A 70,897-nucleotide genomic window follows, 5' to 3' on the forward strand; every position below is an offset into this window, starting at 1 on the left:
AACAGGTTCCGCAAATTTTTTCTGCCCTTTCGGATCCTGGGCATCACATGACGCGAGTTTGAGAAGCTTTGGATACTTTTCATTTTTTTGAAAAAATCCTGACCCACGGGTCACAGTTTTTGTCTTTTTTTTCTCTCCTGAGCTGCACTCAGGTTTCTGCAGCTTGTTCAGAATCTAGAGCAGGGAAACAGGTTCTGCAAAATTTTTCTGCCCTTTCGGATCTCAGGCATCATATGACGCGAGTTTGAGACGCTTTGGATACTTTTCATTTTTTTGAAAAAATCCTGACCCGCGGGTCAGAGTTTTTGCCTTCTTTTCCTCTCATGAGCTGCACTCAGGTTTCTGCAGCTTGTTCAGAATCTAGAGCAGGGAAACAGGTTCCCCAAACTTTTTCTGCCCTTTCGGATCCCTGGCATCACATGACGCGAGTTTGAGAAGCTTTGGATACTTTTCATTTTTTTGAAAAAATCCTGACCCGCGGGTCACACTTTTTGTCTTCTTTTTCTCTCCTGAGCTGCACTCAGGTTTCTGCAGCTTCTTCAGAATCTACAGCAGGGAAACAGGTTCCACAAACTTTTTCTGCCCTTTCGGATCTCGGGTATCATATGACGCGAGTTTGAGATGCTTTGGATACTTTTCATTTTTTTGAAAAAATCCTGACCCGCGGGTCAGAGTTTTTGCATTCTTTTTCTCTCCTGAGCTTTGGATACTTTTCATTTTTTTGAAAAAATCCTGACCCGCGGGTCACACTTTTTGTCTTCTTTTTCTCTCCTGAGCTGCACTCAGGTTTCTGCAGCTTCTTCAGGCAGATTTTGCCTTCTTTTTCTCTCCTGAGCTGCACTCAGGTTTCTGCAGCTTCTTCAGAATCTACAGCAGGGAAACAGCTTCTGCAAACTTTTTCTGCCCTTTCGGATCTCGGGTATCATATGACGCGAGTTTGAGATGCTTTGGATACTTTTCATTTTTTTGAAAAAATCCTGACCCGCGGGTCACAGTTTTTGCCTTCTTTTTCTCTCCTGAGCTGCACTCTGGTTTCTGCAGCTTGTTCAGAATCTAGAGCAGGGAAACAGGTTCCGCAAACTTTTTCTGCCCTTTCGGATCTCGGGCATCATATGACACGAGTTTGAGACGCTTTGGATACTTTTCATTTTTTGAAAAAATCCTGACCCGCGGGTCACAGTTTTTGCCTTCTTTTTCTCTCCTGAGCTGCACTCAGGTTTCTGCAGCTTGTTCAGAATCTAGAGCAGGGAAACAGGTTCCGCAAATTCTTTCTGCCCTTTCTGATCTCGGGCATCATATGACGCGAGTTTGAGATGCTTTGGATACTTTTCATTTTTTTGAAAAAATCCTGACCAGAGTTTTTCGGGTCAGAGTTTTTGCCTTCTTTTTCTCTCCTGAGCTGCACTCAGGTTTCTGCAGCTTGTTCAGAATCTAGAGCAGGGAAACAGGTTCCGCAAACTTTTTCTGCCCTTTTGGATCTCATGCATCATATGATGCGAGTTTGAGACGCTTTGGATACTTTTCATTTTTTTGAAAAAATCCTGACCCGTGGGTCACACTTTTTGCCTTCTGTTTCTCTCCTGAGCTGCACTCAGGTTACTGCAGCTTGTTCAGAATCTAGAGCAGGGAAACAGATTCCGTAAACTTTTTCTGCCCTTTCGGATGTCGGGCATCATATGACGCGAGTTTGAGACGCTTTGGATACTTTTTATTTTTTTGAAAAAATCCTGACCCTGCGGGTCAGAATTTTTGCCTTCTTTTTCTCTCTTAAGCTGCACTCAGATTTCTGCAGCTTGTTCAGAATCTAGAGCAGGGAAACAGGTTCCGCAAATTTTTTCTGCCCTTTCGGATCCTGGGCATCACATGACGCGAGTTTGAGAAGCTTTGGATACTTTTCATTTTTTTGAAAAAATCCTGACCCACGGGTCACAGTTTTTGTCTTTTTTTTCTCTCCTGAGCTGCACTCAGGTTTCTGCAGCTTGTTCAGAATCTAGAGCAGGGAAACAGGTTCTGCAAAATTTTTCTGCCCTTTCGGATCTCAGGCATCATATGACGCGAGTTTGAGACGCTTTGGATACTTTTCATTTTTTTGAAAAAATCCTGACCCGCGGGTCAGAGTTTTTGCCTTCTTTTCCTCTCATGAGCTGCACTCAGGTTTCTGCAGCTTGTTCAGAATCTAGAGCAGGGAAACAGGTTCTGTAAACTTTTTCTGCCCTTTCGGATCTCGGGCATCATCTGACGCGAGGTTGAGATGCTTTGGATACTTTTCATTTTTTTGAAAAAATCCTGACCCCGCGGGTCACAGTTTTTGCCTTCTTTTTCTCTCCTGAGCTGCACTCAGGTTTCTGCAGCTTGTTCAGAATCTAGAGCAGGGAAACAGGTTCCGCAAACTTTTTCTGCCCTTTCGGATCTCATGCATCATATGATGCGAGTTTGAGACGCTTTGGATACTTTTTATTTTTTTGAAAAAATCCTGACCCTGCGGGTCAGAATTTTTGCCTTCTTTTTCTCTCATAAGCTGCACTCAGGTTTCTGCAGCTTGTTCAGAATCTAGAGCAGGGAAACAGGTTCCCCAAACTTTTTCTGCCCTTTCGGATCCCTGGCATCACATGACGCGAGTTTGAGAAGCTTTGGATACTTTTCATTTTTTTGAAAAAATCCTGACCCGCTGGTCACACTTTTTGTCTTCTTTTTCTCTCCTGAGCTGCACTCAGGTTTCTGCAGCTTCTTCAGAATCTACAGCAGGGAAACAGGTTCCACAAACTTTTTCTGCCCTTTCGGATCTCGGGTATCATATGACGCGAGTTTGAGATGCTTTGGATACTTTTCATTTTTTTGAAAAAATCCTGACCCGCGGGTCAGAGTTTTTGCCTTCTTTTCCTCTCATGAGCTGCACTCAGGTTTCTGCAGCTTGTTCAGAATCTAGAGCAGGGAAACAGGTTCTGTAAACTTTTTCTGCCCTTTCGGATCTCGGGCATCATCTGACGCGAGGTTGAGATGCTTTGGATACTTTTCATTTTTTTGAAAAAATCCTGACCCCGCGGGTCACAGTTTTTGCCTTCTTTTTCTCTCCTGAGCTGCACTCAGGTTTCTGCAGCTTGTTCAGAATCTAGAGCAGGGAAACAGGTTCCGCAAACTTTTTCTGCCCTTTCGGATCTCATGCATCATATGATGCGAGTTTGAGACGCTTTGGATACTTTTTATTTTTTTGAAAAAATCCTGACCCTGCGGGTCAGAATTTTTGCCTTCTTTTTCTCTCATAAGCTGCACTCAGGTTTCTGCAGCTTGTTCAGAATCTAGAGCAGGGAAACAGGTTCCCCAAACTTTTTCTGCCCTTTCGGATCCCTGGCATCACATGACGCGAGTTTGAGAAGCTTTGGATACTTTTCATTTTTTTGAAAAAATCCTGACCCGCTGGTCACACTTTTTGTCTTCTTTTTCTCTCCTGAGCTGCACTCAGGTTTCTGCAGCTTCTTCAGAATCTACAGCAGGGAAACAGGTTCCACAAACTTTTTCTGCCCTTTCGGATCTCGGGTATCATATGACGCGAGTTTGAGATGCTTTGGATACTTTTCATTTTTTTGAAAAAATCCTGACCCGCGGGTCAGAGTTTTTACATTCTTTTTCTCTCCTGAGCTTTGGATACTTTTCATTTTTTTGAAAAAATCCTGACCCGCGGGTCACACTTTTTGTCTTCTTTTTCTCTCCTGAGCTGCACTCAGGTTTCTGCAGCTTCTTCAGGCAGATTTTGCCTTCTTTTTCTCTCCTGAGCTGCACTCAGGTTTCTGCAGCTTCTTCAGAATCTACAGCAGGGAAACAGGTTCCACAAACTTTTTCTGCCCTTTCGGATCTCGGGTATCATATGACGCGAGTTTGATATGCTTTGGATACTTTTCATTTTTTTGAAAAAATCCTGACCCGCGGGTCACAGTTTTTGCCTTCTTTTTCTCTCCTGAGCTGCACTCTGGTTTCTGCAGCTTGTTCAGAATCTAGAGCAGGGAAACAGGTTCCGCAAACTTTTTCTGCCCTTTCTGATCTCGGGCATCATATGACGCGAGTTTGAGACACTTTGGATACTTTTCATTTTTTTGAAAAAATCCTGACCCGCGGGTCACAGTTTTTGCCTTCTTTTTCTCTCCTGAGCTGCACTCAGGTTTCTGCAGCTTGTTCAGAATCTAGAGCAGGGAAACAGGTTCCGCAAACTTTTTCTGCCCTTTCGGATCTCATGCATCATATGATGCGAGTTTGAGACGCTTTGGATACTTTTCATTTTTTTCAAAAAATCCTGACCCGTGGGTCACACTTTTTGCCTTCTTTTTCTCTCCTGATCTGCACTCAGGTTTCTGCAGCTTGTTCAGAATCTAGAGCAGGGAAACAGGTTCCGTAAACTTTTTCTGCCCTTTCGGATCTCATGCATCATATGATGCGAGTTTGAGATGCTTTGGATACTTTTTATTTTTTTGAAAAAATCCTGACCCTGCGGGTCAGAATTTTTGCCTTCTTTTTCTCTCATAAGCTGCACTCAGGTTTCTGCAGCTTGTTCAGAATCTAGAGCAGGGAAACAGGTTCCCCAAACTTTTTCTGCCCTTTCGGATCCCTGGCATCACATGACGCGAGTTTGAGAAGCTTTGGATACTTTTCATTTTTTTGAAAAAATCCTGACCCGCGGGTCACACTTTTTGTCTTCTTTTTCTCTCCTGAGCTGCACTCAGGTTTCTGCAGCTTCTTCAGAATCTACAGCAGGGAAACAGGTTCCCCAAACTTTTTCTGCCCTTTCGGATCCCTGGCATCACATGACGCGAGTTTGAGAAGCTTTGGATACTTTTCATTTTTTTGAAAAAATCCTGACCAGAGTTTTTCGGGTCAGAGTTTTTGCCTTCTTTTTCTCTCCTGAGCTGCACTCAGGTTTCTGCAGCTTGTTCAGAATCTAGAGCAGGGAAACAGGTTCCGCAAACTTTTTCTGCCCTTTTGGATCTCATGCATCATATGATGCGAGTTTGAGACGCTTTGGATACTTTTCATTTTTTTCAAAAAATCCTGACCCGTGGGTCACACTTTTTGCCTTCTGTTTCTCTCCTGAGCTGCACTCAGGTTACTGCAGCTTGTTCAGAATCTAGAGCAGGGAAACAGATTCCGTAAACTTTTTCTGCCCTTTCGGATCTCGGGCATCATATGACGCGAGTTTGAGATGCTTTGGATACTTTTTATTTTTTTGAAAAAATCCTGACCCTGCGGGTCAGAATTTTTGCCTTCTTTTTCTCTCATAAGCTGCACTCAGGTTTCTGCAGCTTGTTCAGAATCTAGAGCAGGGAAACAGGTTCCCCAAACTTTTTCTGCCCTTTCGGATCCCTGGCATCACATGACGCGAGTTTGAGAAGCTTTGGATACTTTTCATTTTTTTGAAAAAATCCTGACCCGCGGGTCACACTTTTTGTCTTCTTTTTCTCTCCTGAGCTGCACTCAGGTTTCTGCAGCTTCTTCAGGCAGTTTTTGCCTTCTTTTTCTCTCCTGAGCTGCACTCAGTTTTCTGCAGCTTCTTCAGAATCTACAGCAGGGAAACAGGTTCCACAAACTTTTTCTGCCCTTTCGGATCTCGGGCATCATATGACGCGAGTTTGAGACGCTTTGGATACTTTTCATTTTTTTGAAAAAATCCTGACCCGCGGGTCAGAATTTTGCCTTCTTTTTCTCTCCTGAGCTGCACTCAGGTTTCTGCAGCTTGTTCAGAATCTAGAGCAGGGAAACAGGTTCCGTAAACTTTTTCTGCCCTTTCGGATGTCGGGCATCATATGACGCGAGTTTGAGACGCTTTGGATACTTTTTATTTTTTTGAAAAAATCCTGACCCTGCGGGTCAGAATTTTTGCCTTCTTTTTCTCTCTTAAGCTGCACTCAGATTTCTGCAGCTTGTTCAGAATCTAGAGCAGGGAAACAGGTTCCGCAAATTTTTTCTGCCCTTTCGGATCCTGGGCATCACATGACGCGAGTTTGAGAAGCTTTGGATACTTTTCATTTTTTTGAAAAAATCCTGACCCGCGGGTCACAGTTTTTGTCTTTTTTTTTTTCCTGAGCTGCACTCAGGTTTCTGCAGCTTGTTCAGAATCTAGAGCAGGGAAACAGGTTCTGCAAAATTTTTCTGCCCTTTCGGATCTCAGGCATCATATGACACGAGTTTGACACGCTTTGGATACTTTTCATTTTTTGAAAAAATCCTGACCCGCGGGTCACAGTTTTTGCCTTCTTTTTCTCTCCTGAGCTGCACTCAGGTTTCTGCAGCTTGTTCAGAATCTAGAGCAGGGAAACAGGTTCCGCAAATTCTTTCTGCCCTTTCTGATCTCGGGCATCATATGACGCGAGTTTGAGATGCTTTGGATACTTTTCATTTTTTTGAAAAAATCCTGACCAGAGTTTTTCGGGTCAGAGTTTTTGCCTTCTTTTTCTCTCCTGAGCTGCACTCAGGTTTCTGCAGCTTGTTCAGAATCTAGAGCAGGGAAACAGGTTCCGCAAACTTTTTCTGCCCTTTCGGATCTCATGCATCATATGATGCGAGTTTGAGACGCTTTGGATACTTTTCATTTTTTTCAAAAAATCCTGACCCGTGGGTCACACTTTTTGCCTTCTTTTTCTCTCCTGAGCTGCACTCAGGTTTCTGCAGCTTGTTCAGAATCTAGAGCAGGGAAACAGGTTCTGCAAAATTTTTCTGCCCTTTCGGATCTCAGGCATCATATGACGCGAGTTTGAGACGCTTTGGATACTTTTCATTTTTTTGAAAAAATCCTGACCCGCGGGTCAGAGTTTTTGCCTTCTTTTCCTCTCATGAGCTGCACTCAGGTTTCTGCAGCTTGTTCAGAATCTAGAGCAGGGAAACAGGTTCTGTAAACTTTTTCTGCCCTTTCGGATCTCGGGCATCATCTGACGCGAGGTTGAGATGCTTTGGATACTTTTCATTTTTTTGAAAAAATCCTGACCCCGCGGGTCACAGTTTTTGCCTTCTTTTTCTCTCCTGAGCTGCACTCAGGTTTCTGCAGCTTGTTCAGAATCTAGAGCAGGGAAACAGGTTCCGCAAACTTTTTCTGCCCTTTTGGATCTCATGCATCATATGATGCGAGTTTGAGACGCTTTGGATACTTTTTATTTTTTTGAAAAAATCCTGACCCTGCGGGTCAGAATTTTTGCCTTCTTTTTCTCTCATAAGCTGCACTCAGGTTTCTGCAGCTTGTTCAGAATCTAGAGCAGGGAAACAGGTTCCCCAAACTTTTTCTGCCCTTTCGGATCCCTGGCATCACATGACGCGAGTTTGAGAAGCTTTGGATACTTTTCATTTTTTTGAAAAAATCCTGACCCGCGGGTCACACTTTTTGTCTTCTTTTTCTCTCCTGAGCTGCACTCAGGTTTCTGCAGCTTCTTCAGAATCTACAGCAGGGAAACAGGTTCCACAAACTTTTTCTGCCCTTTCGGATCCCTGGCATCACATGACGCGAGTTTGAGAAGCTTTGGATACTTTTCATTTTTTTGAAAAAATCCTGACCAGAGTTTTTCGGGTCAGAGTTTTTGCCTTCTTTTTCTCTCCTGAGCTGCACTCAGGTTTCTGCAGCTTGTTCAGAATCTAGAGCAGGGAAACAGGTTCCGCAAACTTTTTCTGCCCTTTTGGATCTCATGCATCATATGATGCGAGTTTGAGACGCTTTGGATACTTTTCATTTTTTTCAAAAAATCCTGACCCGTGGGTCACACTTTTTGCCTTCTGTTTCTCTCCTGAGCTGCACTCAGGTTACTGCAGCTTGTTCAGAATCTAGAGCAGGGAAACAGATTCCGTAAACTTTTTCTGCCCTTTCGGATCTCGGGCATCATATGACGCGAGTTTGAGATGCTTTGGATACTTTTTATTTTTTTGAAAAAATCCTGACCCTGCGGGTCAGAATTTTTGCCTTCTTTTTCTCTCATAAGCTGCACTCAGGTTTCTGCAGCTTGTTCAGAATCTAGAGCAGGGAAACAGGTTCCCCAAACTTTTTCTGCCCTTTCGGATCCCTGGCATCACATGACGCGAGTTTGAGAAGCTTTGGATACTTTTCATTTTTTTGAAAAAATCCTGACCCGCGGGTCACACTTTTTGTCTTCTTTTTCTCTCCTGAGCTGCACTCAGGTTTCTGCAGCTTCTTCAGGCAGTTTTTGCCTTCTTTTTCTCTCCTGAGCTGCACTCAGTTTTCTGCAGCTTCTTCAGAATCTACAGCAGGGAAACAGGTTCCACAAACTTTTTCTGCCCTTTCGGATCTCGGGCATCATATGACGCGAGTTTGAGACGCTTTGGATACTTTTCATTTTTTTGAAAAAATCCTGACCCGCGGGTCAGAATTTTGCCTTCTTTTTCTCTCCTGAGCTGCACTCAGGTTTCTGCAGCTTGTTCAGAATCTAGAGCAGGGAAACAGGTTCCGTAAACTTTTTCTGCCCTTTCGGATGTCGGGCATCATATGACGCGAGTTTGAGACGCTTTGGATACTTTTTATTTTTTTGAAAAAATCCTGACCCTGCGGGTCAGAATTTTTGCCTTCTTTTTCTCTCTTAAGCTGCACTCAGATTTCTGCAGCTTGTTCAGAATCTAGAGCAGGGAAACAGGTTCCGCAAATTTTTTCTGCCCTTTCGGATCCTGGGCATCACATGACGCGAGTTTGAGAAGCTTTGGATACTTTTCATTTTTTTGAAAAAATCCTGACCCACGGGTCACAGTTTTTGTCTTTTTTTTCTCTCCTGAGCTGCACTCAGGTTTCTGCAGCTTGTTCAGAATCTAGAGCAGGGAAACAGGTTCTGCAAAATTTTTCTGCCCTTTCGGATCTCAGGCATCATATGACGCGAGTTTGAGACGCTTTGGATACTTTTCATTTTTTTGAAAAAATCCTGACCCGCGGGTCAGAGTTTTTGCCTTCTTTTCCTCTCATGAGCTGCACTCAGGTTTCTGCAGCTTGTTCAGAATCTAGAGCAGGGAAACAGGTTCCCCAAACTTTTTCTGCCCTTTCGGATCCCTGGCATCACATGACGCGAGTTTGAGAAGCTTTGGATACTTTTCATTTTTTTGAAAAAATCCTGACCCGCGGGTCACACTTTTTGTCTTCTTTTTCTCTCCTGAGCTGCACTCAGGTTTCTGCAGCTTCTTCAGAATCTACAGCAGGGAAACAGGTTCCACAAACTTTTTCTGCCCTTTCGGATCTCGGGTATCATATGACGCGAGTTTGAGATGCTTTGGATACTTTTCATTTTTTTGAAAAAATCCTGACCCGCGGGTCAGAGTTTTTGCATTCTTTTTCTCTCCTGAGCTTTGGATACTTTTCATTTTTTTGAAAAAATCCTGACCCGCGGGTCACACTTTTTGTCTTCTTTTTCTCTCCTGAGCTGCACTCAGGTTTCTGCAGCTTCTTCAGGCAGATTTTGCCTTCTTTTTCTCTCCTGAGCTGCACTCAGGTTTCTGCAGCTTCTTCAGAATCTACAGCAGGGAAACAGCTTCTGCAAACTTTTTCTGCCCTTTCGGATCTCGGGTATCATATGACGCGAGTTTGAGATGCTTTGGATACTTTTCATTTTTTTGAAAAAATCCTGACCCGCGGGTCACAGTTTTTGCCTTCTTTTTCTCTCCTGAGCTGCACTCTGGTTTCTGCAGCTTGTTCAGAATCTAGAGCAGGGAAACAGGTTCCGCAAACTTTTTCTGCCCTTTCGGATCTCGGGCATCATATGACGCGAGTTTGAGACACTTTGGATACTTTTCATTTTTTTGAAAAAATCCTGACCCGCGGGTCACAGTTTTTGCCTTCTTTTTCTCTCCTGAGCTGCACTCAGGTTTCTGCAGCTTGTTCAGAATCTAGAGCAGGGAAACAGGTTCCGCAAACTTTTTCTGCCCTTTCGGATCTCATGCATCATATGATGCGAGTTTGAGACGCTTTGGATACTTTTCATTTTTTTCAAAAAATCCTGACCCGTGGGTCACACTTTTTGCCTTCTTTTTCTCTCCTGATCTGCACTCAGGTTTCTGCAGCTTGTTCAGAATCTAGAGCAGGGAAACAGGTTCCGTAAACTTTTTCTGCCCTTTCGGATCTCATGCATCATATGATGCGAGTTTGAGATGCTTTGGATACTTTTTATTTTTTTGAAAAAATCCTGACCCTGCGGGTCAGAATTTTTGCCTTCTTTTTCTCTCATAAGCTGCACTCAGGTTTCTGCAGCTTGTTCAGAATCTAGAGCAGGGAAACAGGTTCCCCAAACTTTTTCTGCCCTTTCGGATCCCTGGCATCACATGACGCGAGTTTGACAAGCTTTGGATACTTTTCATTTTTTTGAAAAAATCCTGACCCGCGGGTCACACTTTTTGTCTTCTTTTTCTCTCCTGAGCTGCACTCAGGTTTCTGCAGCTTCTTCAGAATCTACAGCAGGGAAACAGGTTCCCCAAACTTTTTCTGCCCTTTCGGATCCCTGGCATCACATGACGCGAGTTTGAGAAGCTTTGGATACTTTTCATTTTTTTGAAAAAATCCTGACCAGAGTTTTTCGGGTCAGAGTTTTTGCCTTCTTTTTCTCTCCTGAGCTGCACTCAGGTTTCTGCAGCTTGTTCAGAATCTAGAGCAGGGAAACAGGTTCCGCAAACTTTTTCTGCCCTTTTGGATCTCATGCATCATATGATGCGAGTTTGAGACGCTTTGGATACTTTTCATTTTTTTCAAAAAATCCTGACCCGTGGGTCACACTTTTTGCCTTCTGTTTCTCTCCTGAGCTGCACTCAGGTTACTGCAGCTTGTTCAGAATCTAGAGCAGGGAAACAGATTCCGTAAACTTTTTCTGCCCTTTCGGATCTCGGGCATCATATGACGCGAGTTTGAGATGCTTTGGATACTTTTTATTTTTTTGAAAAAATCCTGACCCTGCGGGTCAGAATTTTTGCCTTCTTTTTCTCTCATAAGCTGCACTCAGGTTTCTGCAGCTTGTTCAGAATCTAGAGCAGGGAAACAGGTTCCCCAAACTTTTTCTGCCCTTTCGGATCCTGGGCATCACATGACGCGAGTTTGAGAAGCTTTGGATACTTTTCATTTTTTTGAAAAAATCCTGACCCGCGGGTCACAGTTTTTGTCTTTTTTTTTTTCCTGAGCTGCACTCAGGTTTCTGCAGCTTGTTCAGAATCTAGAGCAGGGAAACAGGTTCTGCAAAATTTTTCTGCCCTTTCGGATCTCAGGCATCATATGACACGAGTTTGACACGCTTTGGATACTTTTCATTTTTTGAAAAAATCCTGACCCGCGCGTCACAGTTTTTGCCTTCTTTTTCTCTCCTGAGCTGCACTCAGGTTTCTGCAGCTTGTTCAGAATCTAGAGCAGGGAAACAGGTTCCGCAAATTCTTTCTGCCCTTTCTGATCTCGGGCATCATATGACGCGAGTTTGAGATGCTTTGGATACTTTTCATTTTTTTGAAAAAATCCTGACCAGAGTTTTTCGGGTCAGAGTTTTTGCCTTCTTTTTCTCTCCTGAGCTGCACTCAGGTTTCTGCAGCTTGTTCAGAATCTAGAGCAGGGAAACAGGTTCCGCAAACTTTTTCTGCCCTTTCGGATCTCATGCATCATATGATGCGAGTTTGAGACGCTTTGGATACTTTTCATTTTTTTCAAAAAATCCTGACCCGTGGGTCACACTTTTTGCCTTCTTTTTCTCTCCTGAGCTGCACTCAGGTTTCTGCAGCTTGTTCAGAATCTAGAGCAGGGAAACAGGTTCCGTAAACTTTTTCTGCCCTTTCGGATCTCGGGCATCATATGACGCGAGTTTGAGACGCTTTGGATACTTTTTATTTTTTTGAAAAAATCCTGACCCTGCGGGTCAGAATTTTTGCCTTCTTTTTCTCTCATAAGCTGCACACAGGTTTCTGCAGCTTGTTCAGAATCTAGAGCAGGGAAACAGGTTCCCCAAACTTTTTCTGCCCTTTCGGATCCCTGGCATCACATGACGTGAGTTTGAGAAGCCTTGGATACTCTTCATTTTTTTGAAAAAATCCTGACCCGCGGGTCACACTTTTTGTCTTCTTTTTCTCTCCTGAGCTGCACTCAGGTTTCTGCAGCTTGTTCAGAATCTAGAGCAGGGAAACAGGTTCCGCAAACTTTTTCTGCCCTTTCGGATCTCGGGCACCATATGACGGCAGTTTCAGATGCTTTGGATACCTTTCATTTTTTTGAAAAAATCCTGACCCACGGGTCAGTTTTTGTCTTTTTCTCTCCGCAGCTTCACTCAGGTTTCTGCAGCTTGTTCAGAATCTAGAGCAGGGAAACAGGTTCCGTAAACTTTTTCTGCCCTTTCAGATCTCGGGCATCATATGACGCGAGGTTGAGATGCTTTGGATACTTTTCATTTTTTTGAAAAAATCCTGACCCGCGGGTCACAGTTTTTGTGTTCTTTATCTCTCCTGAGCTGCACTCAGGTTTCTGCAGCTTGTTCAGAATCTAGAGCAGGGAAACAGGTTCCGTAAACTTTTTCTGCCCTTTCGGATCTCGGGCATCATATGACGCGAGTTTGAGACGCTTTGGATACTTTTCATTTTTTTGAAAAAATCCTGACCCTGCGGGTCAGAATTTTTGCCTTCTTTTTCTCTCCTAAGCTGCACTCAGGTTTCTGCAGCTTGTTCAGAATCTAGAGCACGGAAACAGGTTCCGTAAACTTTTTCTGCCGTTTTGGATCTCGGGCATCATATGACGCGAGGTTGAGATGCTTTGGATACTTTTCATTTTTTTGAAAAAATCCTGACCCGCGGGTCACAGTTTTTGTGTTCTTTATCTCTCCTGAGCTGCACTCAGGTTTCTGCAGCTTGTTCAGAATCTAGAGCAGGGAAACAGGTTCCGTAAACTTTTTCTGCCCTTTCGGATCTCGGGCATCATATGACGCGAGTTTGAGACGCTTTGGATACTTTTCATTTTTTTGAAAAAATCCTGACCCTGCGGGTCAGAATTTTTGCCTTCTTTTTCTCTCCTAAGCTGCACTCAGGTTTCTGCAGCTTCTTCAGGCAGTTTTTGCCTTCTTTTTCTCTCCTGAGCTGCACTCAGGTTTCTGCAGCTTGTTCAGAATCTAGAGCAGGGAAACAGGTTCCACAAACTTTTTCTGCCCTTTCGGATCTCGGGTATCATATGACGCGAGTTTGAGATGCTTTGGATACTTTTCATTTTTTTGAAAAAATCCTGACCCGCGGGTCAGAGTTTTTGCCTTCTTTTTCTCTCCTGAGCTGCACTCAGTTTTCTGCAGCTTGTTCAGAATCTAGAGCAGGGAAACAGGTTCTGGAAACTTTTTCTGCCCTTTCGGATCTCGGGCATCATATGACGCAAGTTTGAGACGCTTTGGATACTTTTCATTTTTTTGAAAAAATCCTGACCCGCGGGTCACAGTTTTTGTCTTTTTTTTTTCCTGAGCTGCACTCAGGTTTCTGCAGCTTGTTCAGAATCTAGAGCAGGGAAACAGGTTCTGCAAAATTTTTCTGCCCTTTCGGATCTCAGGCATCATATGACACGAGTTTGACACGCTTTGGATACTTTTCATTTTTTGAAAAAATCCTGACCCGCGGGTCACAGTTTTTGCCTTCTTTTTCTCTCCTGAGCTGCACTCAGGTTTCTGCAGCTTGTTCAGAATCTAGAGCAGGGAAACAGGTTCTGGAAACTTTTTCTGCCCTTTCGGATCTCGGGCATCATATGACGCAAGTTTGAGACGCTTTGGATACTTTTCATTTTTTTGAAAAAATCCTGACCCGCGGGTCACAGTTTTTGTCTTTTTTTTTTCCTGAGCTGCACTCAGGTTTCTGCAGCTTGTTCAGAATCTAGAGCAGGGAAACAGGTTCTGCAAAATTTTTCTGCCCTTTCTTATCTCAGGCATCATATGACACGAGTTTGACACGCTTTGGATACTTTTCATTTTTTGAAAAAATCCTGACCCGCGGGTCACAGTTTTTGCCTTCTTTTTCTCTCCTGAGCTGCACTCAGGTTTCTGCAGCTTGTTCAGAATCTAGAGCAGGGAAACAGGTTCCGCAAATTCTTTCTGCCCTTTCTGATCTCGGGCATCATATGACGCGAGTTTGAGATGCTTTGGATACTTTTCATTTTTTTGAAAAAATCCTGACCAGAGTTTTTCGGGTCAGAGTTTTTGCATTCTTTTTCTCTCCTGAGCTGCACTCAGGTTTCTGCAGCTTGTTCAGAATCTAGAGCAGGGAAACAGGTTCTGGAAACTTTTTCTGCCCTTTCGGATCTCGGGCATCATATGACGCGAGTTTGAGACGCTTTGGATACTTTTCATTTTTTTGAAAAAATCCTGACCCGCGGGTCACACTTTTTGTCTTCTTTTTCTCTCCTGAGCTGCACTCAGGTTTCTGCAGCTTGTTCAGAATCTAGAGCAGGGAAACAGGTTCCGCAAACTTTTTCTGCCCTTTCGGATCTCGGGCACCATATGACGGCAGTTTCAGATGCTTTGGATACTTTTCATTTTTTTGAAAAAATCCTGACCCACGGGTCACTTTTTGTCTTTTTCTCTCCGCAGCTTCACTCAGGTTTCTGCAGCTTGTTCAGAATCTAGAGCAGGGAAACAGGTTCCGTAAACTTTTTCTGCCCTTTCAGATCTCGGGCATCATATGACGCGAGTTTGAGACGCTTTGGATACTTTTCATTTTTTTGAAAAAAACCTGACCCGCGGGTCAGAATTTTTGCCTTCTTTTTCTCTCCTGAGCTGCACTCAGGTTTCTGCAGCTTGTTCAGAATCTAGATCACGGAAACAGGTTCCGTAAACTTTTTCTGCCGTTTTGGATCTCGGGCATCATATGACGCGAGGTTGAGATGCTTTGGATACTTTTCATTTTTTTGAAAAAATCCTGACCCGCGGGTCACAGTTTTTGTGTTCTTTATCTCTCCTGAGCTGCACTCAGGTTTCTGCAGCTTGTTCAGAATCTAGAGCAGGGAAACAGGTTCCGTAAACTTTTTCTGCCCTTTCGGATCTCGGGCATCATATGACGCGAGTTTGAGACGCTTTGGATACTTTTCATTTTTTTGAAAAAATCCTGACCCGCGGGTCAGAATTTTGCCTTCTTTTTCTCTCCTGAGCTGCACTCAGGTTTCTGCAGCTTGTTCAGAATCTAGAGCAGGGAAACAGGTTCCGTAAACTTTTTCTGCCCTTTCGGATCTCGGGCATCATATGACGCGAGTTTGAGACGCTTTGGATACTTTTTATTTTTTTGAAAAAATCCTGACCCTGCGGGTCAGAATTTTTGCCTTCTTTTTCTCTCCTAAGCTGCACTCAGGTTTCTGCAGCTTGTTCAGAATCTAGAGCAGGGAAACAGGTTCCGCAAATTTTTTCTGCCCTTTCGGATCCCGGGCATCACATGACGCGAGTTTGAGAAGCTTTGGATACTTTTTATTTTTTTGAAAAAATCCTGACCCGCGGGTCACACTTTTTGTCTTCTTTTTCTCTCCTGAGCTGCACTCAGGTTTCTGCAGCTTCTTCAGGCAGTTTTTGCCTTCTTTTTCTCTCCTGAGCTGCACTCAGGTTTCTGCAGCTTGTTCAGAATCTAGAGCAGGGAAACAGGTTCCACAAACTTTTTCTGCCCTTTCAGATCTCGGGTATCATATGACGCGAGTTTGAGATGCTTTGGATACTTTTCATTTTTTTGAAAAAATCCTGACCCGCGGGTCAGAGTTTTTGCCTTCTTTTTCTCTCCTGAGCTGCACTCAGGTTTCTGCAGCTTGTTCAGAATCTAGAGCAGGGAAACAGGTTCTGGAAACTTTTTCTGCCCTTTCGGATCTCGGGCATCATATGACGCGAGTTTGAGACGCTTTGGATACTTTTCATTTTTTTGAAAAAATCCTGACCCGCGGGTCACACTTTTTGTGTTCTTTATCTCTCCTGAGCTGCACTCAGGTTTCTGCAGCTTGTTCAGAATCTAGAGCAGGGAAACAGGTTCCGTAAACTTTTTCTGCCCTTTCGGATCTCGGGCATCATATGACGCGAGTTTGAGACGCTTTGGATACTTTTCATTTTTTTGAAAAAATCCTGACCCGCGGGTCAGAATTTTGCCTTCTTTTTCTCTCCTGAGCGGCACTCAGGTTTCTGCAGCTTGTTCAGAATCTAGAGCAGGGAAACAGGTTCCGTAAACTTTTTCTGCCCTTTCGGATCTCGGGCATCATATGACGCGAGTTTGAGACGCTTTGGATACTTTTCATTTTTTTGAAAAAATCCTGACCCGCGGGTCAGAATTTTGCCTTCTTTTTCTCTCCTGAGCGGCACTCAGGTTTCTGCAGCTTGTTCAGAATCTAGAGCAGGGAAACAGGTTCCGCAAACTTTTTCTGCCCTTTCGGATCTCGGGCACCATATGACGGCAGTTTCAGATGCTTTGGATACTTTTCATTTTTTTGAAAAAATCCTGACCCACGGGTCAGTTTTTGTCTTTTTCTCTCCGCAGCTTCACTCAGGTTTCTGCAGCTTGTTCAGAATCTAGAGCAGGGAAACAGGTTCCGTAAACTTTTTCTGCCCTTTCACATCTCGGGCATCATATGACGCGAGTTTGAGACGCTTTGGATACTTTTCATTTTTTTGAAAAAAACCTGACCCGCGGGTCAGAATTTTTGCCTTCTTTTTCTCTCCTGAGCTGCACTCAGGTTTCTGCAGCTTGTTCAGAATCTAGAGCACGGAAACAGGTTCCGTAAACTTTTTCTGCCGTTTTGGATCTCGGGCATCATATGACGCGAGGTTGAGATGCTTTGGATACTTTTCATTTTTTTGAAAAAATCCTGACCCGCGGGTCACAGTTTTTGTGTTCTTTATCTCTCCTGAGCTGCACTCAGGTTTCTGCAGCTTGTTCAGAATCTAGAGCAGGGAAACAGGTTCCGTAAACTTTTTCTGCCCTTTCGGATCTCGGGCATCATATGACGCGAGTTTGAGACGCTTTGGATACTTTTCATTTTTTTGAAAAAATCCTGACCCGCGGGTCAGAATTTTGCCTTCTTTTTCTCTCCTGAGCTGCACTCAGGTTTCTGCAGCTTGTTCAGAATCTAGAGCAGGGAAACAGGTTCCGTAAACTTTTTCTGCCCTTTCGGATCTCGGGCATCATATGACGCGAGTTTGAGACGCTTTGGATACTTTTTATTTTTTTGAAAAAATCCTGACCCTGCGGGTCAGAATTTTTGCCTTCTTTTTCTCTCCTAAGCTGCACTCAGGTTTCTGCAGCTTGTTCAGAATCTAGAGCAGGGAAACAGGTTCCGCAAATTTTTTCTGCCCTTTCGGATCCCGGGCATCACATGACGCGAGTTTGAGAAGCTTTGGATACTTTTTATTTTTTTGAAAAAATCCTGACCCGCGGGTCACACTTTTTGTCTTCTTTTTCTCTCCTGAGCTGCACTCAGGTTTCTGCAGCTTCTTCAGGCAGTTTTTGCCTTCTTTTTCTCTCCTGAGCTGCACTCAGGTTTCTGCAGCTTGTTCAGAATCTAGAGCAGGGAAACAGGTTCTGGAAACTTTTTCTGCCCTTTCGGATCTCGGGCATCATATGACGCGAGTTTGAGACGCTTTGGATACTTTTCATTTTTTTGAAAAAATCCTGACCCGCGGGTCACAGTTTTTGTCTGTTTTTTCTCTCCTGAGCTGCACTCAGGTTTCTGCAGCTTGTTCAGAATCTAGAGCAGGGAAACAGGTTCTGCAAAATTTTTCTGCCCTTTCGGATCTCAGGCATCATATGACACGAGTTTGACACGCTTTGGATACTTTTCATTTTTTGAAAAAATCCTAACCCGCGGGTCACAGTTTTTGCCTTCTTTTTCTCTCCTGAGCTGCACTCAGGTTTCTGCAGCTTGTTCAGAATCTAGAGCAGGGAAACAGGTTCCGCAAATTCTTTCTGCCCTTTCTGATCTCGGGCATCATATGACGCGAGTTTGAGATGCTTTGGATACTTTTCATTTTTTTGAAAAAATCCTGACCAGAGTTTTTCGGGTCAGAGTTTTTGCATTCTTTTTCTCTCCTGAGCTGCACTCAGGTTTCTGCAGCTTGTTCAGAATCTAGAGCAGGGAAACAGGTTCCGCAAACTTTTTCTGCCCTTTCTGATCTCGGGCATCATATGACGCGAGTTTGAGACACTTTGGATACTTTTCATTTTTTTGAAAAAATCCTGACCCGCGGGTCACAGTTTTTGCCTTCTTTTTCTCTCCTGAGCTGCACTCAGGTTTCTGCAGCTTGTTCAGAATCTAGGGCAGGGAAACAGGTTCCGCAAACTTTTTCTGCCCTTTCGGATCTCATGCATCATATGATGCGAGTTTGAGACGCTTTGGATACTTTTCATTTTTTTCAAAAAATCCTGACCCGTGGGTCACACTTTTTGCCTTCTTTTTCTCTCCTGAGCTGCACTCAGGTTTCTGCAGCTTGTTCAGAATCTAGAGCAGGGAAACAGGTTCCGTAAACTTTTTCTGCCCTTTCGGATCTCGGGCATCATATGACGCGAGTTTGAGACGCTTTGGATACTTTTTATTTTTTTGAAAAAATCCTGACCCTGCGGGTCAGAATTTTTGCCTTCTTTTTCTCTCATAAGCTGCACTCAGGTTTCTGCAGCTTGTTCAGAATCTAGAGCAGGGAAACAGGTTCCCCAAACTTTTTCTGCCCTTTCGGATCCCTGGCATCACATGACGCGAGTTTGAGAAGCTTTGGATACTTTTCATTTTTTTGAAAAAATCCTGACCCGCGGGTCACACTTTTTGTCTTCTTTTTCTCTCCTGAGCTGCACTCAGGTTTCTGCAGCTTCTTCAGGCAGTTTTTGCCTTCTTTTTCTCTCCTGAGCTGCACTCAGGTTTCTGCAGCTTCTTCAGAATCTACAGCAGGGAAACAGGTTCCACAAACTTTTTCTGCCCTTTCGGATCTCAGGTATCATATGACGCGAGTTTGAGATGCTTTGGATACTTTTCATTTTTTTGAAAAAATCCTGACCCGCGGGTCAGAGTTTTTGCCTTCTTTTTCTCTCCTGAGCTGCACTCTGGTTTCTGCAGCTTGTTCAGAATCTAGAGCAGGGAAACAGGTTCCGTAAACTTTTTCTGCCCTTTCAGATCTCGGGCATCATATGACGCGAGTTTGAGACGCTTTGGATACTTTTCATTTTTTTGAAAAAAACCTGACCAGCGGGTCAGAATTTTTGCCTTCTTTTTCTCTCCTGAGCTGCACTCAGGTTTCTGCAGCTTGTTCAGAATCTAGAGCACGGAAACAGGTTCCGTAAACTTTTTCTGCCGTTTTGCATCTCGGGCATCATATGACGCGAGGTTGAGATGCTTTGGATACTTTTCATTTTTTTGAAAAAATCTTGACCCGCGAGTCACAGTTTTTGTGTTCTTTATCTCTCCTGAGCCGCACTCAGGTTTCTGCAGCTTGTTCAGAATCTAGAGCAGGGAAACAGGTTCCGTAAACTTTTTCTGCCCTTTCGGATCTCATGCATCATATGATGCGAGTTTGAGACGCTTTGGATACTTTTTATTTTTTTGAAAAAATCCTGACCCTGCGGGTCAGAATTTTTGCCTTCTTTTTCTCTCATAAGCTGCACTCAGGTTTCTGCAGCTTGTTCAGAATCTAGAGCAGGGAAACAGGTTCCCCAAACTTTTTCTGCCCTTTCGGATCTCGGGCATCATATGACGCGAGTTTGAGACGCTTTGGATACTTTTCATTTTTTTGAAAAAATCCTGACCCGCGGGTCAGAATTTTGCCTTCTTTTTCTCTCCTGAGCTGCACTCAGGTTTCTGCAGCTTGTTCAGAATCTAGAGCAGGGAAACAGGTTCCGTAAACTTTTTCTGCCCTTTCGGATCTCGGGCATCATATGACGCGAGTTTGAGACGCTTTGGATACTTTTTATTTTTTTGAAAAAATCCTGACCCTCCGGGTCAGAATTTTTGCCTTCTTTTTCTCTCCTAAGCTGCACTCAGGTTTCTGCAGCTTCTTCAGGCAGTTTTTGCCTTCTTTTTCTCTCCTGAGCTGCACTCAGTTTTCTGCAGCTTGTTCAGAATCTAGAGCAGGGAAACAGGTTCTGGAAACTTTTTCTGCCCTTTCGGATCTCGGGCATCATATGACGCGAGTTTGAGACGCTTTGGATACTTTTCATTTTTTTGAAAAAATCCTGACCCGCGGGTCACAGTTTTTGTCTTTTTTTTCTCTCCTGAGCTGCACTCAGGTTTCTGCAGCTTGTTCAGAATCTAGAGCAGGGAAACAGGTTCTGCAAAATTTTTCTGCCCTTTCGGATCTCAGGAATCATATGACACGAGTTTGACACGCTTTGGATACTTTTCATTTTTTGAAAAAATCCTGACCCGCGGGTCACAGTTTTTGCATTCTTTTTCTCTCCTGAGCTTTGGATACTTTTCATTTTTTTGAAAAAATCGTGACCCGCGGGTCACACTTTTTGTCTCCTTTTTCTCTCCTGAGCTGCACTCAGGTTTCTGCAGCTTGTTCAGAATCTAGAGCAGAGAAACAGGTTCTGCAAACATTTTCTGCCCTTTCGGATCTCGGGCATCATATGACGCGAGTTTGAGATGCTTTGGATACTTTTCATTTTTTTGAAAAAATCCTGACCCCGGGGGTCACAGTTTTTGCCTTCTTTTTCTCTCCTGAGCTGCACTCAGGTTTCTGCAGCTTGTTCAGAATCTATAGGAGGGAAACAGGTTCCGCAAACTTTTTCTGCCCTTTTGGATCTTGGGCATCATATGACGCGAGTTTGAGACGCTTTGGATACTTTTTATTTTTTTGAAAAAATCCTGACCCACGGGTCACACTTTTTGTCTTCTTTTGCTCTCCTGAGCTGCACTCAGGTTTCTGCAGCTTCTTCAGGCAGTTTTTGCCTTCTTTTTCTCTCCTGAGCTGCACTCAGGTTTCTGCAGCTTCTTCAGAATCTACAGCAGGGAAACAGGTTCCACAAACTTTTTCTGCCCTTTCGGATCTCGGGTATCATATGACGCGAGTTTGAGATGCTTTGGATACTTTTCATTTTTTTGAAAAAATCCTGACCCGCGGGTCAGAGTTTTTGCCTTCTTTTTCTCTCCTGAGCTGCACTCTGGTTTCTGCAGCTTGTTCAGAATCTAGAGCAGGGAAACAGGTTCCGCAAACTTTTTCTGCCCTTTCGGATCTCATGCATCATATGATGCGAGTTTGAGACGCTTTGGATACTTTTTATTTTTTTGAAAAAATCCTGACCCTGCGGGTCAGAATTTTTGCCTTCTTTTTCTCTCATAAGCTGCACTCAGGTTTCTGCAGCTTGTTCAGAATCTAGAGCAGGGAAACAGGTTCCCCAAACTTTTTCTGCCCTTTCGGATCCCTGGCATCACATGACGCGAGTTTGAGAAGCTTTGGATACTTTTCATTTTTTTGAAAAAATCCTGACCCGCGGGTCAGAGTTTTTGCATTCTTTTTCTCTCCTGAGCTTTGGATACTTTTCATTTTTTTGAAAAAATCCTGACCCGCGGGTCACACTTTTTGTCTTCTTTTTCTCTCCTGAGCTGCACTCAGGTTTCTGCAGCTTCTTCAGGCAGTTTTTGCCTTCTTTTTCTCTCCTGAGCTGCACTCAGGTTTCTGCAGCTTCTTCAGAATCTACAGCAGGGAAACAGCTTCTGCAAACTTTTTCTGCCCTTTCAGATCTCGGGTATCATATGACGCGAGTTTGAGATGCTTTGGATACTTTTCATTTTTTTGAAAAAATCCTGACCCGCGGGTCAGAGTTTTTGCCTTCTTTTTCTCTCCTGAGCTGCACTCAGGTTTCTGCAGCTTGTTCAGAATCTAGAGCAGGGAAACAGGTTCCGTAAACTTTTTCTGCCCTTTCGGATCTCGGGCATCATATGACGCGAGTTTGAGACGCTTTGGATACTTTTTATTTTTTTGAAAAAATCCTGACCCTGCGGGTCAGAATTTTTGCCTTCTTTTTCTCTCCTAAGCTGCACTCAGGTTTCTGCAGCTTGTTCAGAATCTAGAGCAGGGAAACAGGTTCCGCAAATTTTTTCTGCCCTTTCGGATCCCGGGCATCACATGACGCGAGTTTGAGAAGCTTTGGATACTTTTTATTTTTTTGAAAAAATCCTGACCCGCGGGTCACACTTTTTGTCTTCTTTTTCTCTCCTGAGCTGCACTCAGGTTTCTGCAGCTTGTTCAGAATCTAGAGCAGGGAAACAGGTTCCGTAAACTTTTTCTGCCGTTTTGGATCTCGGGCATCATATGACGCGAGGTTGAGATGCTTTGGATACTTTTCATTTTTTTGAAAAAATCCTGACCCGCGGGTCACAGTTTTTGTGTTCTTTATCTCTCCTGAGCTGCACTCAGGTTTCTGCAGCTTGTTCAGAATCTAGAGCAGGGAAACAGGTTCCGTAAACTTTTTCTGCCCTTTCGGATCTCGGGCATCATATGACGCGAGATTGAGACGCTTTGGATACTTTTCATTTTTTTGAAAAAATCCTGACCCGCGGGTCAGAATTTTGCCTTCTTTTTCTCTCCTGAGCGGCACTCAGGTTTCTGCAGCTTGTTCAGAATCTAGAGCAGGGAAACAGGTTCCGTAAACTTTTTCTGCCCTTTCGGATCTCGGGCATCATATGACGCGAGTTTGAGACGCTTTGGATACTTTTTATTTTTTTGAAAAAATCCTGACCCTGCGGGTCAGAATTTTTGCCTTCTTTTTCTCTCCTAAGCTGCACTCAGGTTTCTGCAGCTTCTTCAGGCAGTTTTTGCCTTCTTTTTCTCTCCTGAGCTGCACTCAGGTTTCTGCAGCTTGTTCAGAATCTAGAGCAGGGAAACAGGTTCTGGAAACTTTTTCTGCCCTTTCGGATCTCGGGCATCATATGACGCGAGTTTGAGACGCTTTGGATACTTTTCATTTTTTTGAAAAAATCCTGACCCGCGGGTCACACTTTTTGTCTTCTTTTTCTCTCCTGAGCTGCACTCAGGTTTCTGCAGCTTGTTCAGAATCTAGAGCAGGGAAACAGGTTCCGCAAACTTTTTCTGCCCTTTCGGATCTCGGGCACCATATGACGGCAGTTTCAGATGCTTTGGATACTTTTCATTTTTTGAAAAAATCCTGACCCACGGGTCAGTTTTTGTCTTTTTCTCTCCGCAGCTTCACTCAGGTTTCTGCAGCTTGTTCAGAATCTAGAGCAGGGAAACAGGTTCCGTAAACTTTTTCTGCCCTTTCACATCTCGGGCATCATATGACGCGAGTTTGAGACGCTTTGGATACTTTTCATTTTTTTGAAAAAATCCTGACCAGAGTTTTTCGGGTCAGAGTTTTTGCATTCTTTTTCTCTCCTGAGCTGCACTCAGGTTTCTGCAGCTTGTTCAGAATCTAGAGCAGGGAAACAGGTTCCGCAAACTTTTTCTGCCCTTTCTGATCTCGGGCATCATATGACGCGAGTTTGAGACACTTTGGATACTTTTCATTTTTTTGAAAAAATCCTGACCCGCGGGTCACAGTTTTTGCCTTCTTTTTCTCTCCTGAGCTGCACTCAGGTTTCTGCAGCTTGTTCAGAATCTAGGGCAGGGAAACAGGTTCCGCAAACTTTTTCTGCCCTTTCGGATCTCATGCATCATATGATGCGAGTTTGAGACGCTTTGGATACTTTTCATTTTTTTCAAAAAATCCTGACCCGTGGGTCACACTTTTTGCCTTCTTTTTCTCTCCTGAGCTGCACTCAGGTTTCTGCAGCTTGTTCAGAATCTAGAGCAGGGAAACAGGTTCCGTAAACTTTTTCTGCCCTTTCGGATCTCGGGCATCATATGACGCGAGTTTGAGACGCTTTGGATACTTTTTATTTTTTTGAAAAAATCCTGACCCTGCGGGTCAGAATTTTTGCCTTCTTTTTCTCTCATAAGCTGCACTCAGGTTTCTGCAGCTTGTTCAGAATCTAGAGCAGGGAAACAGGTTCCCCAAACTTTTTCTGCCCTTTCGGATCCCTGGCATCACATGACGCGAGTTTGAGAAGCTTTGGATACTTTTCATTTTTTTGAAAAAATCCTGACCCGCGGGTCACACTTTTTGTCTTCTTTTTCTCTCCTGAGCTGCACTCAGGTTTCTGCAGCTTCTTCAGGCAGTTTTTGCCTTCTTTTTCTCTCCTGAGCTGCACTCAGGTTTCTGCAGCTTCTTCAGAATCTACAGCAGGGAAATAGGTTCCACAAACTTTTTCTGCCCTTTCGGATCTCAGGTATCATATGACGCGAGTTTGAGATGCTTTGGATACTTTTCATTTTTTTGAAAAAATCCTGACCCGCGGGTCAGAGTTTTTGCCTTCTTTTTCTCTCCTGAGCTGCACTCTGGTTTCTGCAGCTTGTTCAGAATCTAGAGCAGGGAAACAGGTTCCGTAAACTTTTTCTGCCCTTTCAGATCTCGGGCATCATATGACGCGAGTTTGAGACGCTTTGGATACTTTTCATTTTTTTGAAAAAAACCTGACCCGCGGGTCAGAATTTTTGCCTTCTTTTTCTCTCCTGAGCTGCACTCAGGTTTCTGCAGCTTGTTCAGAATCTAGAGCACGGAAACAGGTTCCGTAAACTTTTTCTGCCGTTTTGCATCTCGGGCATCATATGACGCGAGGTTGAGATGCTTTGGATACTTTTCATTTTTTTGAAAAAATCTTGACCCGCGGGTCACAGTTTTTGTGTTCTTTATCTCTCCTGAGCCGCACTCAGGTTTCTGCAGCTTGTTCAGAATCTAGAGCAGGGAAACAGGTTCCGTAAACTTTTTCTGCCCTTTCGGATCTCATGCATCATATGATGCGAGTTTGAGACGCTTTGGATACTTTTTATTTTTTTGAAAAAATCCTGACCCTGCGGGTCAGAATTTTTGCCTTCTTTTTCTCTCATAAGCTGCACTCAGGTTTCTGCAGCTTGTTCAGAATCTAGAGCAGGGAAACAGGTTCCCCAAACTTTTTCTGCCCTTTCGGATCTCGGGCATCATATGACGCGAGTTTGAGACGCTTTGGATACTTTTCATTTTTTTGAAAAAATCCTGACCCGCGGGTCAGAATTTTGCCTTCTTTTTCTCTCCTGAGCTGCACTCAGGTTTCTGCAGCTTGTTCAGAATCTAGAGCAGGGAAACAGGTTCCGTAAACTTTTTCTGCCCTTTCGGATCTCGGGCATCATATGACGCGAGTTTGAGACGCTTTGGATACTTTTTATTTTTTTGAAAAAATCCTGACCCTCCGGGTCAGAATTTTTGCCTTCTTTTTCTCTCCTAAGCTGCACTCAGGTTTCTGCAGCTTCTTCAGGCAGTTTTTGCCTTCTTTTTCTCTCCTGAGCTGCACTCAGTTTTCTGCAGCTTGTTCAGAATCTAGAGCAGGGAAACAGGTTCTGGAAACTTTTTCTGCCCTTTCGGATCTCGGGCATCATATGACGCGAGTTTGAGACGCTTTGGATACTTTTCATTTTTTTGAAAAAATCCTGACCCGCGGGTCACAGTTTTTGTCTTTTTTTTCTCTCCTGAGCTGCACTCAGGTTTCTGCAGCTTGTTCAGAATCTAGAGCAGGGAAACAGGTTCTGCAAAATTTTTCTGCCCTTTCGGATCTCAGGAATCATATGACACGAGTTTGACACGCTTTGGATACTTTTCATTTTTTGAAAAAATCCTGACCCGCGGGTCACAGTTTTTGCATTCTTTTTCTCTCCTGAGCTTTGGATACTTTTCATTTTTTTGAAAAAATCCTGACCCGCGGGTCACACTTTTTGTCTCCTTTTTCTCTCCTGAGCTGCACTCAGGTTTCTGCAGCTTGTTCAGAATCTAGAGCAGAGAAACAGGTTCTGCAAACATTTTCTGCCCTTTCGGATCTCGGGCATCATATGACGCGAGTTTGAGATGCTTTGGATACTTTTCATTTTTTTGAAAAAATCCTGACCCCGGGGGTCACAGTTTTTGCCTTCTTTTTCTCTCCTGAGCTGCACTCAGGTTTCTGCAGCTTGTTCAGAATCTATAGGAGGGAAACAGGTTCCGCAAACTTTTTCTGCCCTTTTGGATCTTGGGCATCATATGACGCGAGTTTGAGACGCTTTGGATACTTTTTATTTTTTTGAAAAAATCCTGACCCACGGGTCACACTTTTTGTCTTCTTTTGCTCTCCTGAGCTGCACTCAGGTTTCTGCAGCTTCTTCAGGCAGTTTTTGCCTTCTTTTTCTCTCCTGAGCTGCACTCAGGTTTCTGCAGCTTCTTCAGAATCTACAGCAGGGAAACAGGTTCCACAAACTTTTTCTGCCCTTTCGGATCTCGGGTATCATATGACGCGAGTTTGAGATGCTTTGGATACTTTTCATTTTTTTGAAAAAATCCTGACCCGCGGGTCAGAGTTTTTGCCTTCTTTTTCTCTCCTGAGCTGCACTCTGGTTTCTGCAGCTTGTTCAGAATCTAGAGCAGGGAAACAGGTTCCGCAAACTTTTTCTGCCCTTTCGGATCTCATGCATCATATGATGCGAGTTTGAGACGCTTTGGATACTTTTCATTTTTTTGAAAAAATCCTGACCCGCGGGTCACACTTTTTGTCTTCTTTTTCTCTCCTGAGCTGCACTCAGGTTTCTGCAGCTTCTTCAGAATCTACAGCAGGGAAACAGGTTCCACAAACTTTTTCTGCCCTTTCGGATCTCGGGTATCATATGACGCGAGGTTGAGATGCTTTGGATACTTTTCATTTTTTTGAAAAAATCCTGACCCGCGGGTCAGAGTTTTTGCATTCTTTTTCTCTCCTGAGCTTTGGATACTTTTCATTTTTTTGAAAAAATCCTGACCCGCGGGTCACACTTTTTGTCTTCTTTTTCTCTCCTGAGCTGCACTCAGGTTTCTGCAGCTTCTTCAGGCAGTTTTTGCCTTCTTTTTCTCTCCTGAGCTGCACTCAGGTTTCTGCAGCTTCTTCAGAATCTACAGCAGGGAAACAGCTTCTGCAAACTTTTTCTGCCCTTTCGGATCTCGGGTATCATATGACGCGAGTTTGAGATGCTTTGGATACTTTTCATTTTTTTGAAAAAATCCTGACCTGCGGGTCAGAGTTTTTGCCTTCTTTTTCTCTCCTGAGCTGCACTCTGGTTTCTGCAGCTTGTTCAGAATCTAGAGCAGGGAAACAGGTTCCGCAAACTTTTTCTGCCCTTTCTGATCTCGGGCATCATATGACGCGAGTTTGAGACGCTTTGGATACTTTTCATTTTTTTCAAAAAATCCTGACCCGTGGGTCACACTTTTTGCCTTCTTTTTCTCTCCTGATCTGCACTCAGGTTTCTGCAGCTTGTTCAGAATCTAGAGCAGGGAAACAGGTTCCGTAAACTTTTTCTGCCCTTTCGGATCTCATGCATCATATGATGCGAGTTTGAGACGCTTTGGATACTTTTTATTTTTTTGAAAAAATCCTGACCCTGCGGGTCAGAATTTTTGCCTTCTTTTTCTCTCATAAGCTGCACTCAGGTTTCTGCAGCTTGTTCAGAATCTAGAGCAGGGAAACAGGTTCCCCAAACTTTTTCTGCCCTTTCGGATCCCTGGCATCACATGACGCGAGTTTGAGAAGCTTTGGATACTTTTCATTTTTTTGAAAAAATCCTGACCCGCGGGTCACACTTTTTGTCTTCTTTTTCTCTCCTGAGCTGCACTCAGGTTTCTGCAGCTTGTTCAGAATCTACAGCAGGGAAACAGGTTCCACAAACTTTTTCTGCCCTTTCGGATCTCGGGTATCATATGACGCGAGGTTGAGATGCTTTGGATACTTTTCATTTTTTTGAAAAAATCCTGACCCGCGGGTCAGAGTTTTTGCCTTCTTTTTCTCTCCTGAGCTGCACTCTGGTTTCTGCAGCTTGTTCAGAATCTAGAGCAGGGAAACAGGTTCTGGAAACTTTTTCTGCCCTTTCGGATCTCAGGCATCATATGACGCGAGTTTGAGACGCTTTGGATACTTTTCATTTTTTTGAAAAAATCCTGACCCACGGGTCACAGTTTTTGTCTTTTTTTTCTCTCCTGAGCTGCACTCAGGTTTCTGCAGCTTGTTCAGAATCTAGAGCAGGGAAACAGGTTCTGCAAAATTTTTCTGCCCTTTCGGATCTCAGGCATCATATGACGCGAGTTTGAGACGCTTTGGATACTTTTCATTTTTTTGAAAAAATCCTGACCCGCGGGTCAGAGTTTTTGCCTTCTTTTCCTCTCATGAGCTGCACTCAGGTTTCTGCAGCTTGTTCAGAATCTAGAGCAGGGAAACAGGTTCTGTAAACTTTTTCTGCCCTTTCGGATCTCGGGCATCATCTGACGCGAGGTTGAGATGCTTTGGATACTTTTCATTTTTTTGAAAAAATCCTGACCCCGCGGGTCACAGTTTTTGCCTTCTTTTCCTCTCATGAGCTGCACTCAGGTTTCTGCAGCTTGTTCAGAATCTAGAGCAGGGAAACAGGTTCCGCAAACTTTTTCTGCCCATTCGGATCTCGGGCACCATATGACGGCAGTTTCAGATGCTTTGGATACTTTTCATTTTTTTGAAAAAATCCTGACCCACGGGTCACAGTTTTTGTCTTTTTCTCTCCTCAGCTGCACTCAGGTTTCTGCAGCTTGTTCAGAATCTAGAGCAGGGAAACAGGTTCTGTAAACTTTTTCTGCCCTTTCACATCTCGGGCATCATATGACACTAGTTTGAGACGCTTTGGATACTTTTCATTTTTTTGAAAAAAACCTGACCCACGGGTCAGAATTTTTGCCTTCTTTTTCTCTCCTGAGCTGCACTCAGGTTTCTGCAGCTTGTTCAGAATCTAGACCAGGGAAAAAGGTTCCGTAAACCTTTTCTGCCCTTTCGGATCTCGGGCATCACATGACGCGAGTTTGAGACGCTTTGGATACTTTTCATTTTTTTGAAAAAATCCTGACCCGCGGGTCACACTTTTTGTCTTCTTTTTCTCTCCTGAGCTGCACTCAGGTTTCTGCAGCTTGTTCAGAATCTAGAGCAGGGAAACAGGTCCCGTAAACTTTTTCTGCCCTTTCGGATCTCGGGCATCATATGACGCGAGTTTGAGATGCTTTGGATACTTTTCATTTTTTTGAAAAAATCCTGACCCACAGGTCACAGTTTTTGTCTTTTTTTTCTCTCCTGAGCTGCACTCAGATTTCTGCAGCTTGTTCAGAATCTAGAGCAGAGAAACAGGTTCTGCAAAATTTTTCTCCCCTTTCGGATCTCAGGCATCATATGACGGCAGTTTCAGATGCTTTGTATACTTTTCATTTTTTTGAAAAAATCCTGACCCGCGGGTCAGAGTTTTTGCCTTCTTTTTCTCTCCTGAGCTGCACTCAGGTTTCTGCAGCTTGTTCAGAATCTAGAGCAGGGAAACAGGTTCCGCAAACTTTTTCTGCCCTTTCTGATCTCGGGCATCATATGACGCGAGTTTGAGACACTTTGGATACTTTTCATTTTTTTGAAAAAATCCTGACCCGCGGGTCAGAGTTTTTGCCTTCTTTTTCTCTCCTGAGCTGCACTCAGGTTTCTGCAGCTTGTTCAGAATCTAGAGCAGGGAAACAGGTTCCGTAAACTTTTTCTGCCCTTTCGGATCTCGGGCATCACATGACGCGAGTTTGAGACGCTTTGGATACTTTTCATTTTTTTGAAAAAATCCTGACCCTGCGGGTCAGAATTTTTGCCTTCTTTTTCTCTCATAAGCTGCACTCAGGTTTCTGCAGCTTGTTCAGAATCTAGAGCAGGGAAACAGGTTCCCCAAACTTTTTCTGCCCTTTCGGATCCCTGGCATCACATGACGCGAGTTTGAGAAGCTTTGGATACTTTTCATTTTTTTGAAAAAATCCTGACCCGCGGGTCACACTTTTTGTCTTCTTTTTCTCTCCTGAGCTGCACTCAGGTTTCTGCAGCTTCTTCAGAATCTACAGCAGGGAAACAGGTTCCACAAACTTTTTCTGCCCTTTCGGATCTCGTGTATCATATGACGCGAGGTTGAGATGCTTTGGATACTTTTCATTTTTTTGAAAAAATCCTGACCCGCAGGTCAGAGTTTTTGCCTTCTTTTTCTCTCCTGAGCTGCACTCTGGTTTCTGCAGCTTGTTCAGAATCTAGAGCAGGGAAACAGGTTCTGGAAACTTTTTCTGCCCTTTCGGATCTCAGGCATCATATGACGCGAGTTTGAGACGCTTTGGATACTTTTCATTTTTTTGAAAAAATCCTGACCCGCGGGTCACAGTTTTTGTCTTTTTTTTTTCTCCTGAGCTGCACTCAGGTTTCTGCAGCTTGTTCAGAATCTAGAGCAGGGAAACAGGTTCTGCAAAATTTTTCTGCCCTTTCGGATCTCAGGCATCATATGATGCGAGTTTGAGACGTTTGGATACTTTTCATTTTTTTGAAAAAATCCTGACCCGCGGGTCAGAGTTTTTGCCTTCTTTTCCTCTCATGAGCTGCACTCAGGTTTCTGCAGCTTGTTCAGAATCTAGAGCAGGGAAACAGGTTCCACAAACTTTTTCTGCCCATTCGGATCTCGGGCACCATATGACGGCAGTTTCAGATGCTTTGGATACTTTTCATTTTTTTGAAAAAATCCTGACCCACGGGTCACAGTTTTTGTCTTTTTCTCTCCTCAGCTGCACTCAGGTTTCTGCAGCTTGTTCAGAATCTAGAGCAGGGAAACAGGTTCTGTAAACTTTTTCTGCCCTTTCACATCTCGGGCATCATATGACACGAGTTTGAGACGCTTTGGATACTTTTCATTTTTTTGAAAAAAACCTGACCCACGGGTCAGAATTTTTGCCTTCTTTTTCTCTCCTGAGCTGCACTCAGGTTTCTGCAGCTTGTTCAGAATCTAGACCAGGGAAAAAGGTTCCGTAAACTTTTTCTGCCCTTTCGGATCTCGGGCATCACATGACGCGAGTTTGAGACGCTTTGGATACTTTTCATTTTTTTGAAAAAATCCTGACCCGCGGGTCACACTTTTTGTCTTCTTTTTCTCTCCTGAGCTGCACTCAGGTTTCTGCAGCTTGTTCAGAATCTAGAGCAGGGAAACAGGTCCCGTAAACTTTTTCTGCCCTTTCGGATCTCGGGCATCATATGACGCGAGTTTGAGATGCTTTGGATACTTTTCATTTTTTTGAAAAAATCCTGACCCACAGGTCACAGTTTTTGTCTTTTTTTTCTCTCCTGAGCTGCACTCAGATTTCTGCAGCTTGTTCAGAATCTAGAGCAGAGAAACAGGTTCTGCAAAATTTTTCTCCCCTTTCGGATCTCAGGCATCATATGACGGCAGTTTCAGATGCTTTGGATACTTTTCATTTTTTTGAAAAAATCCTGACCCGCGGGTCAGAGTTTTTGCCTTCTTTTTCTCTCCTGAGCTGCACTCAGGTTTCTGCAGCTTGTTCAGAATCTAGAGCAGGGAAACAGGTTCCGCAAACTTTTTCTGCCCTTTCTGATCTCGGGCATCATATGACGCGAGTTTGAGACACTTTGGATACTTCTCATTTTTTTGAAAAAATCCTGACCCGCGGGTCACAGTTTTTGCCTTCTTTTTCTCTCCTGAGCTGCACTCAGGTTTCTGCAGCTTGTTCAGAATCTAGGGCAGGGAAACAGGTTCCGCAAACTTTTTCTGCCCTTTCGGATCTCATGCATCATATGATGCGAGTTTGAGACGCTTTGGATACTTTTCATTTTTTTCAAAAAATCCTGACCCGTGGGTCACACTTTTTGCCTTCTTTTTCTCTCCTGAGCTGCACTCAGGTTTCTGCAGCTTGTTCAGAATATAGAGCAGGGAAACAGGTTCCGTAAACTTTTTCTGCCCTTTCGGATCTCGGGCATCATATGACGCGAGTTTGAGACGCTTTGGATACTTTTTATTTTTTTGAAAAAATCCTGACCCTGCGGGTCAGAATTTTTGCCTTCTTTTTCTCTCATAAGCTGCACTCAGGTTTCTGCAGCTTGTTCAGAATCTAGAGCAGGGAAACAGGTTCCCCAAACTTTTTCTGCCCTTTCGGATCCCTGGCATCACATGACGCGAGTTTGAGAAGCTTTGGATACTTTTCATTTTTTTGAAAAAATCCTGACCCGCGGGTCACACTTTTTGTCTTCTTTTTCTCTCCTGAGCTGCACTCAGGTTTCTGCAGCTTCTTCAGGCAGTTTTTGCCTTCTTTTTCTCTCCTGAGCTGCACTCAGGTTTCTGCAGCTTCTTCAGAATCTACAGCAGGGAAACAGGTTCCACAAACTTTTTCTGCCCTTTCGGATCTCGGGTATCATATGACGCGAGTTTGAGATGCTTTGGATACTTTTCATTTTTTTGAAAAAATCCTGACCCGCGGGTCAGAGTTTTTGCCTTCTTTTTCTCTCCTGAGCTGCACTCTGGTTTCTGCAGCTTGTTCAGAATCTAGAGCAGGGAAACAGGTTCTGTAAACTTTTTCTGCCCTTTCAGATCTCGGGCATCATATGACGCGAGTTTGAGACGCTTTGGATACTTTTCATTTTTTTGAAAAAAACCTGACCCGCGGGTCAGAATTTTTGCCTTCTTTTTCTCTCCTGAGCTGCACTCAGGTTTCTGCAGCTTGTTCAGAATCTAGAGCACGGAAACAGGTTCCGTAAACTTTTTCTGCCGTTTTGCATCTCGGGCATCATATGACGCGAGGTTGAGATGCTTTGGATACTTTTCATTTTTTTGAAAAAATCTTGACCGGCGGGTCACAGTTTTTGTGTTCTTTATCTCTCCTGAGCTGCACTCAGGTTTCTGCAGCTTGTTCAGAATCTAGAGCAGGGAAACAGGTTCCGTAAACTTTTTCTGCCCTTTCGGATCTCGGGCATCATATGACGCGAGTTTGAGACGCTTTGGATACTTTTCATTTTTTTGAAAAAATCCTGACCCGCGGGTCAGAATTTTGCCTTCTTTTTCTCTCCTGAGCTGCACTCAGGTTTCTGCAGCTTGTTCAGAATCTAGAGCAGGGAAACAGGTTCCGTAAACTTTTTCTGCCCTTTCGGATCTCGGGCATCATATGACGCGAGTTTGAGACGCTTTGGATACTTTTTATTTTTTTGAAAAAATCCTGACCCTGCGGGTCAGAATTTTTGCCTTCTTTTTCTCTCCTAAGCTGCACTCAGGTTTCTGCAGCTTGTTCAGAATCTAGAGCAGGGAAACAGGTTCCGCAAATTTTTTCTGCCCTTTCGGATCCCGGGCATCACATGACGCGAGTTTGAGAAGCTTTGGATACTTTTCATTTTTTTGAAAAAATCCTGACCCGCGGGTCACACTTTTTGTCTTCTTTTTCTCTCCTGAGCTGCACTCAGGTTTCTGCAGCTTCTTCAGGCAGTTTTTGCCTTCTCTTTCTCTCCTGAGCTGCACTCAGGTTTCTGCAGCTTGTTCAGAATCTAGAGCAGGGAAACAGGTCCCGTAAACTTTTTCTGCCCTTTCGGATCTCGGGTATCATATGACGCGAGTTTGAGATGCTTTGGATACTTTTCATTTTTTTGAAAAAATCCTGACCCGCGGGTCAGAGTTTTTGCCTTCTTTTTCTCTCCTGAGCTGCACTCTGGTTTCTGCAGCTTGTTCAGAATCTAGAGCAGGGAAACAGGTTCTGTAAACTTTTTCTGCCCTTTCAGATCTCGGGCATCATATGACGCGAGTTTGAGACGCTTTGGATACTTTTCATTTTTTTGAAAAAAACCTGACCCGCGGGTCAGAATTTTTGCCTTCTTTTTCTCTCCTGAGCTGCACTCAGGTTTCTGCAGCTTGTTCAGAATCTAGAGCTCGGAAACAGGTTCCGTAAACTTTTTCTGCCGTTTTGCATCTCGGGCATCATATGACGCGAGGTTGAGATGCTTTGGATACTTTTCATTTTTTTGAAAAAATCTTGACCGGCGGGTCACAGTTTTTGTGTTCTTTATCTCTCCTGAGCTGCACTCAGGTTTCTGCAGCTTGTTCAGAATCTAGAGCAGGGAAACAGGTTCCGTAAACTTTTTCTGCCCTTTCGGATCTCGGGCATCATATGACGCGAGTTTGAGACGCTTTGGATACTTTTCATTTTTTTGAAAAAATCCTGACCCGCGGGTCAGAATTTTGCCTTCTTTTTCTCTCCTGAGCTGCACTCAGGTTTCTGCAGCTTGTTCAGAATCTAGAGCAGGGAAACAGGTTCCGTAAACTTTTTCTGCCCTTTCGGATCCTGGGCATCACATGACGCGAGTTTGAGAAGCTTTGGATACTTTTCATTTTTTTGAAAAAATCCTGACCCGCGGGTCACACTTTTTGTCTTCTTTTTCTCTCCTGAGCTGCACTCAGGTTTCTGCAGCTTCTTCAGGCAGTTTTTGCCTTCTTTTTCTCTCCTGAGCTGCACTCAGGTTTCTGCAGCTTGTTCAGAATCTAGAGCAGGGAAACAGGTTCCGTAAACTTTTTCTGCCCTTTCGGATCTCGGGCATCATATGACGCGAGTTTGAGACGCTTTGGATACTTTTCATTTTTTTGAAAAAATCCTGACCCGCGGGTCAGAATTTTGCCTTCTTTTTCTCTCCTGAGCTGCACTCAGGTTTCTGCAGCTTGTTCAGAATCTAGAGCAGGGAAACAGGTTCCGTAAACTTTTTCTGCCCTTTCGGATCTCGGGCATCATATGACGCGAGTTTGAGACGCTTTGGATACTTTTTATTTTTTTGAAAAAATCCTGACCCTGCCGGTCAGAATTTTTGCCTTCTTTTTCTCTCCTAAGCTGCACTCAAGTTTCTGCAGCTTGTTCAGAATCTAGAGCAGTGAAACAGGTTCCGCAAATTTTTTCTGCCCTTTCGGATCCCGGGCATCACATGACGCGAGTTTGAGAAGCTTTGGATACTTTTCATTTTTTTGAAAAAATCCTGACCCGCGGGTCACACTTTTTGTCTTCTTTTTCTCTCCTGAGCTGCACTCAGGTTTCTGCAGCTTGTTCAGAATCTAGAGCACGGAAACAGGTTCCGTAAACTTTTTCTGCCGTTTTGCATCTCGGGCATCATATGACGCGAGGTTGAGATGCTTTGGATACTTTTCATTTTTTTGAAAAAATCTTGACCCGCGGGTCACAGTTTTTGTGTTCTTTATCTCTCCTGAGCCGCACTCAGGTTTCTGCAGCTTGTTCAGAATCTAGAGCAGGGAAACAGGTTCCGTAAACTTTTTCTGCCCTTTCGGATCTCGGGCATCATATGACGCGAGTTTGAGACGCTTTGGATACTTTTCATTTTTTTGAAAAAATCCTGACCCGCGGGTCAGAATTTTGCCTTCTTTTTCTCTCCTGAGCTGCACTCAGGTTTCTGCAGCTTGTTCAGAATCTAGAGCAGGGAAACAGGTTCCGTAAGCTTTTTCTGCCCTTTCGGATCTCGGGCATCATATGACGCGAGTTTGAGACGCTTTGGATACTTTTTATTTTTTTGAAAAAATCCTGACCCTGCGGGTCAGAATTTTTGCCTTCTTTTTCTCTCCTAAGCTGCACTCAGGTTTCTGCAGCTTGTTCAGAATCTAGAGCAGGGAAACAGGTTCCGCAAATTTTTTCTGCCCTTTCGGATCCCGGGCATCACATGACGCGAGTTTGAGAAGCTTTGGATACTTTTCATTTTTTTGAAAAAATCCTGACCCGCGGGTCACACTTTTTGTCTTCTTTTTCTCTCCTGAGCTGCACTCAGGTTTCTGCAGCTTCTTCAGGCAGTTTTTGCCTTCTTTTTCTCTCCTGAGCTGCACTCATGTTTCTGCAGCTTGTTCAGAATCTAGAGCAGGGAAACAGGTTCCACAAACTTTTTCTGCCCTTTCGGATCTCGGGTATCATATGACGCGAGTTTGAGATGCTTTGGATACTTTTCATTTTTTTGAAAAAATCCTGACCCGCGGGTCACAGTTTTTGTCTTTTTTTTCTCTCCTGAGCTGCACTCAGGTTTCTGCAGCTTGTTCAGAATCTAGAGCAGGGAAACAGGTTCTGCAAAATTTTTCTGCCCTTTCGGATCTCAGGCATCATATGACACGAGTTTGACACGCTTTGGATACTTTTCATTTTTTGAAAAAATCCTGACCCGCGGGTCACAGTTTTTGCCTTCTTTTTCTCTCCTGAGCTGCACTCAGGTTTCTGCAGCTTGTTCAGAATCTAGAGCAGGGAAACAGGTTCCGCAAATTCTTTCTGCCCTTTCTGATCTCGGGCATCATATAACGCGAGTTTGAGATGCTTTGGATACTTTTCATTTTTTTTTTTTTTACAATAATTTTTATTCAGATTTTCATAAAACATACAAGACAAAACCATAAAACATTCAAAGACAAAAAACAAAATCAAAAATAGTTAAACAAAAAAAAATAAAAAATAAAATATTGACTTCCCATTTGTCACAGATCAAATCAGTTATAAGTCTACAATGAATAACAGTCCTGTCTCTTAAATCATATTATAAAATCACTTTCCTCCAGTAGTTATCTTACTTAATCATCAAATCTCGTAAACATTACTTTATTCTTTCCACAAAAAGTCAAAGAGAGGTTTCAATTCTTTAAGAAATATATCTATCAATTTTTCTCCAGATAAGCATATCGATTAATCCATCTCATTAATAATTATAATAATCTTATTGTCATAACCATAGTCAAAATAAACATTTCGATTAATCCATCTCATCAGAATCTGTTAGGTTCAATAATTTCAGTAGCCATTATTCTATTATCCCTATTAGTTCCATCTTCCATCTTCCATCTTCAATAGTCTTGTTAAGTCCAGTAATTTCAGTGTCCAATCTTCCATTATCAGTATTCCGTAATAATCTTGCTGTCATAGCCATAGTCATATAGTAAGAGTCTAATGGGAATTTCCTCTATCCCAAATATTTTCTTGCCATCCATTCTGAATAGGTTGCTGAAATACTGCTGTAAAATCATATCTCTGTTCTTTTTTACAAAATGTACTGGCTCATCTCTTGAAAGTTTTTCCATTGTCACATGGCTGCAGTTAATTCCATAGGTTATCTCTATATTAGGCTCCATCACATCATTCCAGTCCAGAAGATTATCCATGCCATTGATGACTTTATCTCTAATATCTTCATTAATTTCTTCAGAGATAACATTGAATTCCAAACAGTAGATTTTATTTCTAAAATCCATAAACTCCAGATCTTTTTCCTGTTCCACGTTTGTTCCAGTCTCCAGGGTCTCCTCTCTCACAGGGACCCCTATTTCTTTAAACTCCTGCATCATTTTGCTCAATTCAATTTTCAGCTCCTTACAACCCTGTCTCAGGGTTCGTTTCGTTATCTCAATCTCATCCATTATTTTCTGAAACCTACTTACTTCCAGATTCTCAGCCACTTTCTTGATTGCCATTTTAAAAGAAAAATATAAGAGAACCACTTCTTATTTCAGCAACAATTGGGTTAATACTCCAAACTTGGTGACATCACAGTATAAACAGAGCAGCCAGCCTTATCTCTCTATGCTTAAGAAAACAAATGTAGTTCCCAGGATCGAAACAATTAATGGCGTCGTCAGGAAACAGATTCGTCAAAATAAAATAAACCAAAAAGAGAGTAGTCTCAGACAATATAATATTCTTCAGGATAAAAATCAAGAATAGAAATCCCTCTTCTGTGTATATCTTTAGAATGCAAATCCAGGACAGCTTTTTGCAACAAAAACAGAGATAAGCTGTTAATTAGTGAATAGCAGAGAAGAGTTATAGCTCACCGAGAAGATGTCCAAAGCCGATCAATCTGGCAAATCTCCTTTTACTGCAACAATTTAAGTCAAGTAAAAAAAAATATAGAAAGAAGGGTGCTTGCCTGTTAGTCCGTACACTCTTTGAAGAAAAGATGAACGTGTCGCTTTATCAGATAGAGCTTGTTGAAAATCCGTCCCTCTTTGTCGGTTGGACCTCGTCTCATAAATTAATGAAATCTAGTCCTCACAACAAAAATAGGCTTTGAGGTTACTCTCTTCGTTTCTCCCTGCCCGGGAGAAGTTTCATCAGTCAAAAAAAAAATGTTTTGACTGATTTATATCTGAATAAGCTTCTTTTGCGGCGGGAGCCCGTCCCAAAAGCAGGCACAGGCTAAGTCACCATTCCCGGAAGTCCGATACTTTTCATTTTTTTTGAAAAAATCCTGACCAGAGTTTTTCGGGTCAGAGTTTTTGCATTCTTTTTCTCTCCTGAGCTTTGGATACTTTTCATTTTTTTGAAAAAATCCTGACCCGCGGGTCACACTTTTTGTCTCCTTTTTCTCTCCTGAGCTGCACTCAGGTTTCTGCAGCTTGTTCAGAATCTAGAGCAGAGAAACAGGTTCTGCAAACATTTTCTGCCCTTTCGGATCTCGGGCATCATATGACGCGAGTTTGAGATGCTTTGGATACTTTTCATTTTTTTGAAAAAATCCTGACCCCGGGGGTCACAGTTTTTGCCTTCTTTTTCTCTCCTGAGCTGCACTCAGGTTTCTGCAGCTTGTTCAGAATCTATAGGAGGGAAACAGGTTCCGCAAACTTTTTCTGCCCTTTTGGATCTTGGGCATCATATGACGCGAGTTTGAGACGCTTTGGATACTTTTTATTTTTTTGAAAAAATCCTGACCCACGGGTCACACTTTTTGTCTTCTTTTTCTCTCCTGAGCTGCACTCAGGTTTCTGCAGCTTCTTCAGGCAGTTTTTGCCTTCTTTTTCTCTCCTGAGCTGCACTCAGGTTTCTGCAGCTTCTTCAGAATCTACAGCAGGGAAACAGGTTCCACAAACTTTTTCTGCCCTTTCGGATCTCGGGTATCATATGACGCGAGTTTGAGATGCTTTGGATACTTTTCATTTTTTTGAAAAAATCCTGACCCGCGGGTCAGAGTTTTTGCCTTCTTTTTCTCTCCTGAGCCGCACTCTGGTTTCTGCAGCTTGTTCAGAATCTAGAGCAGGGAAACAGGTTCCGCAAACTTTTTCTGCCCTTTCTGATCTCGGGCATCATATGACGCGAGTTTGAGACACTTTGGATACTTTTCATTTTTTTGAAAAAATCCTGACCCGCGGGTCACAGTTTTTGCCTTCTTTTTCTCTCCTGAGCTGCACTCAGGTTTCTGCAGCTTGTTCAGAATCTAGAGCAGGGAAACAGGTTCCGCAAACTTTTTCTGCCCTTTCGGATCTCATGCATCATATGATGCGAGTTTGAGACGCTTTGGATACTTTTCATTTTTTTCAAAAAATCCTGACCCGTGGGTCACACTTTTTGCCTTCTTTTTCTCTCCTGATCTGCACTCAGGTTTCTGCAGCTTGTTCAGAATCTAGAGCAGGGAAACAGGTTCCGTAAACTTTTTCTGCCCTTTCGGATCTCATGCATCATATGATGCGAGTTTGAGACGCTTTGGATACTTTTTATTTTTTTGAAAAAATCCTGACCCTGCGGGTCAGAATTTTTGCCTTCTTTTTCTCTCATAAGCTGCACTCAGGTTTCTGCAGCTTGTTCAGAATCTAGAGCAGGGAAACAGGTTCCCCAAACTTTTTCTGCCCTTTCGGATCCCTGGCATCACATGACGCGAGTTTGAGAAGCTTTGGATACTTTTCATTTTTTTGAAAAAATCCTGACCCGCGGGTCACACTTTTTGTCTTCTTTTTCTCTCCTGAGCTGCACTCAGGTTTCTGCAGCTTCTTCAGAATCTACAGCAGGGAAACAGGTTCCACAAACTTTTTCTGCCCTTTCGGATCTCGGGTATCATATGACGCGAGTTTGAGATGCTTTGGATACTTTTCATTTTTTTGAAAAAATACTGACCCGCGGATCAGAGTTTTTGCATTCTTTTTCTCTCCTGACTTTGGATACTTTTCATTTTTTTGAAAAAATCCTGACCCGCGGGTCACACTTTTTGTCTTCTTTTTCTCTCCTGAGCTGCACTCAGGTTTCTGCAGCTTCTTCAGGCAGTTTTTGCCTTCTTTTTCTCTCCTGAGCTGCACTCAGGTTTCTGCAGCTTCTTCAGAATCTACAGCAGGGAAACAGCTTCTGCAAACTTTTTCTGCCCTTTCGGATCTCGGGCATCATATGACGCGAGTTTGAGACACTTTGGATACTTTTCATTTTTTTGAAAAAATCCTGACCCGTGGGTCACACTTTTTGCCTTCTTTTTCTCTCCTGATCTGCACTCAGGTTTCTGCAGCTTGTTCAGAATCTAGAGCAGGGAAACAGGTTCCGTAAACTTTTTCTGCCCTTTCGGATCTCATGCATCATATGATGCGAGTTTGAGACGCTTTGGATACTTTTTATTTTTTTGAAAAAATCCTGACCCTGCGGGTCAGAATTTTTGCCTTCTTTTTCTCTCATAAGCTGCACTCAGGTTTCTGCAGCTTGTTCAGAATCTAGAGCAGGGAAACAGGTTCCCCAAACTTTTTCTGCCCTTTCGGATCCCTGGCATCACATGACGCGAGTTTGAGAAGCTTTGGATACTTTTCATTTTTTTGAAAAAATCCTGACCCGCGGGTCACACTTTTTGTCTTCTTTTTCTCTCCTGAGCTGCACTCAGGTTTCTGCAGCTTCTTCAGAATCTACAGCAGGGAAACAGGTTCCACAAACTTTTTCTGCCCTTTCGGATCTCGGGTATCATATGACGCGAGGTTGAGATGCTTTGGATACTTTTCATTTTTTTGAAAAAATCCTGACCCGCGGGTCAGAGTTTTTGCCTTCTTTTTCTCTCCTGAGCTGCACTCTGGTTTCTGCAGCTTGTTCAGAATCTAGAGCAGGGAAACAGGTTCTGGAAACTTTTTCTGCCCTTTCGGATCTCAGGCATCATATGACGCGAGTTTGAGACGCTTTGGATACTTTTCATTTTTTTGAAAAAATCCTGACCCACGGGTCACAGTTTTTGTCTTTTTTTTCTCTCCTGAGCTGCACTCAGGTTTCTGCAGCTTGTTCAGAATCTAGAGCAGGGAAACAGGTTCTGCAAAATTTTTCTGCCCTTTCGGATCTCAGGCATCATATGACGCGAGTTTGAGACGCTTTGGATACTTTTCATTTTTTTGAAAAAATCCTGACCCGCGGGTCAGAGTTTTTGCCTTCTTTTCCTCTCATGAGCTGCACTCAGGTTTCTGCAGCTTGTTCAGAATCTAGAGCAGGGAAACAGGTTCCGCAAACTTTTTCTGCCCATTCGGATCTCGGGCACCATATGACGGCAGTTTCAGATGCTTTGGATACTTTTCATTTTTTTGAAAAAAACCTGACCCACGGGTCAGAATTTTTGCCTTCTTTTTCTCTCCTGAGCTGCACTCAGGTTTCTGCAGCTTGTTCAGAATCTAGAGCAAGGAAACAGGTTCTGCAAACTTTTTCTGCCCTTTCGGATCTCGGGCATCATCTGACGCGAGTTTGAGAAGCTTTGGATACTTTTCATTTTTTTGAAAAAATCCTGACCCGCGGGTCACACTTTTTGCCTTCTTTTTCTCTCCTGAGCTGCACTCAGGTTTCTGCAGCTTGTTCAGAATCTAGAGCACGGAAACAGGTTCCGTAAACTTTTTCTGCCCTTTTGGATCTCGGGCATCATATGACGCGAGGTTGAGATGCTTTGGATACTTTTCATTTTTTTGAAAAAATCCTGACCCGCGGGTCACAGTTTTTGTGTTCTTTTTCTCTCCTGAGCTGCACTCAGGTTTCTGCAGCTTGTTCAGAATCTAGAGCAGGGAAACAGGTTCTGTAAACTTTTTCTGCCCTTTCGGATCTCGGGCATCATCTGACGCGAGGTTGAGATGCTTTGGATACTTTTCATTTTTTTGAAAAAATCCTGACCCCGCGGGTCACACTTTTTGCCTTCTTTTTCTCTCCTGAGCTGCACTCAGGTTTCTGCAGCTTGTTCAGAATCTAGACCAGGGAAAAAGGTTCCGTAAACTTTTTCTGCCCTTTCGGATCTCGGGCATCACATGACGCGAGTTTGAGACGCTTTGGATACTTTTCATTTTTTTGAAAAAATCCTGACCCACGGGTCACACTTTTTGTCTTCTTTTTCTCTCCTGAGCTGCACTCAGGTTTCTGCAGCTTGTTCAGAATCTAGAGCAGGGAAACAGGTCCCGTAAACTTTTTCTGCCCTTTCGGATCTCGGGCATCATATGACGCGAGTTTGAGATGCTTTGGATACTTTTCATTTTTTTGAAAAAATCCTGACCCACAGGTCACAGTTTTTGTCTTTTTTTTCTCTCCTGAGCTGCACTCAGATTTCTGCAGCTTGTTCAGAATCTAGAGCAGAGAAACAGGTTCTGCAAAATTTTTCTCCCCTTTCGGATCTCAGGCATCATATGACGGCAGTTTCAGATGCTTTGGATACTTTTCATTTTTTTGAAAAAATCCTGACCCGCGGGTCAGAGTTTTTGCCTTCTTTTTCTCTCCTGAGCTGCACTCAGGTTTCTGCAGCTTGTTCAGAATCTAGAGCAGGGAAACAGGTTCCGCAAACTTTTTCTGCCCTTTCGGATCTCGGGCACCATATGACGGCAGTTTCAGATGCTTTGGATACTTTTCATTTTTTTGAAAAAATCCTGACCCGCGGGTCACAGTTTTTGTCTTTTTCTCTCCTCAGCTGCACTCAGGTTTCTGCAGCTTGTTCAGAATCTAGAGCAGGGAAACAGGTTCCGTAAACTTTTTCTGCCCTTTCACATCTCGGGCATCATATGACACGAGTCTGAGACGCTTTGTATACTTTTCATTTTTTTGAAAAAAACCTGACCCACGGGTCAGAATTTTTGCCTTCTTTTTCTCTCCTGAGCTGCACTCAGGTTTCTGCAGCTTGTTCAGAATCTAGAGCAAGGAAACAGGTTCTGCAAACTTTTTCTGCCCTTTCGGATCTCGGGCATCATCTGACGCGAGTTTGAGAAGCTTTGGATACTTTTCATTTTTTTGAAAAAATCCTGACCCGCGGGTCACACTTTTTGCCTTCTTTTTCTCTCCTGAGCTGCACTCAGGTTTCTGCAGCTTGTTCAGAATCTAGAGCACGGAAACAGGTTCCGTAAACTTTTTCTGCCCTTTTGGATCTCGGGCATCATATGACGCGAGGTTGAGATGCTTTGGATACTTTTCATTTTTTTGAAAAAATCCTGACCCGCGGGTCACAGTTTTTGTGTTCTTTTTCTCTCCTGAGCTGCACTCAGGTTTCTGCAGCTTGTTCAGAATCTAGAGCAGGGAAACAGGTTCTGTAAACTTTTTCTGCCCTTTCGGATCTCGGGCATCATCTGACGCGAGGTTGAGATGCTTTGGATACTTTTCATTTTTTTGAAAAAATCCTGACCCCGCGGGTCACACTTTTTGCCTTCTTTTTCTCTCCTGAGCTGCACTCAGGTTTCTGCAGCTTGTTCAGAATCTAGACCAGGGAAAAAGGTTCCGTAAACTTTTTCTGCCCTTTCGGATCTCGGGCATCACATGACGCGAGTTTGAGACGCTTTGGATACTTTTCATTTTTTTGAAAAAATCCTGACCCACGGGTCACACTTTTTGTCTTCTTTTTCTCTCCTGAGCTGCACTCAGGTTTCTGCAGCTTGTTCAGAATCTAGAGCAGGGAAACAGGTCCCGTAAACTTTTTCTGCCCTTTCGGATCTCGGGCATCATATGACGCGAGTTTGAGATGCTTTGGATACTTTTCATTTTTTTGAAAAAATCCTGACCCACAGGTCACAGTTTTTGTCTTTTTTTTCTCTCCTGAGCTGCACTCAGATTTCTGCAGCTTGTTCAGAATCTAGAGCAGAGAAACAGGTTCTGCAAAATTTTTCTCCCCTTTCGGATCTCAGGCATCATATGACGGCAGTTTCAGATGCTTTGGATACTTTTCATTTTTTTGAAAAAATCCTGACCCGCGGGTCAGAGTTTTTGCCTTCTTTTTCTCTCCTGAGCTGCACTCAGGTTTCTGCAGCTTGTTCAGAATCTAGAGCAGGGAAACAGGTTCCGCAAACTTTTTCTGCCCTTTCGGATCTCGGGCACCATATGACGGCAGTTTCAGATGCTTTGGATACTTTTCATTTTTTTGAAAAAATCCTGACCCGCGGGTCACAGTTTTTGTCTTTTTCTCTCCTCAGCTGCACTCAGGTTTCTGCAGCTTGTTCAGAATCTAGAGCAGGGAAACAGGTTCCGTAAACTTTTTCTGCCCTTTCACATCTCGGGCATCATATGACACGAGTTTGAGACGCTTTGTATACTTTTCATTTTTTTGAAAAAAACCTGACCCACGGGTCAGAATTTTTGCCTTCTTTTTCTCTCCTGAGCTGCACTCAGGTTTCTGCAGCTTGTTCAGAATCTAGAGCAAGGAAACAGGTTCTGCAAACTTTTTCTGCCCTTTCGGATCTCGGGCATCATCTGACGCGAGTTTGAGAAGCTTTGGATACTTTTCATTTTTTTGAAAAAATCCTGACCCGCGGGTCACACTTTTTGCCTTCTTTTTCTCTCCTGAGCTGCACTCAGGTTTCTGCAGCTTGTTCAGAATCTAGAGCACGGAAACAGGTTCCGTAAACTTTTTCTGCCCTTTTGGATCTCGGGCATCATATGACGCGAGGTTGAGATGCTTTGGATACTTTTCATTTTTTTGAAAAAATCCTGACCCGCGGGTCACAGTTTTTGTGTTCTTTTTCTCTCCTGAGCTGCACTCAGGTTTCTGCAGCTTGTTCAGAATCTAGAGCAGGGAAACAGGTTCTGTAAACTTTTTCTGCCCTTTCGGATCTCGGGCATCATCTGACGCGAGGTTGAGATGCTTTGGATACTTTTCATTTTTTTGAAAAAATCCTGACCCCGCGGGTCACACTTTTTGCCTTCTTTTTCTCTCCTGAGCTGCACTCAGGTTTCTGCAGCTTGTTCAGAATCTAGACCAGGGAAAAAGGTTCCGTAAACTTTTTCTGCCCTTTCGGATCTCGGGCATCACATGACGCGAGTTTGAGACGCTTTGGATACTTTTCATTTTTTTGAAAAAATCCTGACCCGCGGGTCACACTTTTTGTCTTCTTTTTCTCTCCTGAGCTGCACTCAGGTTTCTGCAGCTTGTTCAGAATCTAGAGCAGGGAAACAGGTCCCGTAAACTTTTTCTGCCCTTTCGGATCTCGGGCATCATATGACGCGAGTTTGAGATGCTTTGGATACTTTTCATTTTTTTGAAAAAATCCTGACCCACAGGTCACAGTTTTTGTCTTTTTTTTCTCTCCTGAGCTGCACTCAGATTTCTGCAGCTTGTTCAGAATCTAGAGCAGAGAAACAGGTTCTGCAAAATTTTTCTCCCCTTTCGGATCTCAGGCATCATATGACGGCAGTTTCAGATGCTTTGGATACTTTTCATTTTTTTGAAAAAATCCTGACCCGCGGGTCAGAGTTTTTGCCTTCTTTTTCTCTCCTGAGCTGCACTCAGGTTTCTGCAGCTTGTTCAGAATCTAGAGCAGGGAAACAGGTTCTGCAAACTTTTTCTGCCCTTTCGGATCTCGGGCACCATATGACGGCAGTTTCAGATGCTTTGGATACTTTTCATTTTTTTGAAAAAATCCTGACCCGCGGGTCACAGTTTTTGTCTTCTTTATTTCTCCTGAGCTGCACTCAGGTTTCTGCAGCTTGTTCAGAATCTAGAGCAGGGAAACAGGTTCCGTAAACTTTTTCTGCCCTTTCGGATCTCGGGCATCATATGACGCGAGTTTGAGACGCTTTGGATACTTTTTATTTTTTTGAAAAAATCCTGACCCTGCGGGTCAGAATTTTTGCCTTCTTTTTCTCTCCTAAGCTGCACTCAGGTTTCTGCAGCTTGTTCAGAATCTAGAGCAGGGAAACAGGTTCCGCAATTTTTTTCTGCCCTTTCGGATCCCGGGCATCACATGACGCGAGTTTGAGAAGCTTTGGATACTTTTTATTTTTTTGAAAAAATCCTGACCCGCGGGTCACACTTTTTGTCTTCTTTTTCTCTCCTGAGCTGCACTCAGGTTTCTGCAGCTTCTTCAGGCAGTTTTTGCCTTCTTTTTCTCTCCTGAGCTGCACTCAGGTTTCTGCAGCTTGTTCAGAATCTAGAGCAGGGAAACAGGTTCCACAAACTTTTTCTGCCCTTTCAGATCTCGGGTATCATATGACGCGAGTTTGAGATGCTTTGGATACTTTTCATTTTTTTGAAAAAATCCTAACCCGCGGGTCACAGTTTTTGCCTTCTTTTTCTCTCCTGAGCTGCACTCAGGTTTCTGCAGCTTGTTCAGAATCTAGAGCAGGGAAACAGGTTCCGCAAATTCTTTCTGCCCTTTCTGATCTCGGGCATCATATGACGCGAGTTTGAGATGCTTTGGATACTTTTCATTTTTTTGAAAAAATCCTGACCAGAGTTTTTCGGGTCAGAGTTTTTGCATTCTTTTTCTCTCCTGAGCTGCACTCAGGTTTCTGCAGCTTGTTCAGAATCTAGAGCAGGGAAACAGGTTCCGCAAACTTTTTCTGCCCTTTCTGATCTCGGGCATCATATGACGCGAGTTTGAGACGCTTTGGATACTTTTCATTTTTTTGAAAAAATCCTGACCCGCGGGTCACAGTTTTTGCCTTCTTTTTCTCTCCTGAGCTGCACTCAGGTTTCTGCAGCTTGTTCAGAATCTAGGGCAGGGAAACAGGTTCCGCAAACTTTTTCTGCCCTTTCGGATCTCATGCATCATATGATGCGAGTTTGAGACGCTTTGGATACTTTTCATTTTTTTCAAAAAATCCTGACCCGTGGGTCACACTTTTTGCCTCCTTTTTCTCTCCTGAGCTGCACTCAGGTTTCTGCAGCTTGTTCAGAATCTAGAGCAGGGAAACAGGTTCCGTAAACTTTTTCTGCCCTTTCGGATCTCGGGCATCATATGACGCGAGTTTGAGACGCTTTGGATACTTTTTATTTTTTTGAAAAAATCCTGACCCTGCGGGTCAGAATTTTTGCCTTCTTTTTCTCTCATAAGCTGCACTCAGGTTTCTGCAGCTTGTTCAGAATCTAGAGCAGGGAAACAGGTTCCCCAAACTTTTTCTGCCCTTTCGGATCCCTGGCATCACATGACGCGAGTTTGAGAAGCTTTGGATACTTTTCATTTTTTTGAAAAAATCCTGACCCGCGGGTCACACTTTTTGTCTTCTTTATCTCTCCTGAGCTGCACTCAGGTTTCTGCAGCTTGTTCAGAATCTAGAGCAGGGAAACAGGTTCCGTAAACTTTTTCTGCCCTTTCGGATCTCGGGCATCATATGACGCGAGTTTGAGACGCTTTGGATACTTTTTATTTTTTTGAAAAAATCCTGACCCTGCGGGTCAGAATTTTTGCCTTCTTTTTCTCTCCTAAGCTGCACTCAGGTTTCTGCAGCTTGTTCAGAATCTAGAGCAGGGAAACAGGTTCCGCAAATTTTTTCTGCCCTTTCGGATCCCGGGCATCACATGACGCGAGTTTGAGAAGCTTTGGATACTTTTCATTTTTTTGAAAAAATCCTGACCCGCGGGTCACACTTTTTGTCTTCTTTTTCTCTCCTGAGCTGCACTCAGGTTTCTGCAGCTTCTTCAGGCAGTTTTTGCCTTCTTTTTCTCTCCTGAGCTGCACTCATGTTTCTGCAGCTTGTTCAGAATCTAGAGCAGGGAAACAGGTTCCACAAACATTTTCTGCCCTTTCGGATCTCGGGTATCATATGACGCGAGTTTGAGATGCTTTGGATACTTTTCATTTTTTTGAAAAAATCCTGACCCGCGGGTCACAGTTTTTGTCTTTTTTTTCTCTCCTGAGCTGCACTCAGGTTTCTGCAGCTTGTTCAGAATCTAGAGCAGGGAAACAGGTTCTGCAAAATTTTTCTGCCCTTTCGGATCTCAGGCATCATATGACACGAGTTTGACATGCTTTGGATACTTTTCATTTTTTGAAAAAATCCTGACCCGCGGGTCACAGTTTTTGCCTTCTTTTTCTCTCCTGAGCTGCACTCAGGTTTCTGCAGCTTGTTCAGAATCTAGAGCAGGGAAACAGGTTCCGCAAATTCTTTCTGCCCTTTCTGATCTCGGGCATCATATGACGCGAGTTTGAGATGCTTTGGATACTTTTCATTTTTTTGAAAAAATCCTGACCAGAGTTTTTCGGGTCAGAGTTTTTGCATTCTTTTTCTCTCCTGAGCTTTGGATACTTTTCATTTTTTTGAAAAAATCCTGACCCGCGGGTCACACTTTTTGTCTTCTTTTTCTCTCCTGAGCTGCACTCAGGTTTCTGCAGCTTCTTCAGGCAGTTTTTGCCTTCTTTTTCTCTCCTGAGCTGCACTCAGGTTTCTGCAGCTTCTTCAGAATCTACAGCAGGGAAATAGGTTCCACAAATTTTTCTGCCCTTTCGGATCTCAGGCATCATATGACGCGAGTTTGAGATGCTTTGGATACTTTTCATTTTTTTGAAAAAATCCTGACCCACAGGTCACAGTTTTTGTCTTTTTTTTCTCTCCTGAGCTGCACTCAGGTTTCTGCAGCTTGTTCAGAATCTAGAGCAGGGAAACAGGTTCTGCAAAATTTTTCTGCCCTTTCGGATCTCAGGCATCATATGACGCGAATTTGAGACGCTTTGGATACTTTTCATTTTTTTGAAAAAATCCTGACCCGCGGGTCACACTTTTTGTCTTCTTTTTCTCTCCTGAGCTGCACTCAGGTTTCTGCAGCTTCTTCAGGCAGTTTTTGCCTTCTTTTTCTCTCCTGAGCTGCACTCATGTTTCTGCTGCTTGTTCAGAATCTAGAGCAGGGAAACAGGTTCCACAAACTTTTTCTGCCCTTTCGGATCTCGGGTATCATATGACGCGAGTTTGAGATGCTTTGGATACTTTTCATTTTTTTGAAAAAATCCTGACCCGCGGGTCAGAGTTTTTGCCTTCTTTTTCTCTCCTGAGCTGCACTCAGTTTTCTGCAGCTTGTTCAGAATCTAGAGCAGGGAAACAGGTTCTGGAAACTTTTTCTGCCCTTTCGGATCTCGGGCATCATATGACGCGAGTTTGAGACGCTTTGGATACTTTTCATTTTTTTGAAAAAATCCTGACCCGCGGGTCACAGTTTTTGTCTTTTTTTTCTCTCCTGAGCTGCACTCAGGTTTCTGCAGCTTGTTCAGAATCTAGAGCAGGGAAACAGGTTCTGCAAATTCTTTCTGCCCTTTCTGATCTCGGGCATCATATGACGCGAGTTTGAGATGCTTTGGATACTTTTCATTTTTTTGAAAAAATCCTGACCAGAGTTTTTCGGGTCAGAGTTTTTGCATTCTTTTTCTCTCCTGAGCTTTGGATACTTTTCATTTTTTTGAAAAAATCCTGACCCGCGGGTCACACTTTTTGTCTTCTTTTTCTCTCCTGAGCTGCACTCAGGTTTCTGCAGCTTCTTCAGGCAGTTTTTGCCTTCTTTTTCTCTCCTGAGCTGCACTCAGGTTTCTGCAGCTTCTTCAGAATCTACAGCAGGGAAACAGGTTCCACAAACTTTTTCTGCCCTTTCGGATCTCGGGTATCATATGACGCGAGTTTGAGATGCTTTGGATACTTTTCATTTTTTTGAAAAAATCCTGACCCGCGGGTCACACTTTTTGTCTTCTTTTTCTCTCCTGAGCTGCACTCAGGTTTCTGCAGCTTCTTCAGGCAGTTTTTGCCTTCTTTTTCTCTCCTGAGCTGCACTCAGGTTTCTGCAGCTTCTTCAGAATCTACAGCAGGGAAACAGGTTCCACAAATTTTTCTGCCCTTTCGGATCTCAGGCATCATATGACGCGAGTTTGAGATGCTTTGGATACTTTTCATTTTTTTGAAAAAATCCTGACCCACAGGTCACAGTTTTTGTCTTTTTTTTCTCTCCTGAGCTGCACTCAGGTTTCTGCAGCTTGTTCAGAATCTAGAGCAGGGAAACAGGTTCTGCAAAATTTTTCTGCCCTTTCGGATCTCAGGCATCATATGACGCGAATTTGAGACGCTTTGGATACTTTTCATTTTTTTGAAAAAATCCTGACCCGCGGGTCACACTTTTTGTCTTCTTTTTCTCTCCTGAGCTGCACTCAGGTTTCTGCAGCTTCTTCAGGCAGTTTTTGCCTTCTTTTTCTCTCCTGAGCTGCACTCATGTTTCTGCTGCTTGTTCAGAATCTAGAGCAGGGAAACAGGTTCCACAAACTTTTTCTGCCCTTTCGGATCTCGGGTATCATATGACGCGAGTTTGAGATGCTTTGGATACTTTTCATTTTTTTGAAAAAATCCTGACCCGCGGGTCAGAGTTTTTGCCTTCTTTTTCTCTCCTGAGCTGCACTCAGTTTTCTGCAGCTTGTTCAGAATCTAGAGCAGGGAAACAGGTTCTGGAAACTTTTTCTGCCCTTTCGGATCTCGGGCATCATATGACGCGAGTTTGAGACGCTTTGGATACTTTTCATTTTTTTGAAAAAATCCTGACCCGCGGGTCACAGTTTTTGTCTTTTTTTTCTCTCCTGAGCTGCACTCAGGTTTCTGCAGCTTGTTCAGAATCTAGAGCAGGGAAACAGGTTCTGCAAAATTTTTCTGCCCTTTCGGATCTCAGGCATCATATGACACGAGTTTGACATGCTTTGGATACTTTTCATTTTTTGAAAAAATCCTGACCCGCGGGTCACAGTTTTTGCCTTCTTTTTCTCTCCTGAGCTGCACTCAGGTTTCTGCAGCTTGTTCAGAATCTAGAGCAGGGAAACAGGTTCTGCAAATTCTTTCTGCCCTTTCTGATCTCGGGCATCATATGACGCGAGTTTGAGATGCTTTGGATACTTTTCATTTTTTTGAAAAAATCCTGACCAGAGTTTTTCGGGTCAGAGTTTTTGCATTCTTTTTCTCTCCTGAGCTTTGGATACTTTTCATTTTTTTGAAAAAATCCTGACCCGCGGGTCACACTTTTTGTCTTCTTTTTCTCTCCTGAGCTGCACTCAGGTTTCTGCAGCTTCTTCAGGCAGTTTTTGCCTTCTTTTTCTCTCCTGAGCTGCACTCAGGTTTCTGCAGCTTCTTCAGAATCTACAGCAGGGAAACAGGTTCCACAAACTTTTTCTGCCCTTTCGGATCTCGGGTATCATATGACGCGAGTTTGAGATGCTTTGGATACTTTTCATTTTTTTGAAAAAATCCTGACCCGCGGGTCAGAGTTTTTGCCTTCTTTTTCTCTCCTGAGCTGCACTCTGGTTTCTGCAGCTTGTTCAGAATCTAGAGCAGGGAAACAGGTTCCGCAAACTTTTTCTGCCCTTTCTGATCTCGGGCATCATATGACGCGAGTTTGAGACACTTTGGATACTTTTCATTTTTTTGAAAAAATCCTGACCCGCGGGTCACAGTTTTTGCCTTGTTTTTCTCTCCTCAGCTGCACTCAGGTTTCTGCAGCTTGTTCAGAATCTAGAGCAGGGAAACAGGTTCCACAAACTTTTTCTGCCCTTTCGGATCTCATGCATCATATGATGCGAGTTTGAGACGCTTTGGATACTTTTCATTTTTTTCAAAAAATCCTGACCCGTGGGTCACACTTTTTGCCTTCTTTTTCTCTCCTGATCTGCACTCAGGTTTCTGCAGCTTGTTCAGAATCTAGAGCAGGGAAACAGGTTCCGTAAACTTTTTCTGCCCTTTCGGATCTCATGCATCATATGATGCGAGTTTGAGACGCTTTGGATACTTTTTATTTTTTTGAAAAAATCCTGACCCTGCGGGTCAGAATTTTTGCCTTCTTTTTCTCTCATAAGCTGCACTCAGGTTTCTGCAGCTTGTTCAGAATCTAGAGCAGGGAAACAGGTTCCCCAAACTTTTTCTGCCCTTTCGGATCCCTGGCATCACATGACGCGAGTTTGAGAAGCTTTGGATACTTTTCATTTTTTTGAAAAAATCCTGACCCGCGGGTCACACTTTTTGTCTTCTTTTTCTCTCCTGAGCTGCACTCAGGTTTCTGCAGCTTCTTCAGAATCTACAGCAGGGAAACAGGTTCCGTAAACTTTTTCTGCCCTTTCGGATCTCGGGTATCATATGACGCGAGGTTGAGATGCTTTGGATACTTTTCATTTTTTTGAAAAAATCCTGACCCGCGGGTCACAGTTTTTGCCTTCTTTTTCTCTCCTGAGCTGCACTCTGGTTTCTGCAGCTTGTTCAGAATCTAGAGCAGGGAAACACGTTCTGGAAACTTTTTCTGCCCTTTCGGATCTCAGGCATCATATGACGCGAGTTTGAGACGCTTTGGATACTTTTCATTTTTTTGAAAAAAACCTGACCCGCGGGTCAGAATTTTTGCCTTCTTTTTCTCTCCTGAGCTGCACTCAGGTTTCTGCAGCTTGTTCAGAATCTAGAGCAAGGAAACAGGTTCCGTAAACTTTTTCTGCCGTTTTGCATCTCGGGCATCATATGACGCGAGGTTGAGATGCTTTGGATACTTTTCATTTTTTTGAAAAAATCTTGACCCGCGGGTCACAGTTTTTGTGTTCTTTATCTCTCCTGAGCTGCACTCAGGTTTCTGCAGCTTGTTCAGAATCTAGAGCAGGGAAACAGGTTCCGTAAACTTTTTCTGCCCTTTCGGATCTCATGCATCATATGATGCGAGTTTGAGACGCTTTGGATACTTTTTATTTTTTTGAAAAAATCCTGACCCTGCGGGTCAGAATTTTTGCCTTCTTTTTCTCTCATAAGCTGCACTCAGGTTTCTGCAGCTTGTTCAGAATCTAGAGCAGGGAAACAGGTTCCCCAAACTTTTTCTGCCCTTTCGGATCCCTGGCATCACATGACGCGAGTTTGAGAAGCTTTGGATACTTTTCATTTTTTTGAAAAAATCCTGACCCGCGGGTCACACTTTTTGTCTTCTTTTTCTCTCCTGAGCTGCACTCAGGTTTCTGCAGCTTCTTCAGAATCTACAGCAGGGAAACAGGTTCCGTAAACTTTTTCTGCCCTTTCGGATCTCGGGTATCATATGACGCGAGGTTGAGATGCTTTGGATACTTTTCATTTTTTTGAAAAAATCCTGACCCGCGGGTCACAGTTTTTGCCTTCTTTTTCTCTCCTGAGCTGCACTCTGGTTTCTGCAGCTTGTTCAGAATCTAGAGCAGGGAAACACGTTCTGGAAACTTTTTCTGCCCTTTCGGATCTCAGGCATCATATGACGCGAGTTTGAGACGCTTTGGATACTTTTCATTTTTTTGAAAAAAACCTGACCCGCGGGTCAGAATTTTTGCCTTCTTTTTCTCTCCTGAGCTGCACTCAGGTTTCTGCAGCTTGTTCAGAATCTAGAGCAAGGAAACAGGTTCCGTAAACTTTTTCTGCCGTTTTGCATCTCGGGCATCATATGACGCGAGGTTGAGATGCTTTGGATACTTTTCATTTTTTTGAAAAAATCTTGACCCGCGGGTCACAGTTTTTGTGTTCTTTATCTCTCCTGAGCTGCACTCAGGTTTCTGCAGCTTGTTCAGAATCTAGAGCAGGGAAACAGGTTCCGTAAACTTTTTCTGCCCTTTCGGATCTCGGGCATCTTATGACGCGAGTTTGAGACGCTTTGGATACTTTTCATTTTTTTGAAAAAATCCTGACCCGCGGGTCAGAATTTTGCCTTCTTTTTCTCTCCTGAGCTGCACTCAGGTTTCTGCAGCTTGTTCAGAATCTAGAGCAGGGAAACAGGTTCCGTAAACTTTTTCTGCCCTTTCGGATCTCGGGCATCATATGATGCGAGTTTGAGACGCTTTGGATACTTTTTATTTTTTTGAAAAAATCCTGACCCTGCGGGTCAGAATTTTTGCCTTCTTTTTCTCTCCTAAGCTGCACTCAGGTTTCTGCAGCTTGTTCAGAATCTAGAGCAGGGAAACAGGTTCCGCAAATTTTTTCTGCCCTTTCGGATCTCGGGCATCATATGACGCGAGTTTGAGACGCTTTGGATACTTTTTATTTTTTTGAAAAAATCCTGACCCTGCGGGTCAGAATTTTTGCCTTCTTTTTCTCTCCTGAGCTGCACTCAGGTTTCTGCAGCTTGTTCAGAATCTAGAGCAGGGAAACAGGTTCCGCAAATTCTTTCTGCCCTTTCTGATCTCGGGCATCATATGACGCGAGTTTGAGATGCTTTGGATACTTTTCATTTTTTTGAAAAAATCCTGACCAGAGTTTTTCGGGTCAGAGTTTTTGCATTCTTTTTCTCTCCTGAGCTTTGGATACTTTTCATTTTTTTGAAAAAATCCTGACCCGCGGGTCACACTTTTTGTCTTCTTTTTCTCTCCTGAGCTGCACTCACGTTTCTGCAGCTTCTTCAGGCAGTTTTTGCCTTCTTTTTCTCTCCTGAGCTGCACTCAGGTTTCTGCAGCTTCTTCAGAATCTACAGCAGGGAAACAGGTTCCACAAACTTTTTCTGCCCTTTCGGATCTCGGGTATCATATGACGCGAGTTTGAGATGCTTTGGATACTTTTCATTTTTTTGAAAAAATCCTGACCCGCGGGTCACACTTTTTGTCTTCTTTTTCTCTCCTGAGCTGCACTCAGGTTTCTGCAGCTTCTTCAGGCAGTTTTTGCCTTCTTTTTCTCTCCTGAGCTGCACTCAGGTTTCTGCAGCTTCTTCAGAATCTACAGCAGGGAAACAGGTTCCACAAATTTTTCTGCCCTTTCGGATCTCAGGCATCATATGACGCGAGTTTGAGATGCTTTGGATACTTTTCATTTTTTTGAAAAAATCCTGACCCACAGGTCACAGTTTTTGTCTTTTTTTTCTCTCCTGAGCTGCACTCAGGTTTCTGCAGCTTGTTCAGAATCTAGAGCAGGGAAACAGGTTCTGCAAAATTTTTCTGCCCTTTCGGATCTCAGGCATCATATGACGCGAATTTGAGACGCTTTGGATACTTTTCATTTTTTTGAAAAAATCCTGACCCGCGGGTCACACTTTTTGTCTTCTTTTTCTCTCCTGAGCTGCACTCAGGTTTCTGCAGCTTCTTCAGGCAGTTTTTGCCTTCTTTTTCTCTCCTGAGCTGCACTCATGTTTCTGCTGCTTGTTCAGAATCTAGAGCAGGGAAACAGGTTCCACAAACTTTTTCTGCCCTTTCGGATCTCGGGTATCATATGACGCGAGTTTGAGATGCTTTGGATACTTTTCATTTTTTTGAAAAAATCCTGACCCGCGGGTCAGAGTTTTTGCCTTCTTTTTCTCTCCTGAGCTGCACTCTGGTTTCTGCAGCTTGTTCAGAATCTAGAGCAGGGAAACAGGTTCCGCAAACTTTTTCTGCCCTTTCTGATCTCGGGCATCATATGACGCGAGTTTGAGACAGTTTGGATACTTTTCATTTTTTTGAAAAAATCCTGACCCGCGGGTCACAGTTTTTGCCTTGTTTTTCTCTCCTGAGCTGCACTCAGGTTTCTGCAGCTTGTTCAGAATCTAGAGCAGGGAAACAGGTTCCACAAACTTTTTCTGCCCTTTCGGATCTCATGCATCATATGATGCGAGTTTGAGACGCTTTGGATACTTTTCATTTTTTTCAAAAAATCCTGACCCGTGGGTCACACTTTTTGCCTTCTTTTTCTCTCCTGATCTGCACTCAGGTTTCTGCAGCTTGTTCAGAATCTAGAGCAGGGAAACAGGTTCCGTAAACTTTTTCTGCCCTTTCGGATCTCATGCATCATATGATGCGAGTTTGAGACGCTTTGGATACTTTTTATTTTTTTGAAAAAATCCTGACCCTGCGGGTCAGAATTTTTGCCTTCTTTTTCTCTCATAAGCTGCACTCAGGTTTCTGCAGCTTGTTCAGAATCTAGAGCAGGGAAACAGGTTCCCCAAACTTTTTCTGCCCTTTCGGATCCCTGGCATCACATGACGCGAGTTTGAGAAGCTTTGGATACTTTTCATTTTTTTGAAAAAATCCTGACCCGCGGGTCACACTTTTTGTCTTCTTTTTCTCTCCTGAGCTGCACTCAGGTTTCTGCAGCTTCTTCAGAATCTACAGCAGGGAAACAGGTTCCGTAAACTTTTTCTGCCCTTTCGGATCTCGGGTATCATATGACGCGAGGTTGAGATGCTTTGGATACTTTTCATTTTTTTGAAAAAATCCTGACCCGCGGGTCACAGTTTTTGCCTTCTTTTTCTCTCCTGAGCTGCACTCTGGTTTCTGCAGCTTGTTCAGAATCTAGAGCAGGGAAACACGTTCTGGAAACTTTTTCTGCCCTTTCGGATCTCAGGCATCATATGACGCGAGTTTGAGACGCTTTGGATACTTTTCATTTTTTTGAAAAAATCCCGACCCACGGGTCACAGTTTTTGTCTTTTTTTTCTCTCCTGAGCTGCACTCAGGTTTCTGCAGCTTGTTCAGAATCTAGAGCAGGGAAACAGGTTCTGCAAAATTTTTCTGCCCTTTCGGATCTCAGGCATCATATGACGCGAGTTTGAGACGCTTTGGATACTTTTCATTTTTTTGAAAAAATCCTGACCCGCGGGTCAGAGTTTTTGCCTTCTTTTCCTCTCATGAGCTGCACTCAGGTTTCTGCAGCTTGTTCAGAATCTAGAGCAGGGAAACAGGTTCCGCAAACTTTTTCTGCCCTTTCGGATCTCGGGCACCATATGACGGCAGTTTCAGATGCTTTGGATACTTTTCATTTTTTTGAAAAAATCCTGACCCACGGGTCACAGTTTTTGTCTTTTTCTCTCCTCAGCTGCACTCAGGTTTCTGCAGCTTGTTCAGAATCTAGAGCAGGGAAACAGGTTCCGTAAATTTTTTCTGCCCTTTCACATCTCGGGCATCATATGACACGAGTTTGAGACGCTTTGGATACTTTTCATTTTTTTGAAAAAAACCTGACCCACGGGTCAGAATTTTTGCCTTCTTTTTCTCTCCTGAGCTGCACTCAGGTTTCTGCAGCTTGTTCAGAATCTAGAGCAAGGAAACAGGTTCTGCAAACTTTTTCTGCCCTTTCGGATCTCGGGCATCATCTGACGCGAGTTTGAGAAGCTTTGGATACTTTTCATTTTTTTGAAAAAATCCTGACCCGCGGGTCACACTTTTTGCCTTCTTTTTCTCTCCTGAGCTGCACTCAGGTTTCTGCAGCTTGTTCAGAATCTAGAGCAGGGAAACAGGTTCTGCAAATTCTTTCTGCCCTTTCTGATCTCGGGCATCATATGACGCGAGTTTGAGATGCTTTGGATACTTTTCATTTTTTTGAAAAAATCCTGACCAGAGTTTTTCGGGTCAGAGTTTTTGCATTCTTTTTCTCTCCTGAGCTTTGGATACTTTTCATTTTTTTGAAAAAATCCTGACCCGCGGGTCACACTTTTTGTCTTCTTTTTCTCTCCTGAGCTGCACTCAGGTTTCTGCAGCTTCTTCAGGCAGTTTTTGCCTTCTTTTTCTCTCCTGAGCTGCACTCAGGTTTCTGCAGCTTCTTCAGAATCTACAGCAGGGAAACAGGTTCCACAAACTTTTTCTGCCCTTTCGGATCTCGGGTATCATATGACGCGAGTTTGAGATGCTTTGGATACTTTTCATTTTTTTGAAAAAATCCTGACCCGCGGGTCAGAGTTTTTGCCTTCTTTTTCTCTCCTGAGCTGCACTCTGGTTTCTGCAGCTTGTTCAGAATCTAGAGCAGGGAAACAGGTTCCGCAAACTTTTTCTGCCCTTTCTGATCTCGGGCATCATATGACGCGAGTTTGAGACACTTTGGATACTTTTCATTTTTTTGAAAAAATCCTGACCCGCGGGTCACAGTTTTTGCCTTGTTTTTCTCTCCTGAGCTGCACTCAGGTTTCTGCAGCTTGTTCAGAATCTAGAGCAGGGAAACAGGTTCCACAAACTTTTTCTGCCCTTTCGGATCTCATGCATCATATGATGCGAGTTTGAGACGCTTTGGATACTTTTCATTTTTTTCAAAAAATCCTGACCCGTGGGTCACACTTTTTGCCTTCTTTTTCTCTCCTGATCTGCACTCAGGTTTCTGCAGCTTGTTCAGAATCTAGAGCAGGGAAACAGGTTCCGCAAACTTTTTCTGCCCTTTCGGATCTCGGGCACCATATGACGGCAGATTCAGATGCTTTGGATACTTTTCATTTTTTTGAAAAAATCCTGACCCACGGGTCACAGTTTTTGTCTTTTTCTCTCCTCAGCTGCACTCAGGTTTCTGCAGCTTGTTCAGAATCTAGAGCAGGGAAACAGGTTCCGTAAATTTTTTCTGCCCTTTCACATCTCGGGCATCATATGACACGAGTTTGAGACGCTTTGGATACTTTTCATTTTTTTGAAAAAATCCTGACCCGCGGGTCACAGTTTTTGTCTTTTTTTTCTCTCCTGAGCTGCACTCAGGTTTCTGCAGCTTGTTCAGAATCTAGAGCAGGGAAACAGGTTCTGCAAAATTTTTCTGCCCTTTCGGATCTCAGGCATCATATGACACGAGTTTGACATGCTTTGGATACTTTTCATTTTTTGAAAAAATCCTGACCCGCGGGTCACAGTTTTTGCCTTCTTTTTCTCTCCTGAGCTGCACTCAGGTTTCTGCAGCTTGTTCAGAATCTAGAGCAGGGAAACAGGTTCCGCAAATTCTTTCTGCCCTTTCTGATCTCGGGCATCATATGACGCGAGTTTGAGATGCTTTGGATACTTTTCATTTTTTTGAAAAAATCCTGACCAGAGTTTTTCGGGTCAGAGTTTTTGCATTCTTTTTCTCTCCTGAGCTTTGGATACTTTTCATTTTTTTGAAAAAATCCTGACCCGCGGGTCACACTTTTTGTCTTCTTTTTCTCTCCTGAGCTGCACTCAGGTTTCTGCAGCTTCTTCAGGCAGTTTTTGCCTTCTTTTTCTCTCCTGAGCTGCACTCAGGTTTCTGCAGCTTCTTCAGAATCTACAGCAGGGAAACAGGTTCCACAAACTTTTTCTGCCCTTTCGGATCTCGGGTATCATATGACGCGAGTTTGAGATGCTTTGGATACTTTTCATTTTTTTGAAAAAATCCTGACCCGCGGGTCAGAGTTTTTGCCTTCTTTTTCTCTCCTGAGCTGCACTCTGGTTTCTGCAGCTTGTTCAGAATCTAGAGCAGGGAAACAGGTTCCGCAAACTTTTTCTGCCCTTTCTGATCTCGGGCATCATATGACGCGAGTTTGAGACACTTTGGATACTTTTCATTTTTTTGAAAAAATCCTGACCCGCGGGTCACAGTTTTTGCCTTGTTTTTCTCTCCTGAGCTGCACTCAGGTTTCTGCAGCTTGTTCAGAATCTAGAGCAGGGAAACAGGTTCCGCAAACTTTTTCTGCCCTTTCGGATCTCATGCATCATATGATGCGAGTTTGAGACGCATTGGATACTTTTCATTTTTTTCAAAAAATCCTGACCCGTGGGTCACACTTTTTGCCTTCTTTTTCTCTCCTGATCTGCACTCAGGTTTCTGCAGCTTGTTCAGAATCTAGAGCAGGGAAACAGGTTCCGCAAACTTTTTCTGCCCTTTCGGATATCATGCATCATATGACGCGAGTTTGAGACGCTTTGGATACTTTTTATTTTTTTGAAAAAATCCTGACCCTGCGGGTCAGAATTTTTGCCTTCTTTTTCTCTCCTAAGCTGCACTCAGGTTTCTGCAGCTTGTTCAGAATCTAGAGCAGGGAAACAGGTTCCGCAAATTTTTTCTGCCCTTTCGGATCCCGGTCATCACATGACGCGAGTTTGAGAAGCTTTGGATACTTTTCATTTTTTTGAAAAAATCCTGACCCGCGGGTCACACTTTTTGTCTTCTTTTTCTCTCCTGAGCTGCACTCAGGTTTCTGCAGCTTGTTCAGAATCTAGAGCAGGGAAACAGGTTCTGCAAAATTTTTCTGCCCTTTCGGATCTCAGGCATCATATGACACGAGTTTGACATGCTTTGGATACTTTTCATTTTTTGAAAAAATCCTGACCCGCGGGTCACAGTTTTTGCCTTCTTTTTCTCTCCTGAGCTGCACTCAGGTTTCTGCAGCTTGTTCAGAATCTAGAGCAGGGAAACAGGTTCCGCAAATTCTTTCTGCCCTTTCTGATCTCGGGCATCATATGACGCGAGTTTGAGATGCTTTGGATACTTTTCATTTTTTTGAAAAAATCCTGACCAGAGTTTTTCGGGTCAGAGTTTTTGCATTCTTTTTCTCTCCTGAGCTTTGGATACTTTTCATTTTTTTGAAAAAATCCTGACCCGCGGGTCACACTTTTTGTCTTCTTTTTCTCTCCTGAGCTGCACTCAGGTTTCTGCAGCTTCTTCAGGCAGTTTTTGCCTTCTTTTTCTCTCCTGAGCTGCACTCAGGTTTCTGCAGCTTCTTCAGAATCTACAGCAGGGAAACAGGTTCCACAAATTTTTCTGCCCTTTCGGATCTCAGGCATCATATGACGCGAGTTTGAGATGCTTTGGATACTTTTCATTTTTTTGAAAAAATCCTGACCCACAGGTCACAGTTTTTGTCTTTTTTTTCTCTCCTGAGCTGCACTCAGGTTTCTGCAGCTTGTTCAGAATCTAGAGCAGGGAAACAGGTTCTGCAAAATTTTTCTGCCCTTTCGGATCTCAGGCATCATATGACGCGAATTTGAGACGCTTTGGATACTTTTCATTTTTTTGAAAAAATCCTGTCCCGCGGGTCAGAGTTTTTGCCTTCTTTTCCTCTCCTGAGCTGCACTCAGGTTTCTGCAGCTTGTTCAGAATCTAGAGCAGGGAAACAGGTTCCGTAAACTTTTTCTGCCCTTTCGGATCTCGGGCATCTTATGACGCGAGTTTGAGACGCTTTGGATACTTTCCATTTTTTTGAAAAAATCCTGACCCGCGGGTCAGAATTTTGCCTTCTTTTTCTCTCCTGAGCTGCACTCAGGTTTCTGCAGCTTGTTCAGAATCTAGAGCAGGGAAACAGGTTCCGTAAACTTTTTCTCCCTTTCGGATCTCGGGCATCATATGACGCGAGTTTGAGACGCTTTGGATACTTTTTATTTTTTTGAAAAAATCCTGACCCTGCGGGTCAGAATTTTTGCCTTCTTTTTCTCTCCTAAGCTGCACTCAGGTTTCTGCAGCTTGTTCAGAATCTAGAGCAGGGAAACAGGTTCCGCAAATTTTTTCTGCCCTTTCGGATCCCGGGCATCACATGACGCGAGTTTGAGAAGCTTTGGATACTTTTCATTTTTTTGAAAAAATCCTGACCCGCGGGTCACACTTTTTGTCTTCTTTTTCTCTCCTGAGCTGCACTCAGGTTTCTGCAGCTTCTTCAGGCAGTTTTTGCCTTCTTTTTCTCTCCTGAGCTGCACTCATGTTTCTGCAGCTTGTTCAGAATCTAGAGCAGGGAAACAGGTTCCACAAACTTTTTCTGCCCTTTCGGATCTCGGGTATCATATGACGCGAGTTTGAGATGCTTTGGATACTTTTCATTTTTTTGAAAAAATCCTGACCCACGGGTCAGAGTTTTTGCCTTCTTTTTCTCTCCTGAGCTGCACTCAGTTTTCTGCAGCTTGTTCAGAATCTAGAGCAGGGAAACAGGTTCTGGAAACTTTTTCTGCCCTTTCGGATCTCGGGCATCATATGACACGAGTTTGAGACGCTTTGGATACTTTTCATTTTTTTGAAAAAATCCTGACCCGCGGGTCACAGTTTTTGTCTTTTTTTTCTCTCCTGAGCTGCACTCAGGTTTCTGCAGCTTGTTCAGAATCTAGAGCAGGGAAACAGGTTCTACAAAATTTTTCTGCCCTTTCGGATCTCAGGCATCATATGACACGAGTTTGACATGCTTTGGATACTTTTCATTTTTTGAAAAAATCCTGACCCGCGGGTCACAGTTTTTGCCTTCTTTTTCTCTCCTGAGCTGCACTCAGGTTTCTGCAGCTTGTTCAGAATCTAGAGCAGGGAAACAGGTTCCGCAAATTCTTTCTGCCCTTTCTGATCTCGGGCATCATATGACGCGAGGTTGAGATGCTTTGGATACTTTTCATTTTTTTGAAAAAATCCTGACCAGAGTTTTTCGGGTCAGAGTTTTTGCATTCTTTTTCTCTCCTGAGCTTTGGATACTTTTCATTTTTTTGAAAAAATCCTGACCCGCGGGTCACACTTTTTGTCTTCTTTTTCTCTCCTGAGCTGCACTCAGGTTTCTGCAGCTTCTTCAGAATCTACAGCAGGGAAACAGGTTCCACAAACTTTTTCTGCCCTTTCGGATCTCGGGTATCATATGACGCGAGTTTGAGATGCTTTGGATACTTTTCATTTTTTTGAAAAAATCCTGACCCGCGGGTCAGAGTTTTTGCCTTCTTTTTCTCTCCTGAGCTGCACTCTGGTTTCTGCAGCTTGTTCAGAATCTAGAGCAGGGAAACAGGTTCCGCAAACTTTTTCTGCCCTTTCTGATCTCGGGCATCATATGACGCGAGTTTGAGACACTTTGGATACTTTTCATTTTTTTGAAAAAATCCTGACCCGCGGGTCACAGTTTTTGCCTTGTTTTTCTCTCCTGAGCTGCACTCAGGTTTCTGCAGCTTGTTCAGAATCTAGAGCAGGGAAACAGGTTCCGCAAACTTTTTCTGCCCTTTCGGATCTCATGCATCATATGATGCGAGTTTGAGACGCATTGGATACTTTTCATTTTTTTCAAAAAATCCTGACCCGTGGGTCACACTTTTTGCCTTCTTTTTCTCTCCTGATCTGCACTCAGGTTTCTGCAGCTTGTTCAGAATCTAGAGCAGGGAAACAGGTTCCGTAAACTTTTTCTGCCCTTTCGGATCTCATGCATCATATGATGCGAGTTTGAGACGCTTTGGATACTTTTTATTTTTTTGAAAAAATCCTGACCCTGCGGGTCAGAATTTTTGCCTTCTTTTTCTCTCATAAGCTGCACTCAGGTTTCTGCAGCTTGTTCAGAATCTAGAGCAGGGAAACAGGTTCCCCAAACTTTTTCTGCCCTTTCGGATCCCTGGCATCACATGACGCGAGTTTGAGAAGCTTTGGATACTTTTCATTTTTTTGAAAAAATCCTGACCCGCGGTCACACTTTTTGTCTTCTTTTTCTCTCCTGAGCTGCACTCAGGTTTCTGCAGCTTCTTCAGAATCTACAGCAGGGAAACAGGTTCCACAAACTTTTTCTGCCCTTTCGGATCTCGGGTATCATATGACGCGAGGTTGAGATGCTTTGGATACTTTTCATTTTTTTGAAAAAATCCTGACCCGCGGGTCACAGTTTTTGCCTTCTTTTTCTCTCCTAAGCTGCACTCAGGTTTCTGCAGCTTGTTCAGAATCTAGAGCAGGGAAACAGGTTCCGCAAATTTTTTCTGCCCTTTCGGATCCCGGGCATCACATGACGCGAGTTTGAGAAGCTTTGGATACTTTTCATTTTTTTGAAAAAATCCTGACCCGCGGGTCACACTTTTTGTCTTCTTTTTCTCTCCTGAGCTGCACTCAGGTTTCTGCAGCTTCTTCAGGCAGTTTTTGCCTTCTTTTTCTCTCCTGAGCTGCACTCATGTTTCTGCAGCTTGTTCAGAATCTAGAGCAGGGAAACAGGTTCCACAAACTTTTTCTGCCCTTTCGGATCTCGGGTATCATATGACGCGAGTTTGAGATGCTTTGGATACTTTTCATTTTTTTGAAAAAATCCTGACCAGAGTTTTTCGGGTCAGAGTTTTTGCATTCTTTTTCTCTCCTGAGCTTTGGATACTTTTCATTTTTTTGAAAAAATCCTGACCCGCGGGTCACACTTTTTGTCTTCTTTTTCTCTCCTGAGCTGCACTCAGGTTTCTGCAGCTTCTTCAGGCAGTTTTTGCCTTCTTTTTCTCTCCTGAGCTGCACTCATGTTTCTGCAGCTTGTTCAGAATCTAGAGCAGGGAAACAGGTTCCACAAACTTTTTCTGCCCTTTCGGATCTCGGGTATCATATGACGCGAGTTTGAGATGCTTCGGATACTTTTCATTTTTTTGAAAAAATCCTGACTCGCGGGTCAGAGTTTTTGCCTTCTTTTTCTCTCCTGAGCTGCACTCAGTTTTCTGCAGCTTGTTCAGAATCTAGAGCAGGGAAACAGGTTCTGGAAACTTTTTCTGCCCTTTCGGATCTCGGGCATCATATGACGCGAGTTTGAGACGCTTTGGATACTTTTCATTTTTTTGAAAAAATCCTGACCCGCGGGTCACAGTTTTTGTCTTTTTTTTCTCTCCTGAGCTGCACTCAGGTTTCTGCAGCTTGTTCAGAATCTAGAGCAGGGAAACAGGTTCCGCAAATTCTTTCTGCCCTTTCTGATCTCGGGCATCATATGACGCGAGTTTGAGATGCTTTGGATACTTTTCATTTTTTTGAAAAAATCCTGACCAGAGTTTTTCGGGTCAGAGTTTTTGCATTCTTTTTCTCTCCTGAGCTTTGGATACTTTTCATTTTTTTGAAAAAATCCTGACCCGCGGGTCACACTTTTTGTCTTCTTTTTCTCTCCTGAGCTGCACTCAGGTTTCTGCAGCTTCTTCAGGCAGTTTTTGCCTTCTTTTTCTCTCCTGAGCTGCACTCAGGTTTCTGCAGCTTCTTCAGAATCTACAGCAGGGAAACAGGTTCCACAAACTTTTTCTGCCCTTTCGGATCTCGGGTATCATATGACGCGAGTTTGAGATGCTTTGGATACTTTTCATTTTTTTGAAAAAATCCTGACCCGCGGGTCAGAGTTTTTGCCTTCTTTTTCTCTCCTGAGCTGCACTCTGGTTTCTGCAGCTTGTTCAGAATCTAGAGCAGGGAAACAGGTTCCGCAAACTTTTTCTGCCCTTTCTGATCTCGGGCATCATATGACGCGAGTTTGAGACACTTTGGATACTTTTCATTTTTTTGAAAAAATCCTGACCCGCGGGTCACAGTTTTTGCCTTGTTTTTCTCTCCTGAGCTGCACTCAGGTTTCTGCAGCTTGTTCAGAATCTAGAGCAGGGAAACAGGTTCCGCAAACTTTTTCTGCCCTTTCGGATCTCATGCATCATATGATGCGAGTTTGAGACGCATTGGATACTTTTCATTTTTTTCAAAAAATCCTGACCCGTGGGTCACACTTTTTGCCTTCTTTTTCTCTCCTGATCTGCACTCAGGTTTCTGCAGCTTGTTCAGAATCTAGAGCAGGGAAACAGGTTCCGTAAACTTTTTCTGCCCTTTCGGATCTCATGCATCATATGATGCGAGTTTGAGACGCTTTGGATACTTTTTATTTTTTTGAAAAAATCCTGACCCTGCGGGTCAGAATTTTTGCCTTCTTTTTCTCTCATAAGCTGCACTCAGGTTTCTGCAGCTTGTTCAGAATCTAGAGCAGGGAAACAGGTTCCCCAAACTTTTTCTGCCCTTTCGGGTCCCTGGCATCACATGACGCGAGTTTGAGAAGCTTTGGATACTTTTCATTTTTTTGAAAATATCCTGACCCGCGGGTCACACTTTTTGTCTTCTTTTTCTCTCCTGAGCTGCACTCAGGTTTCTGCAGCTTCTTCAGAATCTACAGCAGGGAAACAGGTTCCACAAACTTTTTCTGCCCTTTCGGATCTCGGGTATCATATGACGCGAGGTTGAGATGCTTTGGATACTTTTCATTTTTTTGAAAAAATCCTGACCCGCGGGTCACAGTTTTTGCCTTCTTTTTCTCTCCTAAGCTGCACTCAGGTTTCTGCAGCTTGTTCAGAATCTAGAGCAGGGAAACAGGTTCCACAAATTTTTTCTGCCCTTTCGGATCCCGGGCATCACATGACGCGAGTTTGAGAAGCTTTGGATACTTTTCATTTTTTTGAAAAAATCCTGACCCGCGGGTCACACTTTTTGTCTTCTTTTTCTCTCCTGAGCTGCACTCAGGTTTCTGCAGCTTCTTCAGGCAGTTTTTGCCTTCTTTTTCTCTCCTGAGCTGCACTCATGTTTCTGCAGCTTGTTCAGAATCTAGAGCAGGGAAACAGGTTCCACAAACTTTTTCTGCCCTTTCGGATATCGGGTATCATATGACGCGAGTTTGAGATGCTTTGGATACTTTTCATTTTTTTGAAAAAATCCTGACCCGCGGGTCAGAGTTTTTGCCTTCTTTTTCTCTCCTGAGCTGCACTCAGTTTTCTGCAGCTTGTTCAGAATCTAGAGCAGGGAAACAGGTTCTGGAAACTTTTTCTGCCCTTTCGGATCTCGGGCATCATATGACGCGAGTTTGAGACGCTTTGGATACTTTTCATTTTTTTGAAAAAATCCTGACCCGCGGGTCACAGTTTTTGTCTTTTTTTTCTCTCCTGAGCTGCACTCAGGTTTCTGCAGCTTGTTCAGAATCTAGAGCAGGGAAACAGGTTCTGCAAAATTTTTCTGCCCTTTCGGATCTCAGGCATCATATGACACGAGTTTGACATGCTTTGGATACTTTTCATTTTTTGAAAAAATCCTGACCCGCGGGTCACAGTTTTTGCCTTCTTTTTCTCTCCTGAGCTGCACTCAGGTTTCTGCAGCTTGTTCAGAATCTAGAGCAGGGAAACAGGTTCCGCAAATTCTTTCTGCCCTTTCTGATCTCGGGCATCATATGACGCGAGTTTGAGATGCTTTGGATACTTTTCATTTTTTTGAAAAAATCCTGACCAGAGTTTTTCGGGTCAGAGTTTTTGCATTCTTTTTCTCTCCTGAGCTTTGGATACTTTTCATTTTTTTGAAAAAATCCTGACCCGCGGGTCACACTTTTTGTCTTCTTTTTCTCTCCTGAGCTGCACTCAGGTTTCTGCAGCTTCTTCAGGCAGTTTTTGCCTTCTTTTTCTCTCCTGAGCTGCACTCAGGTTTCTGCAGCTTCTTCAGAATCTACAGCAGGGAAACAGGTTCCACAAACTTTTTCTGCCCTTTCGGATCTCGGGTATCATATGACGCGAGTTTGAGATGCTTTGGATACTTTTCATTTTTTTGAAAAAATCCTGACCCGCAGGTCAGAGTTTTTGCCTTCTTTTTCTCTCCTGAGCTGCACTCTGGTTTCTGCAGCTTGTTCAGAATCTAGAGCAGGGAAACAGGTTCCGCAAACTTTTTCTGCCCTTTCTGATCTCGGGCATCATATGACGCGAGTTTGAGACACTTTGGATACTTTTCATTTTTTTGAAAAAATCCTGACCCGCGGGTCACAGTTTTTGCCTTGTTTTTCTCTCCTGAGCTGCACTCAGGTTTCTGCAGCTTGTTCAGAATCTAGAGCAGGGAAACAGGTTCCGCAAACTTTTTCTGCCCTTTCGGATCTCATGCATCATATGATGCGAGTTTGAGACGCATTGGATACTTTTCATTTTTTTCAAAAAATCCTGACCCGTGGGTCACACTTTTTGCCTTCTTTTTCTCTCCTGATCTGCACTCAGGTTTCTGCAGCTTGTTCAGAATCTAGAGCAGGGAAACAGGTTCCGTAAACTTTTTCTGCCCTTTCGGATCTCATGCATCATATGATGCGAGTTTGAGACGCTTTGGATACTTTTTATTTTTTTGAAAAAATCCTGACCCTGCGGGTCAGAATTTTTGCCTTCTTTTTCTCTCATAAGCTGCACTCAGGTTTCTGCAGCTTGTTCAGAATCTAGAGCAGGGAAACAGGTTCCCCAAACTTTTTCTGCCCTTTCGGATCCCTGGCATCACATGACGCGAGTTTGAGAAGCTTTGGATACTTTTCATATTTTTGAAAAAATCCTGACCCGCGGGTCACACTTTTTGTCTTCTTTTTCTCTCCTGAGCTGCACTCAGGTTTCTGCAGCTTCTTCAGAATCTACAGCAGGGAAACAGGTTCCACAAACTTTTTCTGCCCTTTCGGATCTCGGGTATCATATGACGCGAGGTTGAGATGCTTTGGATACTTTTCATTTTTTTGAAAAAATCCTGACCCGCGGGTCACAGTTTTTGCCTTCTTTTTCTCTCCTGAGCTGCACTCTGGTTTCTGCAGCTTGTTCAGAATCTAGAGCAGGGAAACAGGTTCTGGAAACTTTTTCTGCCCTTTCGGATCTCAGGCATCATATGACGCGAGTTTGAGACGCTTTGGATACTTTTCATTTTTTTGAAAAAATCCTGACCCACGGGTCACAGTTTTTGTCTTTTTTTTCTCTCCTGAGCTGCACTCAGGTTTCTGCAGCTTGTTCAGAATCTAGAGCAGGGAAAAAGGTTCCGTAAACTTTTTCTGCCCTTTCGGATCTCGGGCATCACATGACGCGAGTTTGAGACGCTTTGGATACTTTTCATTTTTTTGAAAAAATCCTGACCCGCGGGTCACACTTTTTGTCTTCTTTTTCTCTCCTGAGCTGCACTCAGGTTTCTGCAGCTTGTTCAGAATCTAGAGCAGGGAAACAGGTCCCGTAAACTTTTTCTGCCCTTTCGGATCTCGGGCATCATATGACGTGAGTTTGAGATGCTTTGGATACTTTTCATTTTTTTGAAAAAATCCTGACCCACAGGTCACAGTTTTTGTTTTTTTTTCCTCTCCTGAGCTGCACTCAGATTTCTGCAGCTTGTTCAGAATCTAGAGCAGAGAAACAGGTTCTGCAAAATTTTTCTCCCCTTTCAGATCTCAGGCATCATATGACGGCAGTTTCAGATGCTTTGGATACTTTTCATTTTTTTGAAAAAATCCTGACCCGCGGGTCAGAGTTTTTGCCTTCTTTTTCTCTCCTGAGCTGCACTCAGGTTTCTGCAGCTTGTTCAGAATCTAGAGCAGGGAAACAGGTTCCGCAAACTTTTTCTGCCCTTTCGGATCTCGGGCACCATATGACGGCAGTTTCAGATGCTTTGGATACTTTTCATTTTTTTGAAAAAATCCTGACCCCCGGGTCACAGTTTTTGTCTTTTTCTCTCCTCAGCTGCACTCAGGTTTCTGCAGCTTGTTCAGAATCTAGAGCAGGGAAACAGGTTCCGTAAACTTTTTCTGCCCTTTCACATCTCGGGCATCATATGACACGAGTTTGAGACGCTTTGGATACTTTTCATTTTTTTGAAAAAAACCTGACCCACGGGTCAGAATTTTTGCCCTCTTTTTCTCTCCTGAGCTGCACTCAGGTTTCTGCAGCTTGTTCAGAATCTAGAGCAAGGAAACAGGTTCTGCAAACTTTTTCTGCCCTTTCGGATCTCGGGCATCATCTGACGCGAGTTTGAGAAGCTTCGGATACTTTTCATTTTTTTGAAAAAATCCTGACCCGCGGGTCACACTTTTTGCCTTCTTTTTCTCTCCTGAGCTGCACTCAGGTTTCTGCAGCTTGTTCAGAATCTAGAGCACGGAAACAGGTTCCGTAAACTTTTTCTGCCCTTTTGGATCTCGGGCATCATATGACGCGAGGTTGAGATGCTTTGGATACTTTTCATTTTTTTGAAAAAATCCTGACCCGCGGGTCACAGTTTTTGTGTTCTTTTTCTCTCCTGAGCTGCACTCAGGTTTCTGCAGCTTGTTCAGAATCTAGAGCAGGCAAACAGGTTCTGTAAACTTTTTCTGCCCTTTCGGATCTCATGCATCATATGATGCGAGTTTGAGACGCTTTGGATACTTTTTATTTTTTTGAAAAAATCCTGACCCTGCGGGTCAGAATTTTTGCCTTCTTTTTCTCTCATAAGCTGCACTCAGGTTTCTGCAGCTTGTTCAGAATCTAGAGCAGGGAAACAGGTTCCCCAAACTTTTTCTGCCCTTTCGGATCCCTGGCATCACATGACGCGAGTTTGAGAAGCTTTGGATACTTTTCATTTTTTTGAAAAAATCCTGACCCGTGGGTCACACTTTTTGTCTTCTTTTTCTCTCCTGAGCTGCACTCAGGTTTCTGCAGCTTCTTCAGAATCTACAGCAGGGAAACAGGTTCCACAAACTTTTTCTGCCCTTTCGGATCTCGGGTATCATATGACGCGAGGTTGAGATGCTTTGGATACTTTTCATTTTTTTGAAAAAATCCTGACCCGCGGGTCACAGTTTTTGCCTTCTTTTTCTCTCCTGAGCTGCACTCAGGTTTCTGCAGCTTGTTCAGAATCTAGAGCAGGGAAACAGGTTCTGGAAACTTTTTCTGCCCTTTCGGATCTCAGGCATCATATGACGCGAGTTTGAGACGCTTTGGATACTTTTCATTTTTTTGAAAAAATCCTGACCCACGGGTCACAGTTTTTGTCTTTTTCTCTCCTCAGCTGCACTCAGGTTTCTGCAGCTTGTTCAGAATCTAGAGCAAGGAAACAGGTTCTGCAACCTTTTTCTGCCCTTTCGGATCTCGGGCATCATCTGACGCGAGGTTGAGATGCTTTGGATACTTTTCATTTTTTTGAAAAAATCCTGACCCCGCGGGTCACACTTTTTGCCTTCTTTTTCTCTCCTGAGCTGCACTCAGGTTTCTGCAGCTTGTTCAGAATCTAGAGCAGGGAAAAAGGTTCCGTAAACTTTTTCTGCCCTTTCGGATCTCGGGCATCACATGACGCGAGTTTGAGACGCTTTGGATACTTTTCATTTTTTTGAAAAAATCCTGACCCGCGGGTCACACTTTTTGTCTTCTTTTTCTCTCCTGAGCTGCACTCAGGTTTCTGCAGCTTGTTCAGAATCTAGAGCAGGGAAACAGGTCCCGTAAACTTTTTCTGCCCTTTCGGATCTCGGGCATCATATGACGTGAGTTTGAGATGCTTTGGATACTTTTCATTTTTTTGAAAAAATCCTGACCCACAGGTCACAGTTTTTGTTTTTTTTTTCTCTCCTGAGCTGCACTCAGATTTCTGCAGCTTGTTCAGAATCTAGAGCAGAGAAACAGGTTCTGCAAAATTTTTCTCCCCTTTCAGATCTCAGGCATCATATGACGGCAGTTTCAGATGCTTTGGATACTTTTCATTTTTTTGAAAAAATCCTGACCCGCGGGTCAGAGTTTTTGCCTTCTTTTTCTCTCCTGAGCTGCACTCAGGTTTCTGCAGCTTGTTCAGAATCTAGAGCAGGGAAACAGGTTCCGCAAACTTTTTCTGCCCTTTCGGATCTCGGGCACCATATGACGGCAGTTTCAGATGCTTTGGATACTTTTCATTTTTTTGAAAAAATCCTGACCCCCGGGTCACAGTTTTTGTCTTTTTCTCTCCTCAGCTGCACTCAGGTTTCTGCAGCTTGTTCAGAATCTAGAGCAGGGAAACAGGTTCTGTAAACTTTTTCTGCCCTTTCACATCTCGGGCATCATATGACACGAGTTTGAGACGCTTTGGATACTTTTCATTTTTTTGAAAAAAACCTGAC

Source organism: Rhineura floridana, chromosome 9 (genome assembly GCF_030035675.1).
Source record: "Rhineura floridana isolate rRhiFlo1 chromosome 9, rRhiFlo1.hap2, whole genome shotgun sequence".
NCBI classification, from domain to species: Eukaryota; Metazoa; Chordata; class Lepidosauria; order Squamata; family Rhineuridae; genus Rhineura; species Rhineura floridana.